Source organism: Nicotiana tomentosiformis, chromosome 7, assembly GCF_000390325.3.
Source record: "Nicotiana tomentosiformis chromosome 7, ASM39032v3, whole genome shotgun sequence".
Taxonomy (NCBI): Eukaryota; Viridiplantae; Streptophyta; class Magnoliopsida; order Solanales; family Solanaceae; genus Nicotiana; species Nicotiana tomentosiformis.
In genome coordinates, this window is record NC_090818.1 from 107,146,322 (window position 1) to 107,212,243 (window position 65,922).

The following is a 65,922-nucleotide window of genomic DNA, read 5'->3' on the forward strand; positions in this document are numbered from 1 at the left end:
AAACATTAAGTGAAATGTCTAGAAGGGGACTCCAGGGTCTGCAGATGCTAGCAGATCTACCTTGGGAATCCTGACAGCAAATCCAAGCTGCTAAATCTCACGATCAGCTAGGAACGGTACCAAAATCTGCACAAGAAATGCAGAGTGCAATATCAGTACAGCCGACCCCATGTACTGGTAAGTGTCGAGCATAACATCGACGAAGTAGTGACAAGGCCATGACAAGACACCCACATAATAAACCCGTGCAAATAACAGTATATGTACAAGAAAATAACTGTAACAGCTAAACATGTACTATTGGGAGGGGGAACATGCTAAAGGGGCACAGGATATAGGAGATACAACGAAAATGATAACCAGAACAGTCAACATACTTTTAACCAGTGAAAACAACTAAACACGATGAAGAAAATTGCACGACATCAACCTTCGTGCTTTTACTCTCAGCCTCAAAATATAAATCAATAGATACGGCACGGCATCACCCTTCGTGCATTAACACTCTCCCTTACCATAATGCAATGAACAAATAACAACAGGGAGATAGAAAAACAAGTACAAGCCTTACTTCAACATTTAGTTCCACAATATCAACCTCAACTTCGGAATCAATACTCAATTATCAGCAGAAGATCCGTAAACATGATAAGAACGATCAATTTAAGGATACTAGTCTAAATATGGATAACATGAACAAAGGAAGCTATAATTCCAAGAAACCAAGCCTCGTCCGCATGCTTTAACCCGACTACAACGCATAAGTACTCGTCAACATACATAAACGTTGTTTCCCAACATTTACACATGTAGGAAATAGACAAACCAGTCATATTCCCTCAAGTCAAGGTTAGACACCACACTTGCCTATCTCCAAAGGCCACTCAATACTCAATTACCGCTTTTCCTCCAGAATACGGATTCAAACCAATCGTATCTATCTATAAATAACTCAATAATATTAAATATTGCTAAAGAAATCAATTACATTGCATAAATTTAGATTTCCCAAACTTTTACCCAAAAAGTCAAAAATCGCCACCGGGCCCGCTTGGTCAAAACCCGAGGTTAGGACCAAAATCCATTCACCCTTTCACCCTCGAGCCCGATTATATAATTAGTTTCAGAATCTAACCCCAAATTGAGGTGTAAACCAATTTGCAAAAACCCCCCCAATTCTTCCTAAATCCCTAGTTTTCTACTATGAAAGAACAAAGATTAGGGCTAGGAATTTAATGAGTGATTAAAGAAATGGAAGAAAATGAGTTAAAGAGTACAAACCTATGACTTGATGTTGAGTTTTTCCTTCAAAATCGCACCCAGGCCAAGCTCTAATGGAGAATTTATGAAAAATGGGTAAAATCTCGTTTTGGTTATGTTTTAAGTTACAGGCGTCAGGTCTTCTTCGCGTTCGCGAAAGGCCTGCCGCATTCGCAATGAGCAGCATCCCGAATAGCTTTCGCGTTCGCGAATCCTCCTTCGCGTTCGTGAGTCCTCCTTCGCATTTGTGAAGGCTGTTTCCCCTGGCCTTCGCGTTCGCGAGCCAATGCTCGCGTTCGCGTAGAAGAATGACTGACCCCTCCCCCAGGTCCCTAAAGCTTCGCGTTCGCGAGGAGCTGGTTGCGTTCGCGAAGGGTAAGGCCCCCACTGCTTCGCGTTCGCGACCCAACTACCGCGTTCGCGATTAAGAAAATCACCCTGCACCAGTTTACTCTTCGCATTCGTGGGAGTACCTTTGCGAACGCAAAGAAGAACACACCAGATATCAGCTGAAGCACAAAAACCAGATTTTTGACTAAGTTTCAAAATACCCGTAGCCTATCTTAAACTCACCCGAGCCCTCAGGGCTCCAAACCAAACATGCACACAAGTCCTAAATCATCATACGAACTTGCTCACGTGATCGAATCACCAATATAATACCTAGAACTACGAATTGAACACCAAATCGAATGAAATTTTCAAGAAAGCTTTAAAACTTCTATTTTCACAACCGAACGTTCGAATCACGTCAAATCAACTCCGTTTCTCACCAAATTTGACAGACAAGTCATAAATATTATAATGAACCTGTACCGGGCTCCAAAACTAAAATACGGATCCGGTATCAACAAGACCAAATATCAGTCAATTCTAAAAATCATTAAACTTTTAAACTTTTAATTTTTCATCAAAATTCCATATCTCGAGCTAGGGACCTCGAAATTTGACTCCAGACATACGCCCAGGTCCCAAATTATGATACGGACCTACCGAGACCGTCAAAATATAGATCTGGGTCTGTTTACTTAAAACGTTGTACAAAGTTAACTCAAATTAATTTTTAAGGGAAATGTTTTATTCTTATCAGCTTTTTCACATATAAGCCTTCCGGAAACATACCCGGACTGCGCTCGTAAATTGAGGAAGGCTAAAAATGAGGTTTTTGAGACCTCAAAATACCGAATTAGGTTCTAAAATATAAGATGACCTATCGGGTCATCACAGTTGATGGGATGATTAGTCTGTTATAGGGCACAAATGAGTGTTATTAGTAGGTTTATGAGTGACTGGGCTCTTGAGTTTTCGAAGCAATTAGATTATGATGATATCATCATGAGTACAAATCATGGGACTTGTTGTTGGGTCAGAACTGATAATGAGGCATTTCCTAAAAATATTTGTTCAAGTATTTCTATGTGTGTTTTGATACATTGAAAAATGTATTATTAGAAGGTTGTAGGAGGATCATAGGGTTAGATGGTTGTTTCTTGAAGGGGCTTGCAAGGGATAACTGTTAGTTGCTATTGGAAAGAATGAGAACGAGCACATGTATCCAATAGCCTGAGCAGTTATTGACCAAAAAATTAAATATTCTTTGAGTTGGTTCATAAGCCATCTCATTCAGGAGTTGGAACTTGTTGTATAGATGGATTAACAGCAATGTTAGACATATAAAATGTACTATATTAAATATTTTGCCTATTAATTTTATATTCTATTGCCTATTAGTTTTTTTTAATTATGTATCTGCGTATTCTTGACCTGTTTCATTTATAATTTTTACAAGGGTCTTGTTACAAAAAAGATACATACTTAAATTCTTACAAGTACTTCATTCAACCAATCCCCAATATGAAGATATGGCCTGAATCAAAGAACCCATCAGCAAAGCCACCTGAAGCTAAACTAATGTGTCGTAGACCAAAGGACAAAAATGAACCAAAAAAAAAGAAATACGTGAAAGCAACAAGAAGGGAGCTAAGATGACATGTTATAAGTTATAACTGCCACCAAGTTGGCCACAACAAAAAAATGTACAAATTAGTGGTATGTACATGCTTTTATTTATTTTTATTAATCTGATTACTATTTCTCTTCTAATCCTTTTTGTTATTTACAGACATAAGAAAGACCAAGAACAACAACTGAAGCAAGGCCAATCAGTCAATCTGCAACTCAATAATCTAGTCAAACTACTGAAGCAAGGGCAATGAGTCAACCTGCTTCTCAATAATTCAGTGGTCCATCTTTTTTGTGTCAAGATACTACAAGAGTTAGAGACACAACTTCAATTGGTAGAGGTAGAGTAAGGGGATTGGGAATAGGAGTTGCCAAATGAAGGGGAAAGGGAACTGTCCAATGAAGGGGAAGGGGAGTTGGTTCTAATTCTACAAGTATAGCAGCATCTGCAGCAAGTGCAGCTGCTAGCTTTGCAACTACTATTTCTCTTGATATTATTAGAAGATCTGCTTCTGCTACTGTTAGGAAAAAAATGAACAAGAAAAATAAGATTTGGTATTTACATACACACAATCTGGTAGAGAAGTCCTTAATGTAAGTTTTTTCACATTTTTATATTATTCTGTGTATGCAATTTTAAATTTTACAGGCAGGAAGACCAAGTGAAAGAGTTATCTCTAGTGATAAAAGAGTTATCTCTAGTGAGGGACAATTAAAAAGTGCATCATTTACAAATATTGATCTTGGATTCAAGCCACCTGAATTGAAATGGAAGGAAACATATGCTATTACTGAAAACCAACTTCAGAAATAAAGAAAGATGCAAACCATTAAGAAAAGGGCTCACAAGAGAACATATTACTTTATGTATTTTGTTCAAGTGTTTTGTTAATGAACCTAAAATTGCAGTTTATGTTGCTTGATATTCCAACAATGTTTTAAATGTATGTTTTCTTGGCATTTAACTTTAGGACTATTATGATGGTTTGAGGAATATATTACTGCAAATTTTAGTCAAAATGTGGCATACTTTACATAGATGTCAATACACAAAAGGAAGATACTTCCACCAATCTACTAGGCGCTACATTACAACATTCAAAAGAGCTCCATCAACCAACTAAACTTCCGCATAATTAGCAAATATTACCACAAAAAAAAACCTCTATGAGAATCCAAGCTAGTATAACAATGAGAGTCCGGAACCTAAATAATGAGTTTTTAAAATTGAACTCATTATTTTTTTAAAGTTATGAGTTTAGATCTATTATTTATTATAATTTTAATGAATTTTTACAATTATATTTTTACTTCGCAATGAAAGTACTAGGTTCAGTTGAACCAGCTACTAAAGGACCGGATCCGCCCATGTATCTTGTACCACAAAAGATATATTCCTATTATAATATGTAGAATTTATTCTTTTTTTTTTGGTAGACTCAAGTATCTGGTATTCATTAACCCGACAAATTTATATACACATCGTTGAAAGGAAAAAATACTCCCAATATAAATTTCTTCATTCACATCATTCGAATTCGAAACTCTCTGTTAAAAATTTCTTGTACATGAAATCTTTAGAGTAGCATAACCTTTGAAAGAATCTATGGGAGATGAGTCATGAGTCAAAGTAGAGTAATTAGCTAACTGCTTACGTATGTCTTTCAAGTCTTGGAAACGTGAATTAATTTATTTAATAAATCATTTGTCTTTTCAAGTCTTAAACAATGTTTGGCGCCAGGCAAACGCAACCAATATATATATATTAGAAGAATTGATAAAGAAATAGTAAAATAGGAACCTTCAACCACTTCCTCAAATTATGAGACTTATGCTTATTAAAAGTATTCGGTCAATTATGGAAACATTAAATTCTCAAAAAAGAAACATTAAATCATTTATTTGGTTGGTAAGACACTTCCTTGAATTTCTCCTTCTATAAAAGAAGACCACAATTCATGAGAGAACCACCACTGAAAATTCCTTTAACATAGTAAATTAGCAAAAAATTGAGAACCAAAGTTGTGAGATGGCAGAAGTGAAGTTGCTTGGTCTTTGGTATAGCCCTTTTAGTCACAGAGTAGAGTGGGCTCTGAAGATTAAGGGCGTGGAATATGAATTTATAGAAGAAGATCTACAAAACAAGAGCCCTCTGCTTCTTCAATCCAATCCTGTTCACCAAAAAATCCCAGTGCTAATTCACAATGGGAAGCCAATAGCTGAGTCTATGGTAATTCTTGAATACATTGATGAGACTTTTAAAGGCCCTTCCATCTTGCCTAAAGACCCTTATGACCGTGCTATAGCTCGTTTCTGGGCTAAGTTCCTTGACGATAAGGTAAATTCCTATCCGCATAATTTAGTAAACTTTTATTTGAGACTTGAATATTGTTTTATTCCACATATGATGGTTTAGTCATGTCATGTGTTAATATTCAGATCTACATGTGAAATGATTATAGTGTAGGTGTTAAAAGGGAACAAGGTAGACTTAAAATAGTATAGAAAAAAGTTGCTTCGAAATACGTACAATATCTCTAAATCCACGCAGATCTTATTGGAAAAAATGAGACACAATGAAAAACAAGATCTCTATATAAATGGTATCAATTAGTTGGGAATATACTTTAGTGATGTTAGTATGTTTACTTAGGTCTAATATTTTGCTTGAAATCCTTTAATCATGTCATATTTATATGTCAATAGAAAATATACAGAGCTTGAAATACTTTTCAGAGAAATCTGTATAGCAATGGTTCAGATTTTAATTGAACGACGTTGCTAATGAGAATTTATATATGTACATAGTCGACTCTAACTTACTTGTGATTGAGACATAGTATTATCGTTGTTGTTGTTGTTGTTAAGTTATGAGCATTTTGCAGGTGGCAGCAGTGGTGAATACTTTCCTTCGCAGAGGAGAGGAGCAAGAGAAAGGTAAAGAGGAAGTTTATGAGATGCTGAAAGTTCTTGACAATGAGCTCAAGGATAAGAAGTTCTTTGTGGGTGACGAATTTGGGTTTGCTGATATTGCTGCAAATTTTGTGGCATTTTGGCTAGGAGTTTTTGAAGAAGCCTCTGGAGTTGTTTTAGTGACAAGTGAAAAATTTCCAAATTTTTCCAAGTGGAGAGATGAGTACATTAACTGCAGCCAAGTCAAGGATTCTCTACCTCTAAGATATAAGTTGCTTGCTTTTTTTCGAGCTCGTTCTCAAGCTGCTGCTGCAGCTTCTGCGTCCGCTCCCAAATGAACACATTCTCACTCATTTTATGAGGTACTTTTGAGATAATGTGTTAGAATAAAATTGCGAATTTAGGACGAGGTTTGTAGATTCAATTATGTATACGTATGCAAAAGAAAAAAAAAATTATATAAGATTGAGCTCATTCAGAATTAATGATTCTAGATTCTGCATTCTCTTGATCCTAATAAAACTACTTGTTAGAAAAAACTGGCTTAGTCCCAGCAAGTCACATACATGAAGTGTCTCGAGTTACTGTTTTAATTTGTTAGTTAGTCGGTGATTATACAATAATTAATCATATCAATTTCCTCATCGAATTGAAAAAAGGCAAGAAAAACAATCTATATAGCCAACAAATGGGTAAGAGGAAAAGGTGTAATTCAAAAGTTGTTGCTTTTTCGGGAATAACCAGGTGCCTTTACGAAAAAGTCGTGAAATTAAAGATAAAATGCAGAATACATAAATGAGCCTTAAACTTAGCCCTTTTTGTTACTTGGACACTTAGTTTCTACGAGTCACTCCAACTAAACCTCATCTATGTCAAGTGACGGGCACAATGTGTGGTGCACGTGAAAATAAGAAAAACTTGTTGATTTGTTATTATTATATCCATATTATGATTATTTTATATATTCTAATATATTATTCCTATTAAAGCTCTAACTTTTATCCTCATTCTTCTATTTCTTTTCTTCTTCCCCTTAGACAGAACCTGTCGATTTTTTCTCTTAATTTGTTTGCCCCTTTTTGCATATAAAGCTCACTCCTTTGAAGCTCTCTTGAATTGGGTCTCATCTTCTTCACATCTTGAAGTGTTTGTGGCTCCTTTGAAGGTCACTCATTGATGTGGGTATTAGCTTGTCCGGTGACTCATAATGTCGAACAAATAGAAATCACCTTCTTTAAAAGAAGTTTCTTGTTATTGTGGGACTGCTTCCGAATTATTATTTCGTAGACTCCTTAAACCCATATCGTCATTTTTATTCTTGGTAACATCGAAGGCAAAGTTGCTTGTAATTTTTTCAGGCGGTATGACGATAAAATTCTTAAGAAACCTAAGAGGGTAATTTCTAGTTTATTGAGCAGAGTAAAAAAGTTTGATGAAGAGAGGGATCAAGTTGGGATAATCGGGTTTTCCATTTTATGAAATGAGTTTCAATTTGTTTTGGGGGTTAAATTTATTAAGTGAAAGGTTTTAATTATTTGGAACAATTTGTTATTAAATTTAGGGTGTTAAGAGGCAACTGTAATAAACGCACTTAATTTTTTTAAAAGTTTTTTGCGGACAATCTGGACAGTGTTTGATTGGCACAGATAGGATTTAGTTGGAGTGCTTGATAGGAATAACCCTTTGTTTAGGTGTCCAAATAATATTTTTAAAAAAAAACAAAGTTTAAAAGCCCACTTATGTATGCGGCCAAGATAAAAATTTATCGTCCATTACATAGCCATTATAGGTCCTCATAGGAGACTGACAACAACTGATCTTATTTGGAATGCAGTAGCTCAACCAAAACGTAGGATCATCATGTGAGTTGCTACTCAAGGTAGACTGCTCAATTGCTCACTAAGGAATGGCTAACTAATCTTCACATACAGGGGATGAAGACAAATCTAGTTTATGTGTTGATCAAGTAGTGGAAACAAATCAACATCTGTTTGTGGACTGTCCATGGTCCACATTAATTCGAGACACCTTAATGTCTCTTGCTCAAAGTCGTTCGAGCTTTTCCTAGGAGTATGGCATGAGTTACTTCAGCGTCATAGGGCCTGGTATTCGAATATTGGTTCGAGACATTTTCTCTACCCCTTCTTACTCAGAAAAAGCAAGGACATCTTACGTTGAACCGATAACCATCTTTTGGCTAACCTATCCTCCTCCGTTCCTCGGGACCAACAAGGGGCAATACGGGAATATTCACTTGTTGTCCATCGACTACGCGATCGCCGATCGTGATACTTATCCGGGAGATGTTTTTTATTTGCATTCACATCTTTTGGTAAGACCGCCCTTATTATAGGAAGTGATTTAAGGCAGTTGTCATTCTTTTGTAAAAGTGCACTGGGCAGGTGTTCAGATGCAACCAGGAGATATAAAAAGAGTTCTATACATAATAAAAAGGAAGAAATGGCAGCAGGTAAAGAAGGAAGTCATAGCTGCACTCTGGGCAGCAATAGTATACCATATTTGGAATGCTAGGAACTGGAAAATTTTCAGGAGTATAACTATAAATGTTGAGATTATTGTAACACATAAAAAAAAGAGATAGGAGATAGGATTGACCTGCTTAAAAAGTCTAGGAAAGGGCTGAGATGCAATGTTTTGTTTAAGAGATTGCTGTGTAACTAGTGGTTACTCATCCATAGCTCTCCTCCTAAAAGTAAGTTCTGTGTTCGAGGTGCTCTATAGGTGTATACTTATTGTTTGTTATCAATATTGATTCACAGTGTTATCAAAAAAAAAAAAATCATGGTCCAAAGAATTAAACAATCCTGATACGAGTCGACAATGACGTAAGGGTTTGCCTTCTTCCAAACTCTTTAAATTAGCGTAAAAATATATTTCGATATAAATCCAACAAAATTTCTTTTCTTCTTCCACATGGCCAACATCCCTTAAAGTGTACCTTTTTATTCATACCTTAAAGTGTACATAAGAAAAAAGATATTTAAAATGTATGCATATTAAAAAATCAAACTAATTCACAACCCACTGATGTTAAATCTTGATAAAACTACTTGTTCGAGAGAGTAAGCCTAGCCGGCCATTTACGTATGTGTCTCGTGTTACTATTTTATTGGTTGGTTAGTGATTGAACAATAATTAATTATATCAATTTTCCTATCGAATTGAAAAAGAAAGATAAAATTGGTGACTCATAATGTTAAACATAAGTTTCTCTTTCTAATTAAGGAGGCAAAAAATATTAATGAAAAAGCAAGCCACGAGATTTGACGAAAAGGTGGGTGACATAATCACATTGTATACTGTCAAAATCGAATTTGTCCTTCGTGTGATTAATCAAGATTGGAGCATGATGGACCGAGGTTCGTCATTATAATATCGCGCTGTGATATGAAGTTGGAAGGTCGAGCTCGAGACCCAGAGACCGATCAATACCGAGATCGAGTCAAGATTGAGCTCGAGACCCAGAGACCGATCAATACCGAGAGCGAGTCAAGGTCGAGCTCGAGACCCAAAGACCGATCAATACCGAGATCGAGTCAAGATCAAGCTCGAGACCCAGAGACCGATCAATACTGAGACCGGCCAGGATCGAGACCGAGCCAAGGAACAAAAAAGCCGTTATACCTGCATTTGGGGAGAGAATCTCGGCAGAAATTACGGCTTGAATCAAGAAAAAGCTTATTAATTAATCTATCATGAGATCCTCACTATGTATTTTTAATTATATCCAAAGTAGGATTCCTCCACTATATTAAGAGTGGTTATATCTGTAAAAGAGAGATATTCATTCATTCACACATTTAGATTTATTCAGATTTACATAACATCTATCAAATATTATCCTTTTTGGGCTTTGATATTGATTCATCTTGTTCTTTTATCAATCACTCTCTATTCAAATTGGGTTTGTATTCATTATTTTTTACAGTTAATATTCGATATATCTTTACTTATTTTTCCTATTTGTACTAAGTTATACCACATATCCTTAGAACTACGTATAAATTCAACTCTATCTATTTTTCGGGTAAACAGTTTGGAGCCCACCGTGGGGCTAAGGATAATAGTGGTTATTTAGTACGAATCTCTGTAAAACACACTATTTTACACTTGCTCTTGGAAGTGTCTTTGATTTCAGGTTAAAAACGATGAACTCTCAATTAATGGCCCTACCTATCGACAACGAAGTTGGCCTTCAAGATGAGAATAACAACTTGACGCCCGGGGATGAAAGGCCACTCGTTGACCTCGTTGGAACTCGGTCCGTAGATCCAATTGACGTTAATTCGCATGTGGCTATTGAGGCGAACCAACGTTCCAACCCCGAAAACAGCATTCATGGTGGAACTCGTTCTGCACTTCGAAACACCCAAAATGTTGGAGAAGACAGGATTAGCTTGCGTATGATTTTCGAAATGTTACAAGCTCAACAGGTTGCGATAGCTCAGTTGCAGAGGCAAATCCAGTCACCGAGCAGGACCGAGCCCGGTCCACCCCGAGAAGTCACTCACAAAATAGGGCCAGCTGTAATAAAATCAAATGAACAAGAATCGGGGATTAATCCCGAAATTATTAGGATGCTCGAGGAACTGACAAAACGAATTGAGTCAGGAGAAAAGAGGATTGAAGAAAACAACAAAAAAGTAGAAACTTATAACTCTAGGGTTGATCAGATCCCGGGGGCACCACCAATATTGAAGGGCTTGGATTCCAAACAATTCGTACAAAAGTCCTTCCCCCCGAGCGCAACTCCCAAACCGATCCCCTAGAAGTTCTGCATGCCCGAAATTCCTAAATATAATGGAACGACCGACCCCAACGAATATGTCACCACGTGCACATGTGCCAACAAAGGGAACGATCTAGAAGGCGACGAGATCGAATCCATATTATTAAAGAAGTTTGAGGAAACCCTGTCAAAGGGAGCAATGATATGGTATCATAATTTACCGCCTAACTCTATCGATTCTCTTGCTATGCTTGCAAATTCTTTCGTAAAAGCACATGTCGGAGCCATAAAGGTCGAGACCAGGAAGTCGGACCTTTTCAAGGTAAGGCAAAAGGATAACGAGATGCTAAGAAAGTTCGTATCTCGTTTCCAAATGGAATGAATGGATCTACCAACGGTCACGGACGATTGGGCCGTTCAAGCTTTCACCCAAGGACTGAACGAATGAAGCTCGATGGCTTCACGACAGTTGAAGAAGAACTTGATCGAGTACCCAGTTGTTACCTAGGCCGATGTACACAATCGATATCAATCGAAGATTAGAGTCGAAGACGACCAGTTGGGTTCCGGGTCCGTTATTAAAAAGAAACATCGACCGAGAACTAATGTCGAGCAGGGACTGATACCGGCCGTATAATAGAGATCGTAGGGGTAACGAACCGGGACGCAACCCCGTACGAGGTGAAAGGAGAAGTGATCGAGGCCAAAGGTCTCGAGGGCTAATGAACAAGAATGGGTTCGACAGGCCTACCGGACCTAAGGAAGCACCGCGGTTATCATAATATATCTTCAACATTGATGCATCCGCCATCGTGTCGGCTATCGGACGCATCAAAGATACTAAATGGCCTCGACCTCTATAGTCCGATCCAGCCTAGAGAAATCCCAATCAAATGTGCAAGTATCATGGCACCCATGGCCACAGAACGGAAGATTGTAGGCAGTTGAGAGCGGAGGTAGCCTAGTTATTCAATGAAGGGAAACTTCGAGAGTTTTTAAGTGACTGGGCCAAGAACCATTTAAAAACCAGAGAATTCAATAGACAAAATGAACAAGAAGAGCCACATCACATCATCCATATAATCATCGGAGGGATCGATGTCCCCCAGGGGTCGGTGCTTAAATGTACTAAGACGTAGATTATAAGAGAGAAGCGATCTCGAACTCAAGATTACTTACCTAAAAGAACCTTGCCTTTTAGTGACGAAGATGTGGAAGGAATCATGCAGCCCCATAACGATGCACTGGTAATATCTGTACTTATGAATAAAACTCAACTTAAGCGTATGTTAATTGATCCAGATAGTGCGACCAATATCATTCGATCAAGGGTCGTAGAGCAACTCAGTCTACAGGACCAGGTCGTGCCCGCAACCCTGGTACTAAACGGATTCAATATGGCATGTGAAACTACTAAGGGCGAGATAATTTTGCCAGTAAACGTGGCCGGACAATCCAAGAAACGAAGTTCCACGTGATCGAGGGTGACATGAGATATAATGACCTGTTCGGGAGGCCGTGGATCCACAACATGAGAGCAGTACCCTCGATCCTTCACCAGGTTCTAAAATTCCCAACACCAGAGGGAATCAAAATGGTATACGGGGAGCAAACGACCGCAAAGGAAATGTTTGTTGTCGATGAAGTGATTCGGATATCATCACTATCATCGACAAAGGGATCAGATTCGAAGGAGAAACGAGACACCAAATGGCAATCACAAACGTCAGCCTCGACCCAACTAGAGAATCAGAAGACTGACGAAGATGATGATTATGGGATCCCTTGATCCTTCATGATCCCTGATGATTCCAACGCTACCAAATCATCGGTCGAAGAACTGGAGCAAATTACACTAATCAAATATTTGCCCGAGCTAAAGGTATACCTAGGCACGGGGTTAAATCCCGAGCTTAAGGAAAAAGCTTATTCAATTTCTTATAGCTAACATAAACTGTTTTGCTTGGTCCCATCTTGACATGACAGGGATCCCACCGGAAATAACCACTCATAAACTAAGCTTGGATCCGAAATTCCATCCGGTAAAGCAAAAAATAAGGCCCCAGTCCAAGGTCAAACATGCCTTCATCAAGGACGAGGTAACCAAACTTCTTAAAATAGGATCCATTCGAGAAATAAAATACCTTGAATGACTAGCAAACGTGGTGGTAGTCCCTAAGAAGGGAAACAAACTTAGAATGTGTATAGATTATAAAGACCTGAACAAAGCATGCCTCTAAGGATTCTTTCCCTTTGCCTAATATCGATCGTATGATCGATGCCACAGCCGGCCACGAGACTCTCAGTTTTCTCGATGCCTACTCCGGGTACAACCAGATATAGATGAACCCGGAGGACCAGGAAAAGACCTAGTTTATCACTAAGTACGGTACCTACTGTTATAATGTAATGCCATTCGGTCTGAAAAATGTTGGTGCAACTTATCAATGCCTAGTAAACCGAATGTTTGAAAAACAAATATGAAAATCAATGGAAGTTTATATTGATGACATGTTAGTTAAGTCCCTGCGAGCAGAGGATCATTTAAAGCATTTGCAGGAAACTTTCGATATACTGAGGGAGTACAATATGAAGCTCAACTCCGAAAAATGTGCATTCGGGGTTGGCTCGGGCAAGTTTCTTAGTTTCATGGTATCCAATCGGGGAATCGAGATCAACCTCGATAAAATCAAAGCTATCGAGGATATCACGATAGTGGATAATGTAAAGGTCATGCAGAGGCTAACGAGATGGATAGCCGCCCTAGGACGATTCATTTCGAGATCCTCAGATAGGAACCACCACTATTTCTCACTACTTAAGAAACAGACCAACTTTGCATGAACTCTGGAATGCCAGAAGGCTTTGGAGGAGCTAAAATGGTATTAATCGAGCCCGTCGCTGCTTCATACCCCGAAAGTGGACGAACATCTTTACCTGTACTTCGTTGTCTCAGAGATAGCGGTAAGTAGAGTCCTGGTTTGAGAAGAACGAAGTATGTAATTCCCTATTTATTACGTAAGTCGGATCTTAGGCGAGGCCGAAACTAGATATCCACACTTAGAAAATTTAGCGCTTGCTTTAATAAGCGCCTCGAGGAAACTAATGCCAGCCTCTAGAAATCAGTCCGCCAAGATTTCTATGGCCCATATAGAACAAATGGGCCATAGAAATCAGTGGGTACGATATTGAGTATCGACCCCAAACCTCTATTAAATCTCAAATCTTGGCGGACTTCGTGGCTGACTTTATGCCAGCCTTCGTACCCGAGATTTAAAAAGAACTACTGATAAAATCGGGTACCTCTTCGGGAGTCTGGACCCTCTTTACAGACGGTGCCTCGAACGCGAAGGGGTCTCGACTAGGCATCGTACTAAAATCACCCACAGGTAATGTAGTTAGAAAGTCTATCAGAACTACAAAATTGACTAACAATGAGGCCGAGTATGAGGCCATGATTGCAGGTCTCGAACTAGCTAGAATCTTAGGAACAGAAGTCATAGAGGCTAAGTGTGATTCCCTCCTCGTGGTAAACCAAGTTAACGGGACTTTTGAAGTCCGAGAAGATCGAATGAAGAGGTACTTGGATAAACTACAAGTGACTCTACATCGATTTAAGGAATGTACCTTGCAACATGTACCCTGAGAACAGAACAGCGAAGCTGGCGCTCTTGCAAACTTAGGTTCATCGGTCGAAGATGACGAACTTAACTCGGGGACTGCCATACAACTCATAAGATCGATAATCGAAGAAGGTCACGTCGAGATAAACTCCACAAGTTTAACCTGGGATTGGAGAAACAAATACATAGAGTACTTTAAGAACGAGAAGCTTCCATTATATCCAAAAGAATCGAGAGCTCTGCGCACAAAGGCAGCAGGATTCTCTATGTCTGAAGACGGAACACTGTTTAGAAGGACGTTCGATGGACTATTGGCAATATGTTTGGGACAGGGAGATACTGATTACATCCTACGGGAAATTCACGAGGGCACTTTTGGAAATCATTCCGGTGCCGATTCACTGGTCCATAAAGTAATAAGAGCAGGGTATTATTAGACCGATAAGAGAAAGGATGCAAGGGAGTTCATTCGAAAATGCGACAAATGACAAAGGCATGCGCCCACCGATAAGAGAAAGGATGCAAGGGAGTTCATTCGAAAATGCGACAAATGACAAAGGCATGCGCCCATGATTCATCAACCCGGGGAACTACTCCACCCGGTCCTATCTCTATGGCCCTTTATGAAATGGGGAATGGACATCGTTGGCCCCTTCCCATCGGCTCCAGGTAAGGCTCAGTTTATTTTATTTATGACTGATTATTCTCTAAATGGGTTGAAGCACAGGCTTTCGAGAAAGTCAGAGAAACGAAAGTGATAGACTTATGTCGATTCGGGATGCCATCCGAGATTGTATGTGATAATGGAAAACAATTCATCGGCAGCAAAGTAACTAAATTTCTTGAGGATCATAAGATCAAAAGGATCCTATCAACACCTTATCATCCCAGTGGAAACGGACAAGCCGAATCGACCCACAAAACCATCATCCAAAATCTTAAGAGGAGATTGACCGGATCCAAAGGAAAATAGAGAGAAATACTACCCGAGGTCCTATGGGCATACCGCACAACATCGAAATCTAGTATCGGAGCAACACCATTCTCGTTGGTTTATGGCGCTGAAGCTCTAATCCCGGTCGAGGTCGGAGAACCTAGCATCAGGTTTTGATATGAAACAAAAGAGTCAAATAACGAGACCATGAATACGAGCCTAGAATTGTTGGATGAAAGACGAGAAGCCGCTCTCGTCCGATTGCCCGCCCAAAACAGTGGATCGAAAGGTAATACAATCGAATAACTAATCTTCGACATTTTAAAATCGGGGACTTGTTGCTAAGAAAGGTCACCCTGAACACCCGAAATCCGAATGAAGGAAAACTGGGTCCGAACTGGGAAGGACAGTATCAGGTTCTTGAAATCGTCGGAAAAGGATCCTACAAGGTAGGTATGATAAACGACAAACAACTACTGAGCAATTGGAATGTATCGCACCTAAATCGATACTACTGCTAAGGTATGACCCTCCCATGTTCATTTGTATTTCGAAACTAACCCTTGCAGGTGTTCGACCAGAAACAAGGATGGATTCTTCAACACGAAGCCTTTAGGTCTGAAAGAACGCGTTGCACTCTTTTTCCCTTTAGGTCTGGCGAGGTTTTTAATGAGGCAACCACTGATCGTGCTAACTTGGAACAATTCAACAGTATCCGAGGCCTCTTTACAATCAACCTCGAATACTGGGGGCATTGCCCTCGAAAATCAAGTTCGATGCAAGAAAGTTACTTCATGGCAACAGGTTCTCGATAGAAAAAATTTGTAAGGGCCAAATGGTCAAACGAACCATGCCCGCGTAGTTTGCTCGAGCCCTAACACAAAACATGTACGCATGTATAATGACTTATAAAGAGAAATTTCTTCTTTACCGATATCTCATACCTCAGAAAGGTTCTTCTACTTCATATTCTCGATCTATTATGCAAACAGGCTTAAGGGCCGACCATGACTGGAGTTCGAATAATTACCCCCACAAATCGGGGACTGCCGTCCGAAAAATCAACGAGATCGAATTATATAAACTCCGAAGATCATAAGCCCAAGAGGCAAATCCCGAACTAAAAAGGGATATTTATAGGCCACGACCACCCCACTCGGGGACTGATACTTCGGGCAAGCTCAAAAGTAAAATGGGAAAATAATCCCAAGACGCAAATCCCAGACTAAAGAGGCTACGACCGAATTAACACGAATCAGAGACGTCCGAATTCCGTAACAAAACAGGCCTTCAAAATCAATCATAAACCAGTTAAAAAGGCTACCCCCCGATAAAATCATAAAAGGCTTCGATATTATCAAGCCTCGAAAACGCTAATGAGTTCAAAATTATTCGAACTCTCGGACAATTCCCTATTTCATGCTAAGGTATTACAAGTTTCACAAATACGAATGATAAGAAACTCTTTCAAGCCAAAAAGGGGACAAAGCCATAAACAATCTTTCTTACAAAAGCCTAAGGTTTACTTTACTTCGAGTTGGAGCAAGCACTCACTCGATCATAAAGCCTAAGGGCTATTTTTTGTCTTGAGTTCGAGAGACCATCCTCGCTCAAATGAAAAACCTAAGGGTTACTTTACTTCGAGTTCGAGCAAGAACTCACTCGACCATAAAGCCTAAGGGCTATTTTTTGTCTTGAGTTCGAGAGACCGTCCTCGCTCAAATAAAAAACCTAAGGGTTACCTTACTTCGAGTTCGAGAAAGAACTCACTCGACCATAAAGTCTATTCGCTATACTAATTCGGTTCCAATCGAATTGTTTAAACCTCGGAACTTAGAATACAACTTCATAATTTTATAAGGCGAAAAGGAAGAAAGTTTAATATATGTGTGTCAAAAATCATTTACAAGGGCACCATGGCCCGATCAAGTTTCTCTACAAAAGACCGAAACGGTCTTAAAAGAAGAACAAAAAAAAATATACTAAAGGACTTAGTCCTCTCCAGGAGCAGCATCTTCACCCTCAAGGCCTCTTTCACTTTCAAATTCGCTCACACTCCCGGTATCATCATCATAAGGAAAGGCCAACACTCCGGCTTTGACTTCAAGCTCCTTAGTTTTCTCGATCTCGGCTGTAAGATCGAAGCCACGAGCATGGATCTTCTCGAGTGTCTCCCTTCGAGACTGGCATTTAGCATGCTCGGTAACCCAGTTTGCTCGATCCTGAGCAGCTTCAGCATCAGACCGGTACACTGCCACCATTGCATCAGCATCAGTCATGGCTACTTCGACCTCCGATTTGGCCGCTGCAAGTTCTGTGGCCAGTCTCTCTCGATCAAAAGTTGCTGAGCCCAACCAAGACTTGAACTCCTCGATTTCCTTGGCTTGTACCAAGGCCTTCTCTTTCAAACTTCGGAGTTGAGTCTCTGCCGAGGCTAGTTGAGCTCGGGCAGCCACCTTTTCTGAGGCAAGGCGGTCCATGTTCTTTTTCCACTCTTTGTCCTCCGCTTTCACTGTGTCCACTTCAACACGAAGTTGCCTGATCACATCAAACTTTTGTTGGACCTGTGGAACCGAACTGTTATCCATCACGCCCGAGTCAGTATCATTAACTTCAAAGATTCTTTTTACCTGCTCGGACAAATCGGCTTGTTCTTTCCGAGCTGTTTCTAGCTCAGCCCGAAATCATTTTGCTTCTCCCTCTCTCTGCTCACTGTGAAGCTTGAAGGCATATCTCTCCTCGATAAGCCCTCAGATTTCAGCTTCGTACCGGCTCAGCTTTCCTCGGGATCGGAGAAACAACTCATGATAAAGCATATAGGCCTACGAAAATAGAGAGAAGGAATTATGCAAGGAAAGAAAAATACAAGTATGAAAATTGACAAAGAAAAGATGAACTTACCCGATTCAGGGCCTGTTGAGCTTCGTTGAAAAGACAAGAGACTCCCACCTCGCCCGAGCTCTTCTTCGGAGCCTCCAAATCACTCAGACCGGTGGCATATTTTACCTCAATAAAGTAATCACGGAAAGGATCTTCCTCTCCATGGGCTCCCTCCCCGTGAAAAATCTCCACGGCCTGGGAATCACGTATCATCAATTGCAAAAATGAAAGAAGCGAGGGGGACCCGATCTCTATTGCCCCAAGTAGTTTTTTCGAGATGCAACCTCCGTATTGGGGAGCCTCAAGCTCGGTTCCTACACCAGCATCCACCGCCTCTTTAACGATCTTTTCTTCCCGAGATAAAACACCCTCGGTCCCCCTCGGCTTAGGAACTTGGGTCAAAGTCTCCTCCCCGACCTCCTCAAGCCTGGACGGAGCAGTATCAACTTCCACATGTACCGAAATATTTTGAATATCGGTGCAAGATCGTGTACAGGCCACTAGCCCAAAGTCACCTTCTTCTTCTTCTTCTTCTTCTTCTTCTTCTTCTTCTTCTTCTTCTCCTTCTTCTTAATCCCTTAGACTCAGGACCGACTCCATATTCAGTGGGATTGTTTTCCCCTTTAGTTTAGGGGCCGCTCTCTTCCTGGGTTTCTGACCCTCGGAGTCCGAGGCCCTTTTTCTCTTATCACTTTTGCCGGTTTTGAGATAGGCGGTAAAGCTTATTCATCACCTGATATGGCCGCATCTTTTCCGAGACCTACAAAAAAAAAGTAACTAAAACTTATGCTAGAAAAGAATGCTTGAACGATAGGCAAATCGGTAAGCCAAGAAGAAAGGTTACCATGAGTACGAGCCTCCCACTGGCCCTTTGACAATTCGCACCACGTGCGCTTGGCATATGTCGACATCGAAACCAGACTCCTGACCCAGGTATCGAGATGGGGAACCGCACCCGGCATCCAAGCAATGGCTGCATCAAGAAAAACACTAATAAGAAGGTATGAAGTAGTAAAAACAACAAACATAAATTAAAAATGGCATCATACTTACGTTTTATATTCCATTTCTCAGGAAATGGCACGCTCTCAGCCAGGATTAGGTCAGTGGTCTTCACCCGAACGAACCGGCCCATCCAGCCCCGATCTTTGTCTTTATCGATACTCGAGGTGAACACCTTGGTGGCCCAACGTTGAAGCTTTATCAGCCCACCTCGGTAGAGTTGATGGCTATATAATCTTACGAGGTGGTGAAGGGTAAGGGGAGCCTGTCGATTTTGCTCACGAAGAAATGGAGCAGTATTACAATCCTCTAGAAAGAAGGGTGAATTTGGTCGAGGGTCACTTGGTATTTTTTGCAGAAATCGACGATGACCGGATCGAGGGGACCCAGCGTGAAAGGATAAGTGTAAACACTCAGGTACCCTTCCACGTGGGTAGTGATCGCTTCTTCTGGTGCCGGTATCACAACATCTTTGTTTTCCCAATTGCAATGTTTCTTCACCAAATCAAGAAGGCTTTGGGGTATCGAGCATATATATCTCGATACTAGCTCACATTGACCAGCAACCGATGAGGGTTTCTCGACCTTAAAGTCGGAATCGATAACACACCCCTCGGGAATGAGTTCTTCAAGGCGTGGCTCCACCACTGGTTTCTCACCGGCCGGCCTAGATGAGGAAGCAGCCTCTTTCTGCGGAACAGTTTTAGATATTTTTGTCATCTAAATTTTTGTGAACAAAGAAGAAGGGAGTATTTGGTGTTCTGAGAAGAACAAGCAAAGAAATTCCAGAACCTAGAAATAGGGAGCTTTGGGGAAGGCGAAGAACTGTGAAGATTGGAATGAAAAATATTTGAAGGTAAAAGTTTGAAATAATGAAGAAGGGGGCTATTTATAGATTTCACAGTGACGGTTCAAAATTGGCAGTGGCCGACCATCGGCTGACGCGCATTTAATACCTTGGTAACTAAACCTACGGGACGTTTGTCACATATGTCACATTCGGGCTCTTCGCAGACGTCAGTATTTATCTAGTCGGAGGTTAAAAAATTATATCATTTCTCGCTACCTTCTTTCCGAGAAATGAGGGAACTATCTGTATACTGTCAAAATCGAGTTTGCCCTTCATGTGACTAATCAAGATTGGAGCACGATGGACTGAGGTTCGCCATTATAATATTGAGATGTGATGTGAAGTTGGAAGGTCGAGCTCGAGACCCAGAGACCGATCAATACCGATATCGAGTCAAGGTCGAGCTCGAGACCCAGAGACCGATCAATACCGAGATCGAGTTCGAGACCTAGAGACCGATCAATATCGAGACCGGCCAAAATCGAGACCGAGCCAAGGAACAAAAAAGTCGTTATAACTGTATTTGGGGAGAGAATCTCGGCAGAAATCACGGCTTGAATCAAGGAAAAGCTTATTAATTAATCTATCATGGGATCCCCACTATGTATTTTTAATTATATTCAAAGTAGGATTCCCCCACTATATTAAAAGTAGTTATATCTGTAAAAGAGAGACATTCATTCATTCACACATTCAGATTTATTGAGATTTACATAACATCTAGCAAATATTATCCTTTTTGGGCTTTGATATTGATTCATCTTGTTCTCTTATCAATCACTCTCTATTCAATTTGGGTTTGTATTCATTATTTTTACAGTTAATATTCGATATATCTTTACTTATTTTTCCTATTTGTACCAAATTATACCACGTATCTTTAGAACTACGTATAAATTCAACTCTATCCGTTTTTCGGATAAATACAAATAAGTCAATCCTTATTATTGCTCTCCCTGCTAATGTGTAAGGTTGTTACCTTTCACGTCGTTATGTTGTGAAATATTATAAATATTCCTACTACTGTACAGAAAAAGAAAAAAGAAAAAAAAGGAAGTTCAAAAGAATCAATATTAACGGCCGAAATGTATTTCGAGTCATGTATTTCAAACATGTCTCGAAATTTTTCTTCCTCAAAAGAGGAGCAAGAAAAAGGTAAAGGGAAAGCTTATGAGATGCTGAAAGTTCTTTGTAGGTGACAAATTTGGGTTTGCTGATATTGCTGCAAATTTGGTGGCATTTTGGCTCTGAGTTTTTGAAGAAGCCTCTGGATTTGTTTTAGTGACAAGTGAAAAATTTCCAAATTTTTCAAAGTGGAGAGATGAGTACATTAACTGCAGCCAAATCAAAAAAATATCTAGCACGTAATTTTTGACAAGTCACGTTTTTGAGCTATTTTTAGTGTTTAAAATATTGATTTAACATAACTTTAATTTTTATGGAGTAAAGTCAATTTTTTACTTCAAATTACAATTTTAAAACACAAAAAAAATATTTTCATTTTAATTGAGGTCATTAGTCCTTTTGTAGTGATATTATTCTAATTTTTACTACCATTTTAATCAATTTTTTTCTACTTTTATTTTTATATAATCTTTGAAAAAATCAAAAATAGTTTCACTTTTAATATTTAGTTTTACTTTAGTAGTCTTTTCTAATTAACTAAGAGTGATTCTATATCTTTATAAGTACTTTAAATTATTTTTAGGAGGAGATTTGGTTTTTTTTAGTTAATGAATTTTCAAGATTTCTAAGAATTGAACAATCCAAAATTTGGCCCAATTTGGAGCTCATTTTCGAATTTTTAGTAGCCCAGCAAGACAAAAGTCCATTTTTCCCAATCTTTTTTAGCCCAAACCCGTTGTTAACCCATTAACCCATCAGATACCTCTATCTAATGTTAGCCATCCATCCTCTTTAATTCAATGGCCAAGGTTCTTTCCCCAAAACCATATAAAACCCATATTTTTCACAAACCCTAATCTCTAAGGAAGAAGGACCTAGGACCGACGGCCACACACAGAGGAGAAGAGGGCGAGAAATCAGAAAGGAAAAAAAAAAACAAAGCGTCTCTTTCTTCTTCTTCTTCAAGCAAATCACAGCATCCATACACCATTAAAATACCATTTTTCTTCATAACTTCACCAGGTAGAGCACATAGAAAATCATCTCCTGCTCCCTTACATTTGCCCCATAAAAAACCAGTCCCCAAAACTCTGAAGCTCCCAAAAATATAGCCATGAAAGCCGGGCACCCAAACACCTTTAAATTTGCCAGAAATACCAACAGCTCAACCACTTAGTATCATCCGTTAATCACTCATTTCAGCCACATATTTTATCATCAAAAGGGGGTCGAGTTTGGTTAAGGTTCTGGTGAAACTAGGGGTTCTGGTCCCTGTCCATCGGTGGAAGTATTACGCATTCTCACCATCTGCGAGAGAATAAGAGTAGAATGGTTCAATCATCGATGATAGAATAAAATCGCACGACAGAATAAGAAAGAAGTGATATTGCTCCTAAACTTCATAGCCTCTGAGAGATAAGTACAGACGTCTCCGTACCGATCCTTCAAACTCTACTAAGCTTGCTTGTGACTCGTGAGACCTATGTAATATAGTGCTTTGATACCAACTGTCACGACCCGAAATTCTCACCTACGGACCGTGATGGCGCCTAATATTTCACTTGCTAGGCAAGCCAACGTTAGAATAACATTATCCATTTCTAAAATAATTTTTTAATTTATTAATAACAAGGAAGCAAATGCGGAAGCAATTTTGAAATAATCCATAATAGTAATGGTATCTAAATACCATCCCAAAATTAGTGTCACAAGTGCACGAGCATCTAGAATAAATACAAATAAAGGTCTGAATAAAATAAAGCTGTCTGAAAATAAACACACAACTAAAGTACAATAGACGGGGACTTCAAAACTGCGAACGCCATGCAGTTATACCTCAAGTCTCCTCTGATAGCTGAAATCCGAGCAAGTCTATGGTACGCCGCCGGGACCAATCCCAAAATCTGCACAAGAAGTGTAGAGTGTAGTATCAGTACAACCGACCCCATGTACTGGTAAGTGCTGAGCCTAACCTCGACGAAGTAGTGACGAGGCTAAGGAGGTTCACTTACATTAACCTGTACGCAATATTAGTAACAAAAATAATAATAGGAATAAATCAGGTAATTTATTTATAATAATTGAAGCCAACTCAACAGTCATAACCAATTATCATTTCCATTATTTCTGTTGCAGCGTGCAACCCGCTCTCACAATATATCCACATTCAGTTCTCTTACGGCGTGCAACTCACTCCTCCAACATATTCATTTTAATCAAGTCTGTTACGGCGTACAACCCGATTCTCCAATATTAACTTTTTAACAAGTCTGTTGCGGCGTGTAACCCGATCCTCCAATATTAACTTTTAATAAGACTGTTTGCGGCGTGCAACCCGATCCTCCAATATTGACTTTTAATATGTTTGTTGCGGCGTGCAACCCGGTCCTCCAATATAAACTTTTAATAAGTCTGTTGCGGCGTGCAACCCGATCCTCCAATATTGACTTTTAATAAGTCTGTTGCGGCGTGCAACCCGCTCCTCCAACATTTTTATTTACCAATTCTTATAGAAGAAATTTTTCCAATAAATGTAACAATTATTATAAAATTACAAGACAACAAGTATACAATAATTATGGTTTAATTATGAAGCAAACAATGACAAATAACAAATTATTATGGAAATCAAGGAGCAAATAGACAGTCTAATATTTATTATGTTAAATGTCAAATAACAATTAAGGCACATAATTCAAATAGCATGTAACAATTAATGCAGGAATTCAAGAATTTATATTTGCAAAGAATAAGAGATAAATAATTATTATAATAATTAATTTATGATTAAAAATAATATATGATTTTTCAAGTAAGCAGGCAAACAATTAATTTGACGACGTATAGACACTCGTCACCTCGCCTATACGTCATTTACATGCAATTCACATAACAAACAATTTAAGGGTTCTATTCCCTCAAGTCAAGGTTAACCCCGACACTTACCTCGCTTTGCAAATTCCAATCAATTATTCAACCACACCTTTTTCTTTTAAACTTGCCTCTGAAATCTTCAAATCTATTCACAAATAATTCAATATATTCAATACTAATCATAGGAATTAATTCCATATGAATTTACAAATATTTAGGATAAAAATCCGAAATTAATTAAAATATTCGGCAGTGGGACCCATGTCTCAAATCCCGTAAAACTTGTGAAATCCGAACACCTGTTCCGATACGAGTTTAACTATACCAAATTTGTCCAATTCCGATATCAAATGGACCTTCAAATCTTAATTTTTTATTTTTGGAAGATTTTATAAAAATTTGATTTTTCTTCCATAAATTCACGGATTCATGATTTAAATAAGTATGAAATCATGAAATATAATCAGTATAGGATAAGGAACACTTACCCCAATGCTTTTCGGTAAATATCGCCCAAAAATCGCCTTACTCGAACTCAAAAATAGGAAAGAATTGAAAATGGGTTGAAACCCTATTTCCAGAACTTAAGTTCTGTTTCTGGGAATTTTACCCTTCGCAAACGCGGTCAGTGCCTCGCGTTCGCGAAGCACAATTATGTGCTGTCAAATTTTACTCTTCGCGAACGCGAGGGCTACCTCGCGAACGCGATGTATGCCTGGCTTGGCCTTCGCGAACGCGAGATGCCCTTCGTGAATGCGAAGGCTAATTTTTCCTGGCCAGTCTCTTTCCCTTCGCGAATGCGAGGCTTCTATCGCGAAGGCAAAACTTTGAACCTCAAGCCTTCGCGAACGCGGTCACTATGTTGCGAATGCGAAGCACAAAACGTGCCAGCCCAATTTTCTCTTCGCGTTCGCGAGAGTACCTTCGCGAACGCGAAGAAGAACACACCAGAAGCCTAAAGCCTGCAGAAAACCAGATTTCCTAAGTCCGAAATCATCCCGTAACCTATCTGAAACTCACCCGAGCCCTGGGGGCTCCAAACCAAATATGCACACAAGTTCTAAAACATCATACGAACTTGCTCGCGCGATCGAATCGCCAAAATAACACCTAGAACTACGAATCGGACACCAAATCAAAGGAAGTTTTCAAGAAAACTTTAAAACTTATATTTTTACAACCGGACGTCTGAATCACGTCAAATCAACTCCTATTCTCACCAAATTCGGCAGACATGTCATAAATATTATAGTGGACCTATACCGGGCTCCGGAACCAAAATACGGACCCGAGGTCAATAAATCCAACATCAGTAATTTCTTAGAAATCATTAAGCTTTTAATTTTTCATCAAAATTCCATATCTCAAGCTAGGGACCTCGGAATTCGATTCCGGGCATACGCCCAAGTCCTAAATCACGATACGGAACTACCAAAATTTTCAAAATACTGATCTGGATCTGTTTACTCAAAAATTTGACCAAAGTCAACTTAATTGAGTTTTAAAGCTCTATTTCCCATTTTAATTCATTTTTCACATAAAAACTTTCCGAAAAATTGTACGGACTGCGCACGCAAGTCGAGGAATGATAAATGGTGCTTTTCGAGGTCTTAGAACATAGAATTACTTATTAAATTTAAAGATGACATTTTTAGGTAATCACACTCCCCAAACTTCATATTTGTCAAAAATGGAAAATGGGACGAAGTCCCCTGCTTTATAACTTAAAGTTCTGTCCAGGCTGCTCTCGATCCTACCTCGATCCTGGCCCTCGATAATGGCCTCGATCATGGCCCTCGATCTGGCCCTCCATCATGGCCTCAATCATGGACTCGATCATGGCCCTCGATCATGGCCCTCGAATTTCCAGCAGAAAATTGCAGCAGTTGTTTAAGTCTAACTTTTGATACGTTAACCATCCGAAACTCACCCGAGGCCCTCGGGACCTCAACCAAATACACCATCAAGTCCTAAAAAATTATACGAATTTATATGAAACCTCAAATCACATAAAACGACGCTAAAACCACGAATCATACCCCAATTAAAGCTTAAGGAACTTAAGAATTTCCAACTTCTACATTCGATGTCGAAACCTATCAAATCAAGTCCGATTGACCTCAAATTTTGCACACAAGTCATAAATGACATAACGGATCTATGAAAAATTTCAGAACTGGATTCCGACCCCGATATCAAAAAGTCAACCCCCCGGTCAAACTTCCAAACTTAAATTCCTATTTTAGCCATTTCAAATCTAATTTAACTACAAACTTCCAAATAAAATTCCGATCACGCTCCTAAGTCCAAAAATCACCATAGGTCCGGGATCGTTTACACATAGGTCGACATCCAGCCAGCCTTTTCAACTTAAGTTTTAAACTTTGGAACTAAGTGTTCCAATTCATTCTAAAATCTCTCCGGACCTGAACCGACTACCCCGACAAGTCACATAACTATTATAAAGCACATAATGAGCAGTAAATAGGGTAATGTGGCTACAACTTTTATAACGACTGGCCGGATAGTTACATCCTCCCCCTCTTAAAACAATCGTTCGTCCTCGAACGGGTTTTGAATTATACCTTGAGTCTCAAATAGGTGTGGATATTTGCTCTACATCTCCCGCTCAGTCTCCCAAGTAGCTTCTCCGTCTGGCTGACCTCTCCACTGCACCTTCACTTAAGCTATGTTCTTTGATCTTAGCTTTCTAACCTGTGTGTCCAAAATGGCCACTGGTTCCTCGACATAAGATAGATCCTTGCCCAACTGGACTGAGCTGAAGTCTAACACATAAGATGGATCGCCATGATACTTCTAGAGCATGGAAACATGGAACACTGGATGAACTGCAGAGAGGCTAGGTGGTAGTGCAAGTCTGTAAGCCACCTCTCCAACTCTCTCAAGAATCTCAAAAGGCCCAATATACCTAGGGCTCAACTTGCCCTTCTTCCCGAACCTCATAACACTCTTCATAGGCGAAACTCGGAGCAAGACTCGTTCACCAACTATAAATGCAACATCACGAACCTTCTGATTAGCATAACTCTTCTGTCTAGATTGGGCTGTACGAAGTCGATCTTGAATCAATTTAACCTTTTCCAAGGCATCCTAAACCAAGTCTGTACCCAATAGCCTAGCCTCGCCCGGTTCGAACCAACCCACTGGAGTCCGGCACCGCCTACCATACAAGGCCTCATACAGAGCCATTTGAATGCTCGACTGGTAGCTGTTGTTGTAAGCAAACTCTGCAAGTGGCAAGACCTGATCCCAAGCACCCCCAAAATCTATCACACACGCACGAAGCCTATCCTCCAGTATCTGGATAGTGAGCTCAGACTGTCCGCCTATCTGAGGGTGAAATGTTGTACTCAACTCCATATGAGTACCCAACTCTCGTTGTAAAGTCCTCTAGAACCGTGATGTAAACTGCGTACCCCGGTCAGAGATGATAGATACCGGTACGCCATGGAGTCTGACAATCTCGTGACTATAGTCCTGAGCCAGCTGTTCCGAAGAGTAAGTAGAAACTACAAGAATGAAATAGGCTGACTTGGTCAACCTATCCACAATCACCCAAACTACATCGAACTTCCTCTGAGTCCGTGGGAGCCCAACAACGAAATTCATAGTGATCCGCTCCTATTTCCATTCTGGAATATCTAACTTCTCATTCAATCCACCCGGTTGTTGATGCTCATACTTCACCTGCTGGTAATTTAGATACCGAGCTACATATTCCACTATGTCTTTCTTCATCCGCCTCAACCAATAGTGATGCCTCAAGTCCTAATACATCTTTACAGCACCCGGATGAATGGAGTACCACAAACTATGAGCCTCCTAGAGAATTAACTCATGCAAGCCATCTACATTGGGTAAACATAGCCTGCCCTGCATCCATATTATACCGTAATCTCCAATAGTGACTTCCTTGGCATCACCGTGTTGAACTGTATCCTTAAGGACAAGCAGATGTGGGTCATCATACTGATGCTCCTTGATACGATCATAAAGAGAAGGCCGAAAAACCACACAAGCCAAAACTCGGCTCGGCTCGGAAACATCCAATCTAACAAACTAGTTGGCCAAGGCCTAAACATCCAAGGCTAAAGGCCTCTCTGCTACGGGTAAATATGATAAGCTGCCCAAACTCTCCGCTTTACAACTCAAGGCATCGACCACTACATTGGCCTTTCCGGGATGATAGAGAATGATGATATCATAATCCTTAAGAAACTCCAGCCATCTCCGCTGCCGCAAATTAAGATCCTTCTGTTTAAACAGATGTTGTAGACTCCGGTGATCGGTGTAGACCTCAAAATGGACATCGTACAAATAATGCCGCCAAATCTTCAAGGCATGAACAATAGTTGCTAACTCAAGGCCGTAGACCGTATAATTCTTCTCGTATACCTTTAACTGTCTGGACGCGTAAGCAATTACCCTACCGTCTTGTATAAACACTGTGCTGAGACCAATACACAACGCATCACAATACACAGTATAAGTCCCTGAACCTGTAGGTAATACCAATATTGGGGCTGTAGTCAAAGTTGTTTTGAGCTTTTGGAAGATCTGCTCACATTCCTCGGTCCACTTGAACGGAGCACCCTTCTGGGTCAATTTAGTCATAAGTGCAGGAATAGAAGATAAACCATCTACAAATCGGTGATAATACCCTGCCAAACCAAGAAAACTCCGGATCTCAGTAGTTGATGATGGTCTAGGACAACTTTGCACTACTTCAATCTTCTTCGGATCTACCTTGATCCCTTCGCACGAAACTATATGACCCAAAAATCCCGTTGAATCAAGTCAGAATTCACACTTTGAAAATTTTGCATATAACTTCTTTTCTCTCAAAGTCTGAAGCACAGTCCTCAAGTGTTGCTCATGATCTTCCCGACTCCGGGAATACACCATAATGTCGTCAATAAACACAATGATGAAAGAATCAAGATGGGGCTGAAATACATAATTCATTAAGTTCATAAATGTTGTTGGGGCATTGGTTAGCCCAAATGACATTACAAGGAACTCATAATGACCATACCGAGTCCTAAGAGCAGTCTTCAGGATATTGGGTTCCCGAATCTTCAACTGATGATAGCTTGAATGCAAGTCAATTTTAGAGAATACCCTGGCACCCTGAAACTGATCAAATAGGTCATCAATACGTGGCAATGGATACCTATTCTTCACTGTAACTGTAATGACCCGGTCGGTCGTTTCGATAGTTATAGCCCCATTTCTCCCATTTCTGCTTCTTTTGTGCTTTTCAGCTGTATTATGTCATATCGGGTTGGTTGGTTCGGGTTCGGAGTGGTTTTGGAGTAAGTTGAGATACTTAGTCTATTAATTGGAAGCTTAAGTTGCAAAAGTCAACTGGATGTCGACTTGTGGGAAAACAACCTCGGATTTGAATTTTTATGGTTCTGTTAGCTCCGTTAGGTGATTTTTGACTTAAGAGCATGTCCGAAATATGATTTGGAGGTTCGTAGTAGAAATAGGCTTGAATTGGCGAAAGTTGGAATTTTGGCTGGCAGTGGAAATTTTGACATTTGGGTCGGATTGGATTTCTGAAAGTTGTAATAGGTTTGTGGTATCATTTTTGACTTGTGTGTAAAATTTGAGGTCAATCGGTCGTGGTTTGGTAGGTTTTGGCGTCATTTATGGAATTTGAAAGCTTTAGGCATGAATCCGTGTGTAATTGGTGTTTTGATGTTGTCATGAGTGATTCGAAGATTCGACTAAGTTCGCATGGGGTTATATGACTTGTTGGTATGATCAGTTGAGGTCCCGGAGGCCTCGGGGTACTTTCGGGGTGGTTAACGGCTTGATGAGAGTTGAGGAATTGCAGTTGAAGCTGTTGCTGCTAGTGTAACCGCACCTGCGGAGTGGAAACCACAGGTGTGAGCCCGCTTAAGCAAAGGAGGAGCCGCAAATGCGGCTAAGGAAGGCCTGGGCAGATGGTCGCATAAGCGGATTTAGGGGCGCATGTGCGAGTTTGGACAGCAGGTGCGATGTACTTCCCGCACCTGCGAAGACCGCATATGCGATCACTGGATCGCAGGAGCGGAGGCTGAGTTTAGGGATTTTTCCACAGAAGCAGGGCTTTGCCCGCAGATGCGGCTCCGCAGATGTTGAAATGGAGCCACAGGTGCGAGAAGTCTGGGCAGAACCTATAAATAGAACACTTCGAGATTTTTCACCATTTTCATCTTGTTTGAGCTCGAATTTTGGGGATTTTGAGAGAGATTTCGGAGTAATCACTGATGTAAGTTATTTGTTCCTCTTTATCTTCAATAATGGTGTTTCCCCACTGATTTTACACCTATTTGGTGAGTGTTTGAGGTGAGATTGGGAGATTAGGGATTTGGAATTGGAGAGTGAGTTTTGGGGTTTTGGAAGGGCAATGGAGGTCGGATTTTGATAAATGTTGTATGGTTAGACTCGTGAGTGAATGGGATTTCGGGTTTTATGACTTTCGTCGGGTTTCGATACGTGGGTCCATAGGGCCGGGTTGAGCCGATTTTGGATTTTAGACTATATTTTAGTAGTTTTCCTATGAAATTGATCCTTTTAGCCAATATTGATTATCCCGTACTATTTGTGGCTAGATTCAGGGTATTTGGAGGCCGATTCGAGAGGCAAGGGCATTTCGGAGTAGGATTTCTGCACGGTTGAGGTAAGTAACAGTCTTAAATCTGGTTTTGAGGGTATTAAACCTCGAGAATTTGTATGATGTGAATATTTAGAGGTGACGCACATGCTAGGTGACGGGCGTGTGAGCATGCACCATGAGGGATTGTGACTTGATCCGTCCCGTGAGACTGTAAAGTCGAATAGCCATTGTTATTACTTGTCTTTCCTTGTCTTTGAGCAATTGACTGCATTTCATGTTAGAAACCATGCTTAGGCCATATGATATCACCGTTGGGACCCGCAACGGTCGAATACTTTTTGAATTGACTACTAATTGTTGTCTTGTACTCAGTCACAGTCTTACTTGTGTGTTATATCTCCATTTCCTCTTATTTCTTGTTGTATTCTCTATTTGGGCTAATTATTATGATATTCTGTGAGCCCGAGGGGCTGGAGAGGTTAGTGACTGAGATAAGGCCTGAGTGTCGAGCTGTGAGCTGTGAGGTATTTTAGATCGGGTTGCACGCCGCAACAATATTGGATCGGGTTGCACGCCAATATTGTCTTATTTATCCTTTCTTATTATCTTTTCTCTCTTGTATTGGCATTTGGTACAGACTGTAGTAGACTCCATTTTCTAGATTGGTTGTTAGATGATCATGACTTAGTGACACCGCGATATCGAGCTATTTTTCCGAACTTATATTTTATTTGGGGTTTACCCCCGTATTTATGAAAAAAATACTCCGGTTATTTTAAATGTCTTAATTCATTTCTGTTAAATTTTGAAAGTATTTTGGAAGGGTCGGCTTGCCTAGTATCACGATAGGCGCCATCACGATGGGTTAGGTTTTGGGTCGTGACAGTAACCTTGTTCAACTGGCGGTAATCAATACACATCCGCATAAAACCATCCTTCTTCTTCACAAAAAAGACAGGAGCACCCCAAGCTGATACACTGGGCCGAATGAAGCCCTTATCAAGCAGTTCCTGTAACTGCTCTTTTAATTCTTTCAATTTTGCTGGGGCCATATGATATGGTGGAATAGAAATGGGTTGAGTGCCTGGTAACAAATCAATGCCAAAGTCAATATCCTTGTCGGGTGGCATACCAAGAAGATCCGCTGGAAATACATCAGGAAAATCCCTTACTACAGGAACTGACTCCACGGTAAGAGTATCAACACTAATATCTCTCACATAGGCCAGATACGCATCACACCCCTTCTCAACCATTCGTTGAGCTTTAAGAAATGAAACAACTTTGCTAGGAACATGATCCAAGGTACCTCTCCACACTAGCCGCGGTAGACCTGGCATAGCCAATGTCACTGTCTTGGCATAACAATCAAGGATAGCGTGATAGGGCGACAACCAGTCCATGCCTAAAATAATATCGAAATCCACCATACTGAGCAATAATAAATTAGCTCTAGTCTCAAAACCACTGATAACAATTAAACACGACTGATACACGCGGTCCACAATAATAGATTCACCGACGGGTGTAGATACATAAATAGAAGAACTCAAAGAATCACGGGATACTCCCAAATACGGGGAAAGTAAGATGACACATAAGAATAAGTGGAGCCTGGATCAAACAAGAGTGATGTATCTCTATGACAGACCGGAATAATACCTGTGATAGCATAATCTGATGCAACGACCTCTGTCCTAGCAAGAAAGGCATAATATCTGGCCTGGCCTCCCTTATTAGGGCGACCTCTACCTGTCCGACCTCCACCTCTAGCTGGCTGTACAGGTGGAGTAGCAACTAGTGCAGCGATCATGACTTGAGAAGCCTGAGGGCCTGTGGAATAGGTGGGGCCTGAGAAATCTGTGGAGGTTCCCCCCTACTAAGTCTGGGGAAATCTCTCATGATATTACGAGTGCCACCACACTCAAAACAAGCCCTCGAAGGACGTGTTTACTGGGACTGGCTCGGGCCTGATCGACTGAACTGCCTGCTGAAAGCACCCCGTACATGAGGTACAATAGACACTGGCGGTGCATAATATGGAACATGGGGTCTGGGAGTAGCTGGAATACCGTTGGAAGCTGGAAGTGCTGAATGAATAGGACGGCTCACATAGCCTCTACCATGACGGGCTGCAGCTGTGGCACGAGAATTGTTATATGTGCCAGAATCTCGGGGTCTCTTAGCTTCCCTCTCTTCTCTCTCCCGATTCCGTATACCCCTAATCTCCTAGCAATTGACACCACCTGTTGGTATGTGATGTCTATCTCCAGTTCTCGGGCCATACTGAATCTGATACTAGGGTGGAGCCCCTCGATAAATCGACGAACCCGCACTCGAACAGTAGTAACCAAGGCTGGTGCATGCCTAGACAAATCACTGAATCAGACCGCATATTCCGACACGGTCATAGAACCCTGGCGAAGCTGCTCAAACTCTGTGAACCATGCATCTCTAAGACTCTGAGGAACATACTCCCTCAAGAATATATCTTAAAATTGAGTCCAAGTGAGTGAAGCTGCCTCAATCGGACTATCCAACTCATATGCCCACCACCACTGGTATGTTGCTCCTCTAAGCTAGAATGCTGTGAAAGAAACCCCACTGGAATCCACAATACCCATAGTACGAAGGATACGGTGACATTCTTCCAGAAAACCCTGAGCATCCTCTGAAGCTACACCGCTGAATGTGGGAGGGTGGTACTTTTTGTACCTCTCGAGCCTGAGCTGCTCCCCCTCTGAAATTGCTGCCCTAACCTAGAGCCGAACTGGGATAACTGGCTGCACTCGTATAACCTCTGGGGCATGGTCAACCTGGGCTCGTGGCTCTGGGGTATGCGCGGCGGGAGTCTATGCTCCTCCCCCGGCCTGAGATACGGCAGGAGCAAGTGGAATTAACCTTGACTGAGCTAGAGTTCCAAACATGCTCAAAAACTGGGCAAGAGTCTCCTGAAGTGCAGGAGTGATAACAGGTATCTCAGGTGCATGTTCTCCAACTGGAGCTACTGGTGGTTCCTCTGCAACAGCTCGTGCGGGTGCTCTGACTGCACCACGTGGTCTTTCTCGGCCTCTGCCCCGACCCCGGCCTCTTGCTGCTCCAACAGGGGGCACGGATGTCTGATCATCGGATCCAGTTGTGCGTATACTCACCATCTGTGAGAGAATAGAAAGACAATGGTTTAAAATTTTGAAGTCAACAAATGCGCACGATAAGGAATCAAAGAAGTGAATATTTTCTAACAGTTCCATAGCCTCCCGAAGATATGTACAGACGTTTCCGTACCGATCCGCGAGACTCTACTAAACCTACTTCTGACTCATAACACCTATAAACCTAGAGCTCTGATACCAACTTGCCACGACCCCAAATTCCCTCCGTAGGATGTCGTGATGGCACCTAATTTCTAAAACTAGGTAAGCCTATCAATGCAGAATATAACTAAATGCAAAACTGAAATTTAATCCTTAACAATCGAATAAATAAACACTGTAATTTAACAATTTCAATTCCCAAAACCCGGTAGGAATAAGTCACAAGCTTCTAAGAGTTTATTCTCTATGTCTCTATACATCAGAGTCTAAATCAAATAAGGAAGACAACATAATAAGATAGAAGTGGACTGCGGAGTCTGTGGATGCTGGCAGATATACCTCGAAGTCTCCTCGTACATCTAAAGAAAATATTTTTCCTGAAATAACATCCCGCGTTTTAGCCACCCTTATCACACTGCATGACTTCTAGTAGTTCCCCTACTAGCCACGCGTATCAAGCCATCCTTATCTCACCTCATGTGTTTCAATACCCAGACCTTATACTACCGCATGCGTATCAATATCACAATATATCACAATTTGTACCTCAAGTGCCCAAATATATCAACTTGCCATAATAAATCAAAATCAGAATATTTTTTCACAATAAGGAGCTCACGACTCAATCACAGTAAATACAAAAGTCTTCACAAAATATTCAGCAAAATAATATCCATTATTTCCACAATACGGAGCTCACGGCTCAATCTCAATGAATACACAAATCCTCACAAAATATTCAGCAGAAATAATATTTCCACAAATTTAACATCTTAACTTAACATCCAATTATTAAATGTAAAATACTTTATTTTTAATAATAGTTAATTTAAGAAAATCCAACCTTCAAATAAAGCACAAAATAAAAGAAACCAAATTTCAACTAAACAGGTAAAAATAATTAGTAGGAAAAATGTCAGGCAAATTTAGGAATACAAAATAGATCGATGATGATGAATATAATCTGATAAAATAATTTAATTAATGTGTGACAGAGATATACACAATTTTAAAACCAGAGTTTTCCATATTTAGCCCGTGTACACACTCGTCACCTCGTGTACACGACTTTTAACACATTACAATTATCACATCAATACCAATCCTAGGGGGAATTCCCCCCCCCCCCCCCCCCAAAGTTAGACAAGTCACTTACCTCAAACCGCTCACTATCAGTTAAGTAGTATTCCTTTTCCTCGATTTTCTAACTCCAACCGGCTCAAATCTAGTTATAATTAATTCGATACAGTCAATAAAAATTATAGAATCAATTCCATAAGAAAATACTATATTTTTCAATAAAAATCTAAAATTAACTCAAAAATCGTTTGTGGAGCCCACGTCACGTAATCCAATAAAACTCACAAAATTCGATAACCCATTCAATTATGAGTCCAACCATACCCGTTTCACTCAAATCCGACTCCGAATCGACACTGAAATCTCAAAAAATCATTTATATGAGATTTCTAAAATTTTCCAAAATTTCAACCTCAAAACACTAATTAAATGGTGAAAACAGTGATATATTCCTGTATATTGACCAAATCCGAGTTAGAATCACTTACCCCAATGTTTTTCCTTGAAAATTTCTCAAAAATCGTCTCCCCCTAAGCTTCAAATTTGTCAAAAATGGAAAATGGGACGAAGTCCCCTGCTTTATAACTTAAAGTTCTGTCCAGGCTGCCCTCGATCCTGCCTCGATCTTGGCCCTCGATCCTGTCCTCGATCATGGCCCTCGATCCTGGCCCTCGAATTTCCAGCAAAAAATTGCAGCAGCGGTTTAAGTCTAACGTTTGATCCGTTAACTATCCGAAACTCACCCGAGACCCTCGGGACCTCAACCAAATACACGAACAAGTCCTAAAATATCATACGAACTTATTTGAAACTTCAAATCACATAAAACGACGCTAAAACCACTAATCATACCCCAATTCAAGCTTAAGGAACTTAAGAATTTTTAACTTTTACATTCGATGTCGAAACCTATCAAATCAAGTCCGATTGGCCTCAAATTTTGCACACAAGTCATAAATGACATAACAGAGCTATGAAAAATTTCGAAACTGGATTCCGACCATGATATCAAAAAGTCAACTCCCCGGTCAAACTTTCAAACTTAAATTCTTATTTTAGCCATTTCAAGTCTAATTTAACTACGGACTTCCAAATAAAATTCCGATCATGCTCCTAAGTTCAAAACTCACCATACGGAGCTGTTGGAATCATCAAAATTCTATTCCGGGATCATTTACACATAGGTCGACATCCAGCCAATCTTTTCAACTTAAGTTTTAAACTTTGGAACTAAGTGTTCCAATTCATTCTAAAATCTTTCTGGACCTGAACCGACTACCTTGGCAAGTCACATAATAGTTATAAAGTATAGAATGAGCAGTAAATAAGGAAATGGGGCTACAACTTTTAAAACAACTGGCCGGGTCATTACAGTTATTGAATGGAACTGTGCCGGTGCCAACTATCTTTCCCTTTGAATCATCACCAAATTTAATACTTCCTCCATTTATCTTAGTAACTTCTTTGAACAGGTTTTTGTCACCTGTCATGTGACTGGAACACGCACTATCTAAGTACCATTTTTTATTGCGGCTCTTTCTGTGGTATTCCTACAAAATAGAATTATCACATTCTTTTAAGTACCCAAGCTTGCTTGGGTCCTTGCTGGTTAGTTCTACTGGAAGGCTTGTCTTTAGGTTTCTAAATCCATCCTGAAATAATAGACTTATGAAATCTACAAAAAGAGTATTTATGTCCAACTTTATTACAATAATGACACACATTGATTGATCTAGGTTTTGATCTATTACTTGTGTTAATATTTGTAGACTCAGTTCTAGCCGACCCTCTTCCAGTTGACTTGTAAGTCGCCTGGTTGGACTTGCCGGAACAGTGACTGGTGGATTTGCGCATGCCATTCAGTTGCATTTGCAATTCCTAAACCTCATCTTGAAGTGCATCCCTTTCGATTTCACATACTTCAAGTTTGAGTTCCCAGTTCTTCTTTTCCCTACTGAGTCTTTTCAATTCATTCAACATCTTTTGTGACTCCTTTAGGGTGAGATCAAGCATATCTTGCAATTCATTACATCTATCACAGCTATAAGATCTTACCTCGCTTGTTTCGCCACGTGCCATGAAACAATTTTCAGTACTTTCTTTGCTTTCATCATCTGATATGTCTTCATAAGTCAAGCATCCAGAGTATTTGTTCGTATCATTTTCTATAATTATCATGAAGTACATATTTGCTATTTCTTCATGTTTTGAGCTGTCTTCATCACTCCAGCTTCCGAAATATTTGTTATTGTTGAATCCTTTGGAGGCTTTTCTTTTAAGTTTAGGACATTCAGCTTGTACATGCCCGTACCTTCCGCATTCATAGAACTTCCCATCATTCTTGTCTTGTTCATTATATTGCCTGGTTCATCTGCATGACATCCTTCCCTTCTTTACATTTCAGTACCTTCTCATTAATCCATTCATGTTCCTTGATACCATGGCAATTTCTTCCTCAAGAGCTTCTGGATCGTCATCAATATCATCATCAGGTCCTTCAGTTATAGCTTTGAAGGCAATTATTTTCTTCTTTTCTTCCCGATTTGTTTTCTTGAGATGGGTTTTCTCGAATGCTATAAGATCTCCTTGTAATTCATCATATGAAAGTTTGTTTAGATCTTGGGATTCGAGGGCAACTACTTTTATTTTCCATATAGAAGGCAAACTCCTCAGGATTTTTCGAACTTGATCACCACTTGAGTAGGTCTTTCCAAAGGCTTTCAGATCACCAATGATTTTACTAAATCTTGCAAACATTTTCTCAATGGATTCTCCTTCTTTCATCTGGAAGAGTTCATAGTCATGAACCAACATGTTTATCCGTGTTTCTTTCACTTTGTTGGTTCCTTCATAAGTAACTTCTAATTTACCCCACATTTCTTTGGCAGTATCACAGTTTGAAATTTTCTCGTACTCTTCTCCACTTATAGCATTATAGAGCAAATTTTGATCCTTAGCATTAACTTGAACGACATCCATTTGCTCGTCTATGTATTCGTCTATATCTTTAGGATCAGTGGGAGGTTGAGTTGCTGGAGGCAATGGATAGTTTCCTTTTTTTATGACACGCCATACTTTGACGTCATAGGATTTTGCATAGATTTCCATGTGTACTTTTCAGTGAGAGAAATATTGTCCATTGAAGTATGGTGGTCTTACTTGTGATGTCCCTTCTTGAAATAGTGCTCTAATTGTTACTTGGTTTGCCATAATCTTTTTCACTAGTTGTTAAGCAAAAGATAAAAGGGTGTGACCTGCTTTGATACCAATTGAAAGTACAAGAGGGGGGGGGGGGTGGATGATTCATGTAGCTTTACACCAACATCTTAGTCTCTAATGTCACTTTTCCCTTGTTGATACAATGTCTCACCAATGTTTATCTCTTTTTTTTCTCTCACTAATTACACAACAGATCTAAAAAGGAACTACAATACTTGTTTGGAGTAGAACAAAAAGAGTGATAATGGTTAGTTTAAAGTATGTCTGCTTCAATCCTGGAACAGATGTATATATACTTCGTGAGGCCTTCTTGATTCTTGATTGACGTGAATCTTGAGAGATTACAAACCCAAGGGAGTTGATCCTTGAAACGAATCGTAAATTGATTCTTTCCAAGAATAAGGTTAAGTTTCCGTTGATCTTGTTTGACTTGTGGCCTTGACAAGCTTTCTTCCGCTAGGTAGATTTTTCCCTTACTTGTGTGATTGATGATGGATCCCCTGATTTCGGGCTTTAATGATCTCCAGTGTAGAGCTTTGCAATTTTATATTTCTTTGATTTTGGGACCTTCCTATAACATCTTCTGTCAATCATCTATCAAATCATTGATTGATTATTCTTCCGGATTTCCGTTGCTTCTTTCTTTTTCATATCTAATCATTGATACTTTTCCTTTCCTTTGCTTCTAGAGTTCCCGTTGATATATTATTCCCTTAGTCCATACTTGAATGATAAGGACTATTGATTCTTTTATTTTATCCCTTGTGATCCTATACCAAAGGTGATATATTATTTTTCCTATACCAAAGGTGATATATTATTTTTTTATCATTGAAACTTATATTTAACATACAAAACACCCATGTTTTAGCATCTGGTGCGACAGCAAGTGGCAATTTAACTTGAAAGTACGGGGGGAGGGAGGGGGGGGTTGCAAGTATTAGTAGCATAACAAAAAATCTGTTTTGTGTTTGAAAATAATGCAGAAGTTTAAAAATTTGATAATGAAATTTAAGGCAAGGCCTCTGTTTATATAGCCAACAAATGGGTAAGAGGAAAAGAGGTATAAGTTGCAGCATTTTTGTGAATAATCAGGTGCCTTTACGAAAATGTCACGAAATAAAAAATGAAAAATTATCGGTCCAAAAAATTAATCTATCCTAATCCAAACGGACAATAATGACGTGAGGGCTTGCCTTCGTCCAAACTCTTTATATTAGGATAGAAATATCTATATATATATATAAATCCAACAAATTTCTTCTTTCTTTTATGCCTGCAACATCCTTTTACTTTTCATTCACACTTTAAAGTGTATATATAAGAAAAAAAATATTAAAAATTATATGAATATTATAAAATCAAACTAATTCATAACCCATTGATTCTACATCTTGATAAAACTGCTTGTTTGAGAGAGAGCTTAGCCGGCTATTTGCGTATGTGCTCGTGTTACTATCTTATTGGTTGGTCAGCTATTGTCCAATAATTAAACATATCAATTTTCCTATCAATTGAAAAAAGATAAAATTGGTGACTCATAATGATAAACATAAGTTTCTCTTTCTAATTAAGGAGGCAAAAAATATTAATGAAAAAGCAAGCCACGAGATTTGACGAAAAAGTGGGTGACATAAGCACATAAGTCATCCTTGTTATTGCTCTCCCAGCTAATTAGCGGTGTTCAAAATCGAACCGAAACTAAAAACCGAACCGAAATCGAAGCTTAATGGCTTATTGGTATCGGTTTAACGGTTTAACGGACGGGGAACAGATTGAATTTTTTTTATTAACGGCTTATCGGTTTGGGGGCGGATTATTCAATTTTCTTAACGGATAATCCGTTAACCCGTTAAGAATATAAATATATATATATATATATATATATATATATATATATATATATATATATATATATATAAAATCAAAAATCCTTCTTCCACTTCTAGTACTCTATCTATTACTAATTTACTATTAGACATTTAGTTATAATTTACTATTCCAGTTAGTTACTATTAGATAATTTTGATGTCATGTGTTATACCCGGTGTTCTCTTCTATTTCTTCTAATAGTTATAAGTTGTTAATAGGCTCATCCCCAGAGATGATTCTACTGGGAAATAAGCTGGAATGTAGCTCTATATTTCTTCTATTTAGCTCTCTTCTTAGGTGTCATATTCTATAGACTGGAATGTAGTTTGCTGAGCATAGAAATTTTATTTTGAGTCACAGCAGTCGGCAAACAATCCGATAAACCGCCCGATAAGAGCTAAACCGATTCCAATCCGCCCGATATCTTATCAGGTGGCTAGCGGATTAATACATTTAAAAGCCGATAACCGATAAGTCAAACCGTTAAGAGCAAATAACCGTCTAATCCGCCCGATAAACAGCCCTACTGCTAATATGTGTAAGGTTGTTACTTTTCACTTCGTTGTGTTGTGAAATATTATAATATTCCAACTACTATACAGAAAAATAAAAATAAAGAGGACGTTCAAAAGAATCAACATTGACTGCCGAAATGTATTCAAACATGACTGCAAAATAGCGACCAATAGAAAATATGAAGAACTTTTAGTGATTTTTATTTTATTTTTGTATAATATTGGTCTGAAATAAATTTAAATGAACCGAAGATTTTAATTTATTTGAGATTGAAACGTAATTATTTTTGTTGCGTATTCATATATGCAAAATCGAAAAAAAATTTCATTTTAATTTTGAGTGTTTTACATGTACCATCCAGCAGGGAAGAAATTTTTCTTTCTCAAAAGAGGAGCAAGAGAATGATAAAGGGAAAACTTATGAGACGCTGAAAGTTCTTTGTAGGTGACAAATTTGAGTTTGCTGATATTGCTGCAAATGTAGTGCCATTTTGGGTTGGAATTATTGAAGAAGCCTCCGCTATTGTATTGGTAATTTTTCCCTTGGAGAGATAATTACATTAACTGCAGCCAAGTTAAAAAAATATCTATTTATTGTTGACAAATTTAGCTCAAGTAATAATATGAAACAAGAAAATAAATAAAAAATGTAGAGAGAAAGAAAGAACCTTAAGAATTAACTAATTTACAACATTTATTTATTTTTAAAAATATTTTTTCTAAACAAAGCAGACAATTGGGCTAACATCATAAGTCATAACTATCAGCACTCTCTCTTCCCTTGAAACTGGGCCATCCTCCGCCCATAAGTTAAATACTCCTCTAGTCAATCACTTAAATTAAAATAGTCCATAAGTGTATAATATATGTAAAATATGTGTATAACAGTGTAAAATTCAATATGTAATCTGTGTATTTCGACTAGAAAGTAAAGAACCCTAACTTTTTTTCTTGCTTCTTTCCTTTTTATAGAACGAGATTTTTGGACTGTGACAATCTTAATAAAAGGCTTTCCTTTTCTTAGAACTCAACGATGGTAAGAAGATTAACAATAATACTATTACTTTTTTTAGGTACAAAATAATACCGATGACTTATGTGCTCATGACACCAACATTTTCGTCAAATGTCATAGCGTGCTAATTAATTTTTTGTGCTTCCTAGAAATATAAAACTGATTTCACACTCGAGTCACCAATCCTTTCTTTTTTCAATTCAATGAGGAAAAAAGATATGACTAATTATTGTATAATCACCGACTAACCAACAAAACTGTTACACGAGATACTTCCTGGTAATATTTTCTGCTTTCTTAGAAATATAAAATGCTTTCACACTATGAGTCAACATTTCTTTCTTTGCCTTTATCAATTTGATGAGAGAAGTCATAATATTTATTAATTATTCTACAATCTCTGATCAGCCAAACAAAACAGTAACACGAAAAGCACGTGAATATCTTGCTAAACTAGCCTTTCGACAAATACTTTTGTAGCCACACAAAATGTCATGAACTTGAAGTTTGTAAGTCTAGAGTTTCATAGACTTCAGATATTTGGGTCTGAAATTGTTAAAGCCCAAGTTCAGACATATGAAGATTTTTATTTTGAAGTTGCCACACAAAATCTTGAAATTTCACTGGAGGTGTTCATTTGGGAACGGCTGCAGCTTGAAAGCGAGCTTTGAAATGGGCAAGCAACTCATCTCTAGGGGGTAGATATTCCTTGTTTTGGCTGCAGTTAAATGTACTCATCTCTCCACGCACAAAAATTTGGAAATTTTTCTCTTGTAACCAGAACAATTCCAGAGGCTTCTTCAAAAATTCCCAGCCAAAGTCCCACAAAATTTGCAGCAATATCAGCCAACCCAATTGGTTCTCTGTGTTTGCTTTACAATGTTGGTAGAGGAATTTTATGTGGTGGTCTTGATCTCTTGAACTCTGGTCTTCTTTTATATAGAGGTAAAAATTAGGAAGTGTCTTTTTAACCAAGCAAATGCAAGTTTTCTTCTTTGACAAGTCAATTTTCTGGTTTGATGCTTCCATATTGACCGAAGATTATTACTCCCTCCCGTCTACAAGTGACCATTTAACTTTGTCACACTCACTAGCAAAATAAGACTCTTAAAGAAAAGAAAAAAAATATGTATTCACTAAATTAACTTTAATTAATTGTTATCTTGACACATTTAAATATGTAAATAAGGGCACACTTTGAAAAAATAAAATTAATTCCTTCTTAATTATGTAAATAGACACTTATTTTGGATCCAAATAAAAAGGTAAAATAGTAGGGACCGGAGAGAAATAAGCACAGTTCTTAAAATTTAAGTGGAAGGTTCTATTCATTTAATAAAATATTTATATCAGTAGATACATTAAATGTATTTGCACGAAAACTTTCACTTAATAATGATTAGTTAGTAATTTGTATTCTCACTGCGAGTAAGTTTTACCATTAGATTGGTGCTCCACGTTGAGAGTCACTTTGGATTAAACTTCGGATGCCAATTCTTGATTTTCAAAATATATTTTCTGTGTTGTAGGTATGTTATTAGTGGCGAGTACACCAACATAAAACTTAAACACAATCTGAGAATTCTTCATCGGCTTTAAACTCTATAGCTTATATATGCCAAAAAGTGTTTTATAAATATTCTCTAATTAAACAAAAGAATTAAAAATTAAGTACAAGATAATTACTAATTTAGTTTTTCATTCTTAAATACAGATCTGGAGATATTTACAATTGGAGAAGATACTCGAAAAACCGCATTCGCTGAAATAGAGCATGCTTAATTATGATCTCAGTTTAATGAATCCAAAAGTCAAAGCTTACAAAATATAATACTTCTTTATAACAATATCTCTATACAACATTCATTATATTTACTATAAAAGTCAAGTTTTTTTCGGAATTAATTTTTATATTAAATTATAATATATTTCTTTTATAACAGCACTTCACTATAACAAAAAAAAAATATCAGAACAAACAAAGATGTAGAAAAGTTTAACCGTACATGATTCAAATGTTGGATGAAGAACTATTGGCATGGTAATCGTATCGTTATATCCTTGCAATTCCCCTCTCTAGGCAAAGCAACCCTACGTAGTTTTTTCCCCTTCAAAATCATGTATACAAGTATTTGCCTTCAAAATCATGTATACAAGTATTTGCCAGAAAAGTAAATAAAAATAAACTCTCGCTATGTGCAAGAATTGGAGAAGGTCCGAGCCACATTGAATTTATTGTATACAACATTACCTTATATTTATGCAAAAAAATATTTTGACAACTTTTTGTAGCCTCCTAATCATACGGCGATAACTTTGCTATTGTACCGACGATCTCCTTCAAAGCTTAACTATTGCAAATAATAACTTATAAACTGCAGTACCTAAAAATATCATTTATTAAGAAAAAAACTCTTTCACTTAGTAACATCAATAGAAGTGATTCTCTCAATACATAAAAAGAAAAAACACCTAAATTTCTGAGAAGACAGGCTTTATTCCACATACAAGAATCTCAAAAGTTTACAATCAATTCAATAGATATTCATTTAGCAGCAGCGGCAGCTTGGACTTTAGCTTTGAAAAAACCAAGCATCGTATCCCTATCAGGAAGGTTTTCCTTAACTTCACTACAGCTGAGGTACTCATTTCTCCAAGCACACAAATGGGGAAACTTTTGACTTGTCACTAACACAACCCCTGTTGCTTCTTCTACAATTTCCAACCAAAATGGTATGTAATTAATTTGCAGCTAAATCAACAAATCCAATTTTGTCTCCGCCAAAAAACTTCTTGTCCTTAAGTTCATTATCAACAATTTTCAGCAGCTCATAAGCTTCTTGTTGTATGCTCTTTTCTTGCTCCTTTCCTTTGCTCCACAGAGCTTTTCCCACTGCTTCCAAACACTGAAAGCACAAAGAAAAACTAAAACATTCTTAGGACCAAGATGGATAAGGGAAGGGGTAATTTCAAGTATAATTACTTAACTTTATTCACTGTAATAATAAAGTTATAAAATTATTTTTATCACATTAAAATAGATAAACTTTACTTGCTATAAAAATTAATTCATAAAAATTAGTACTACCTCCGTTTCAATTTAGACAACACATTTTCCTTATTAATCTTTTTAATAAAGAATGACACATTTCTATAATTAAAAATAATTCTACTTTAAACTTTTCATTTTACTCATTTTACCCTTAATGAGAATAACCACACCAATATCATGGTCCCACAAATTTTTTACACTATTTGTTATCACATCAACGTAACTAAACTATATGTTAAATGACCGAATGGTCAATTATTTTGCTCAATAAATAAAAAAGCCAATCATATACACTTTGACTACCCATATTTTATATAAACTAAAGACAATGAACAAACATTTAATTAATATAATAATAAGAAGAAGAAGAAGAGGAAGAAGAAACAATTACCGGTGTCGTGAGTTTCACTTTCAAGTCATTTGTATTTTCTGAATGTTCCCCACATAATTCATGATATAAAATAGTTTTATAACTTCACTATTCTAATTGATAAAGTTCAGTAATTATATAACTCGATCAAAAAACACACACACATAAAATAGGTTAATAAACTCGCCTTTCCGTCAAGGAACTTAGCCCAGAAACGAGCTATAGGACGGTCATAAGGGTTTTTAGGCAAGATGGAAGGGCCTTCAAAAGTCTCATCAATGTATTCAAGAATGACCATAGACTCAGAAATGGGCTTTCCATTGTGAATTAGCACTGGTATTTTCTTAAGGACAGGATTGGATTGAAGAAGCAGAGGACTTTTGTTCTGTAGATCTTCTTCTATAAATTCAAACTTCACTCCCTTAACTTTCAGAGCCCATTCAACTCTGCGACTATAAGAGCTGCCACTAACACCAAGCAACCTAACTTCTCCCATTTTTTAGAACTTTGTTTCTCACTTAGCTTGGCTTCAAAACTTACTTTGTTGAAGAGTATGTATCTATTTATTTTTTTGAGGTGGTTTTAGTCCTCTTTTCCATAGTGGGAGATTTAGAATAAGTTTCTTGTCAACAAAGCAAAGCAAGTACACCAAAATAACCTAGCTAGTTGCGTTGTTTGACGTTTGCGTTTGCACTGACCGACTGCACGGGTTTGATTGGACACAAAATTATTTATGAAAAAAAAAAAGAAATATTTTCAGACATTTGTGTAATTATAAATCGTTTCATTACGTGTAAAATAAAATTTTTAGAGTTAACTTTTTTCTAAATAAAAAAATAATATTTTGAAATAAACAAAAAAAGATAATATGACACACAAATTAGGACGAAAGGTGCGTTATAATATGTAGAATTCGAAGTAGGTTGCTTTGACGTACATGCAATTATTTATTTTTTGGGTATAATCATTCCTTATATGGTATTCATTAGCTTGACTAATAGGACCTATTAAAGCAAAGAAATGCTCCCTATAGAAAGTTTCTTCGTTTCCGAGTGTTTGAACACGAAACCTCTCATTAGAAATTTCTTTTCTTGTAAAACCTCTAAAGTAGCATAACGTACGCTTGAGAGAATCTCTAGGTGATGAGTCAAAATAGAGTTAGCTAAGTGCTTAGGTATGTCTTTCAAGTCTTGGACAAACATGAATTAATTTAATAATCATTAGTCTTTTCAAGTCTTAGATAACATTTAATTTGGCGCCAGGCATACAAAAATAAAATATAAGAAGAAATAGAAAAGAAAATAGTAAAAATAAGAACCTTCAACCACTCCCTCATATTTTGAGACTTATGCTTATTATAAAAAGTATTCGGTCAATATGGAAACATATAATTAGAAAATTGTATTCTCAAAGAGGAAACATTAAATCATTTACTTGGTTTCTAAGACACTTCATTGATTTTTCCTTCTATAAAAGAAGACCACAATGATCAAGAGAGAACCACCACTGAAAATTCCTTAACATAGTAAATTAGCAAAGAATTGAGAACCAAAGTTGTGAGATGGCAGAAGTGAAGTTGCTAGGCTTTTGGTATAGCCCATTTAGTCACAGAGTTGAGTGGGCTCTAAAGATAAAGGGCGTGAAATATGAATATATAGACGAAGATCGAAATAACAAGAGCTCTCTACTTCTTCAATCCAATCCTGTTTACAAAAAAGTCCCTATTCTCATTCACAATGGAAAACCCATTGTTGAGTCTATGGTCATTCTTGAATACATTGATGAGACTTTTGAAGGCCCTTCCATTTTGCCTAAAGACCCTTATGATCGAGCTTTAGCTCGTTTCTGGGCTAAGTTCCTTGACGATAAGGTAAATACCTATATGCATAATGTAGTAAACATTTATTTGAGACGACTAAAGTTGTTTTGAATATTGTTTTATTCCATATATGATGGTTTAGTCATGTCATGTGTCAATGTTCAGATCAACATATCCGTAAGTGTGAAACCGTTATAGTGGAGGTTTTAAAAGGGGACAAGATAGACTTAAAATCGTATGGGAAGAAATTGCTTCAAAATACCTACAATATCTCTTAATCCATGCGGATGTTACGGAAAAAAATATGGCATAATGAAACACAAGATCTCTATATAAGTTGTATCAATTAGTTGAGAATATGTTTTAGTGATGCTAGTATGTTTACTTGGGTCTTATATTTTCTAAGAAATTTTTTAATCGTGTTATTTTTATATGTCAGTAAAAAATATAAACAGCTGGGAAAACTTTTCATAATTTTGTATAGCAGTAGTGCGGAATTAAATGGAGCCGACTCTAACTTACTTGTGATTGAGACGTAGTGTTGTTGTTGTTGTTAAGTTAAGAGCGTTTTGCAGGTGACTGCAGTACCGAATATTTTCCTTCGCAAAGGGGAGGAGCAAGAGAAAGCTAAAGAGGAAGTTTGTGAAATGTTTAAAGTTCTTGACAATGAGCTCAAGGATAAGAAGTTCTTTGTGGGTGACAAATTTGGGTTTGCTGATATTGCTGCAAATTTGGTGGCATTTTGGCTAGGAGTTTTTGAAGAAGCCTCTGGAGTTGTTTTAGTGACAAATGAAAAATTTCCAAATTTTTGTAAGTGGAGAGGTGAGTACATTAACTGTAGCCAAATCAAGGAATCTCTACCTCCTAGAGACGAGTTGCTTGCTTTTTACCGAGTTCGTTCTTAAGCTGCAGCAGCTTCTGCGCCCGCTCCCAAATGAACACATTCACATTCATCTTATGAAGTTTCGAGATAATGTGTCAGAATAAAATTGCGAATCTAGGACGAATTGTATAGACTATGTATACGTATGCAAAAAAAAAAAAAAAATTATATATATATATATATATATAAAAGATTAAGCTTCTTCAAAATTAATGACTCTAGATTCTACATTCTCCTGATCCTAATAAAACTACTTGTTAGAAAAAGCTAGCTTAGCCCCAGCTAGTCACATACTGTCACGAACCAAAATTCAACTAGTCGTGATTATATCTAACCCAACCCGCTAGGTAAGCCAATTAGTAACAATCCAATTCAAATGAGATTTACTAAGAGAAATAATGATAATATAACTAAACTTTTAAATAAAGAATTTTCAAGGATTGGTAGTACAAGTCATGAGCCACTAAGATTTAAATTTTTACAAAACTGAATTGAAATAATTACAATATCTGTTTGAAATGTAAATGAACAGAATCTGAATCTAAAGCTACCAAGGATAAGTGATAACCATAACTGGAACACAGGTACATCTTCAATGCCAGCTCCCGCCAAACACAACAACGTCAATACCAAGATCTGCACGCAAGGTGCAGAAGTGTAGTACGAGTACAACCGACCCGATATACTCAATAAGTATCCTAACTAACCTCGGCGAGATAAACGAAGCAAGAACTATAGATGATACTCACTAACACATGTGTAGTTCATAATTTCAACAAGTATAAAACAGATATATGATCAAATCAGGAAATCTCAGGTAAAACCATTTTGATGCTCACAAGTCTTGATTTTAAAGTGTTCTGCTCAGTCAGCAATCCAGCATATAAGGAAGATATGCAAGTAGATCAGATAAACAATCAAGGAAATTGCAAGTAAAGATGAAATGCAATAACTAACTATCAGTCTGTTGCGGCGTGCAACCCAATCTAATAACAGTAATCAGCTCTCCAGAGCTCACATCAACCAGAAACCCATGGGTTTCTCACAATCCACGCATACCCCATCAAGAGAGAAACATGAGAAGGTGACCCTAGGGAGATGGATCCTTACCCACATGCAAGCACGACCAATTCAACGTACTACCAGTCCGGCGTGGTCACTGGCTCAATATCATAATCCGCCTGGCGTGGTCACAGGCATATCATCACAATCCACGTGGCATGGTCACATGCTCAATATCATAATTCGCCCGGCGTGGTCACAAGCATATCATCACAATCCGTTCGGCGTGGTCATATGCATAACAATACAATCCGTCCGGCGTTATCACGAGCTCAATATTATAATTCACATGGCGTGGTCACAAGCATATCATCACAATCCGCCTGGCATGGTCACAGGCATATCATCACAATCTGACCGGCGTGGTCACATGTATCCAGTCCAATAATATCACACAGGAGTAAATGAACAAGAATATATGTATGTGATGAATGAATAGCAATTCTCATGCTCCTGGACTGGTATAAAAGACATGCTAAAGTGTAGGCATGTGTAAAGTGTGCTATCATAGCTCAAATCGGCAATTTCATAATAGAATAGTATTTATCAAGTATTCAGGGATTAAACCTCTATATAGCCTCAAACATGGCTCAAATAGTTCACAATATGTTACAAATATGAGAAACATCATATCTTAAAGCTTAACAGTCAATTCTAGGCTTATTATAGCCTAAACACGACCCGAGCATGGATAAATACCCCTGATGTCAGCACATGGGTTCAAATCCCACACATGCGCGCACTTATAGCACGCAGCTATCACAAATAATTCAGGAAACTAGGGTCTCAACTAAGTTTAAATAAGATACTTACCTCAAACAAGCCAAGACAAATATCGAGCACGCCAAACGACACTCTAGAAATGCCATCTCGCACGTACCAATCTCCGAACGGCTCGAAACTAGTCAAAAGCAACTCAAGAATATCAAATAATACCAAAGGAAACAAACTCAATCGATAAAGGTCGAATCTTTAATCAAAAGCCCCAAAGTCAACCAAAAATATAAACTCGGGCCCGCACCTCGGAACCTGACAAAACTTATAAAATTTGACAACCCATTCAATTACGAGTCCAACCATACTTGTTTCACTCAAATCCGACTCCAAAATGATGTTCAAAACTCAAATATTTACTTTATGAAATTTTAGACAAAAACCACAAATTTCTCCGAGTAGAGAACACTTACCCCAATCCATGTGGTAAAAATTACCTAAAACCTCGCTTCAATCCGAGCTCCATATCTCCAAATATGTAAAAATGGCCGAAACCCCCGAAAATAGAATACTAATAATCACTGGACGAATCAATGAATCGCGATCGCGAAGAAGAAAATGCACTGCCCCTAAAATACGCTACGCGATCGCGAAACACAAAATGCTCTGCCTCGAAGAATCTTTATGCGAACGCGGGCCCAAGCACGCGAACGTGATGAAGAAGTCATGAAGACATGCCCAACCTAGCTCTACACTACGCGAACGCGTATACACTTGTGCGAACGCGATGCTCAAGCTCCAGTAACCTACGCGAACACGGATGAATATTCGCGAATGCGATAATGAAGATACCCAGCTACAATTTTCCTCTACGCGATCGCACCTCCATCTTCGTGATCGCGAAGAACAATTGGGGAACCATACATTAGCAGAAACCAGCAGAAACCAGCAATGCAAATATGAAGAAAAATGGTCCGAAATCAATCCGAAACACGTCCGAGCCCCTCGGAATCCCGTTTGAACATGCCAACAAGCACCATAATATAACACGAACGTACTCGAGGCCTCAAATCACCCGTAACAACGTCAAAACCACGAATCGCACCTCAAACCAAACTTAATGAACCTTTTATCTTTCAACTTCCAAACCTCGTACCGAACTATATCAAATCAACTCGGAATGAACTCAAATTTTGCGCACAAGTCCCAAATGATATAACGAAGCTATTCCAATTCCCTGAATCACAATCCAAACCTGATATCATCGAAGTGAACTCCCGTTCAAACTTATGAACATTTCAAACCTCTAAATTTCTAACTTTCGTCAATTAGTGACGAAACCTTCTAAAAATAACCAAATGCAAATTCGGGCATACGCCCAAGTCTAAAATCACCATCGGGGCTTAATGGAATCATCAAAACTCCGATCTGAGATCAAATACTCAAAAGTCAAACATGATCAACTCTTCCAACTTAAAACTTCAAATATGAAATTAGGGATGGGCATAGTTTGGGCAAACCCAAAATCCAAACCGAAATCCGAATTTTTTGGATTTTTGGTTTGGATTTTCGGATTACGAATTGGATTTTGGATTTAATTTTTAAAATTTTGGATTTTGGATTGGATTTGGTACTTCGAATATTTGGATATCCGAAAATTCGAAACTCTTATACTTTATTTTTAGTCAATTATCCATATGTCAAAAGTAATAGTTCAACATTAGATATTATTTCATATATTCAATATTAATTACTGTTACTGTGAGAATACTTTCTATTTGGGCATGGTTTTACTATTTTTACTTCTTATCTTCCGTATTAATGTCTCTTTAGTATTTGTTTGATAATAATTTCATTACTTGAATACTTCATTTGGATGATTGCGGTGAGAAAGAGAAACTTTTTAGGAAATTTAACATGAGTACTTCATTTGGATATTCATTTTTGTAAAAAGAATAAATATCTCAACTTATAAGCTCAAAATCGAAAATTCAAAATATTCAAACTGATTAATCGGAAACCGAACTTAAAAAATTCGATCCAATCCGAATTTATTTGGATTGTCATTTCTTCAATCCGAAAACTGAAAATCTAAATCGAAATTTTTATATACAATCTGAACTGCCCGAACGCCCACCCCTACATGAAATTCATTCTTCCAAACCAATTCTGAATCACCTAAAAACCAAAACCGACGATTCACACAGGTCATGATACATCATACGGAGCTACTCATGCCCTCAAACCACTGAGCAAAGTACAAATGCTCAAAATGATCGGCCGAGTCGTTACATTCTCCACACTTAAACATGTGTTCGTCCTTGAACGTGCCCAGAGTCGTTCCACAGCGATCAAATCGCCGTGTAACCTTACCATGCACATATCCGGGGGTGATCCCACGTCACCCCAATCCATATAAGCTTGACAACACAACATCACTGAAGATCCTTAATTCGACCTTAGCCCATAAACCTTGGAACCCAATTTCCAACATCCGAAATTCCTTACAAGACCCGAATCACGCATCTACACACTGTATAAGTATGAACATGTTGTATCAAGCCATAAACATAACCCAAGACGTAATCACATGATATACCACACAACTCGCATACTCATAGCAAAAATTCTCGATCACAGTAGCTGCTCAAAACAAACCCAATACCAATAATAAACTTCATATCGAATAAAACCTCGTTCAAAATCTTTGTATACTGCCGATGATGAAAGAAACACGTAGAAACTCATAACCACTCATCATATCAGCAAGTCGTGGAGCCCACATCTCGTCCGACAAAAACCAAAGCCAAATCCTAAGCCGACTTCCGATATTATTCTTCCAAACATACGGTAATCAAATTCGATAGCAATCACTTTAGGCCCAAAGACTTCACCTCATCAACTATAAGCTATTCTACTGACACGCCATACCAATACTACCTAGAGCCAGAAACTTTACAATCTGTGCACCAATAAGCAACAATTCAAATGTATTCAAACATGGATAAATGACTCAAATGATCGGAGTGTCCCGCTAGTTCAACAGATACCACCACAAGCGCAATGCTACGAACCCATCACACATAGTAGAACCAAGACACACGAATCTAACACAAAGGATCGTATCCCAACACAACTCTACTGCAATGCGTGACCCCATCCAAACACGGGTCCTATGAAATACCTCAAGTCACAATGCTCAAAATCAACAACCATGCACAATTCGACATCACGTATACGAAGTGCATAACCATAACCATGAAGAAGCGAATAACACTATATACTACAATCCGTAAAGACCATAACCAAGGCGCAATCAGCCATTTAATATCCCAATAACCATCTCGCTCGAATTCCGCTACTAGGCCCAAACAGAACCGCACCATGTGTGCACATAACCAAAAAATCACAACCCCTTGTAACATAGAAAAGTAACACATAGAACATATCAGAACACAAACAAGCTCAACTCTAACCGAATAACACACATTTCAGCAATAACAATGCTGAGTCAATAAATCCGACCCGGTGTAGAATGCACATCCTCATTGGACCTACCAATGGGCTCCCAAATCAACTCCAGTCACCCCCAAATAGATAAATGGCCTTCTAACACTCCATAATGACCTAACCATAGCACGTACCACCATCTAGCTAACTTTGGCCACATCTCCATAGTCAAGAACCACAAAACAACCTGCTTTTGAGAACTTCTAGTCTCCAAATCCATAGAATACATGAATTACCATAGATACTCCCAACTCCACCACCCAAATGTCTAACACATCTCTCATACATGATCATCCCGTGAGGAATACTTCTATAACTCTTCCGTGCCATATAACAAAATTTGAACATCAGCAACCGATCAACTAGGCGAGTACCATAATACTAATGAAGAATCCGTAAGTCAAAGCACAGTGTGCCTTCTGAAGTGCGCACCCTTCTCAGGCAATACCAAGTAGTAGTAGCATTTATCTAATCACCTAAAACCGTCCATGCTGTCTAAAGATTCATGGCCATCCTTTCAAAACTGGACCGCCACCTTGTACATGCAAATTTCAATTTCATAGGACGCACCGCATCTATCATGTCATCATGAGAAAAGCACGAGAATCTCATAATCAACTCTGAGTCGCCAGCAGAATGCATACCCGATAAGTCAGAAACCTTCCATTTGATCCCATCCAGGGGAAAAATCACAATACATAACATGCTCCTCATACTTGTAGATAATATCCATCTCAAATCGTGGTAGAAACCATCAAGAAAATTTTGAAATCCGTTTTCACATAACCCGGCTATCAGAACTGAATCCCTCTAACTCAACCAAGCCACGCAGGTCGCCAAATCCAAGAGTATTTCCACAAAGCACCCGTAAAGCCTCACCTCATCACATGAAGTATAAGAACCGAGCATACCATTACCATACTGATCCCACCTACTACCAAGTTGTCCCATTTCTCCGAGTTCCTTCTGAATTACCCTCAAGTTGACACTTCTCCTTGCTAGAATACCACGACCCTTACCCAAAGCTCACCAAAAGAGATCCTAGCATAAAACCACATCGCCCTAAGGCCCATAAGCTGTTGTACTCCCTCTTAAGTACTGTGAAAAATTAATTTTTGACCACTCCCAAATTCGATACTATTTTTAGTGTAAATATTTATTTTAGGTCTAATCTTGATATTTTAAACTTTTATCTTACTCTTAATAGGTCTTATTTGAAATTTTGTTTTATTAAAAATGACAAAAATATTCACATTCTTTGAGTATAAGTTTTATTTCTATTTACAAGAGAAAAGAAATTTTAAAAAAAATAATATTTAGTTTCTTTTAATTAAATATTTTATAAGTAAGATATGGTATTTTTTTAGTGTCATTTAAATTATATGTAAATAGTTAGATTTCTTATAGATTTCTTAGTCTAAAGCTAGTTGGTTAACATTATTGTCTGACTTTTTTAATTTAACTTCACTTCTAAAAGAATACAAAAACAAAAAAGAGGCATAATCTCACAAAAAGACCCCACCACTCATAATCCCCTTTTCCCCCAACTCCCTCACGTAATCTCCACAAATCCTAACTCCCTCATACCTCCCTTACCACTTTTCCCACTCATCTCACCACTCCCTTACGTCACTTTACACTAGCACACACGTAAAAATTACACGGGGCGCCCTATTTGGTCGCCCCCATTTAACCTATACCCACTTTTTAAAAAAGTTTTAATTTGTACCCAGTTTTTAAATAACTTCAGGCCTCTTTCTCCTCCTCCTTCTCCTCATTCGTTTTCTTCTTCTTCTTCTTCTTCTTCTTCTTCTTCTTCTTCTTTTGGACTTTTGGCCTTAAGTGCATCCGAAGTGCAATTTTTCACTTAAGACTTATTGGCCTTAAGTGTAGCAAAACATTGGTTGCACTTCAGACCTTTTGGCCTTAAGTGCATCTGAAGTGCAATTTTTTACTTCAGACTTATTGGTCTTAAGTGTAGCAAAACGTTTGTTGCACTTCAGACCTTTTGGCCTTAAGTGCATCTAAAGTGTAATTTTTTACTTCAGATTTATTGGCCTTAAGTGTAACAAAACGTTTGTTGCACTTCAGACCTTTTGGCCTTAAGTGCATCTGAAGGGTAATTTTTCACTTCAAACTTATTGGCCTTAAGTGAATGAAAACGTTTGTTGCACTTAAGACTTTTTGTCCTTAAGTGCATCTTAAGTGTAATTTATCACTTCAGACTTATTGGCCTTAAGTGCATCTGAAGTGCAATTTTTTACTTCAGACTAATTAGTCTTAAGTGCATGAAACACAAAATCAATATCAATCTATCAAAATCTCTCTCTAATTTTCTTTTATACTTGCTACAATTATTTACTTTATCAAAAAAATGAAATAATTGTGAGGTTGCTACTATTATTTACTTTATTCCAAAGTAGTCAAACAAAATATTGAGGTTGTTACAATTTGTGAAAAAATTGTGAAGTTGGTGAATTAAAGTCTTCAAGTCGAAATAAATTTTAAGAAAGTACAAGCCAATAATAACGAGAGCTTAACCCTAGTGAGGTGATTGGCGATTTCAAGGCAACTCACGAGAGCTTCCCTCCCATGGCTGCTCCGGCCACTAGACAACCTCCTGATGGAGCTGGTCAGTCATCTACACCTCCCCTACAACCCACTATATCCATTACACCCACAAATCCAATCCAAAACTATGCAAACCTGTTACAACCAAAAATATTAAATATGCCCATGCAAACCCTAGCCGTCGTTCCCATGAAACCAGTGGAATATTTACATGGGGAGCCCATTATACAATGGAAAAAGACAGAAGTGAAGCAGTTAATCGTGAAACAAGACTTGCAATTGGCAGTTCTGGGCAAGTTTTCTTATGGCAAGCCTGTGATCAACGAGTTACGTAAAGTTATCCCAATTCAATGCGAGTTGAAAGGCGCATGTTCTATAGGGCTTATTGAGGATAACCACGTGCTAATCAAGCTATCACGTATGGAGGATTATGTGCACCTATTATCGAAGCCAACTTTCTATGTATAGGTACAAGGAGAGATGTGGCAAATGCGATGCACAAAGTGGAACCCTTGGTGGAAACCTGATGAAGAGACACCAATAGCAATTGCATGGATTAGTTTCCCTGAGCTGTCACCTAACTTTTTTGGCAAGGAGTTCATATTTTCATTAGCTAGAGCTGTTGGTAATCCACTTCATGTTGATTTAGCTACACAAAATGGAACTAGACCTAGCTGTGCCAAAGTAAAAGTTGAGGTGAATCTGCTTGCCAAATTACCTCAAAGAATTAAGATCGTGGAAGAAGAAGATAAAACTGGGCCGGAGGAATCCAAGTGGTTTAAAATTAAATATGATTATCTCCCAAAATACTGTAAGATATGCAAGAAACAAGGGCACAATGAAGTAGAATATTGGGTCATTCATCCAGAATTATATAGGAGCTTTGAGGATGCTGGTGAAGTTCAAGGGAGTGATAAGGAAGTAGTTGGTACTGCAGCTGCTACTACTAAAGTTCTTACAAGTGGTAAAGTTTTGGGAAAGCCTATCACAAATCTTGCCAAACAAGAATGGATGCAAAGGAGAAAGAATAGGTATCAAAGGGATAATAGGGGTTACATATTTAAGGATGCAAAGGATCAAGAAGCTGACTGGTAAGGAAAACAACAAGGTAGAAATAGTTACAACAAAGAACAAATTTGATGCACTTGAAATTGAGGAAGTTGATCCACCAGTGTTACAAATTACAAGTGGCAAAGATGATGGAAAGTCAAAAGAGAAAAATAAACAACAAAAGCTAAACGAGTCCAACAAGGAGAGGGAATGAGTCCAACAAGGAGAAGGGGAAGAAGAAGCTGGAAAATTCAAAGAAATCCAGTCCAAGTCCTAAAGGAACTGGGATTACTAAATGGTTTGCTGAAGGTGATAAGAATACAAGGGTGGCAATTGATCCCAATGGAACAGTAACTTCTGCAAATAGAGCTATAGTGAACCCTATTATGGAATCCATATATGAGTTGCAATTCAGGCTATTGCAGCAATCTTTGGGAGCTGAAGATCAAAATGTCATTGTGTTGAAGGAGACAAATGGAGATGAATCTCAGTATGGCATGGTACCTCATCAAGAATGTGTAATTGAGCCAAGTCCCATGGCTTGTGCTTCTAGAGCAGGGCAGCCATTGCACATTCAACTCAATATTCCTTTGACGTCTCCAATGCAAGTTTTGTATGACATTGTATCGCACAATGTTACACCTATGGAGATTAAGCAGGCAATATATGATCAAGAGCAAGTTGAAGAAGAAGGTGATGAATCAACAATTGGAAATTTTAAGGCAGTAGCAAGGGAAGCAGATTTATCTACTAGATCTGGAGATAAGAGTGGTAAAAAGGTCAAAACAAAGAGGTTCCTCAACCTAAAAGAATCTTGCCTAGAAGGGCAACTACACAGACTAAATGATGATTAAGACTCTAATTTGGAACATAAGGTCTGTGAAAACACAACAAGCCTTTTAGAGGGTGATCAATATACAAAGAGAGCATGGTTTTATTTTTATTGTTGCATTGATGGAACCTTTTTAGAATCGTAGATATATTCAAAGATACAGAAGAAGGTTAGGAATGGATGTTGTGATGTCAAATATTAATGGTAAAATTTGGTTGTTCTTTAATGTTGTAATTGAATGGGAGGTGCTACTAGACACTGAACAACAGGTTACTATTAGAGTGTATCATCAGGACATTGTCAAACACATTATGATGACATTTGTGTATGCTAAATGTTCATCCTTAGAAAGGCTTGAATTGTGGGATAACTTGTACTACTTATCAAGTGATATGGAGTTACTTTGGGTTGTTGGAGGAGATTTTAATGTTATAATGCATGAGGATAAGAATATAGGTGGCTTACCAGTGTATCCACCTGAGTGTGAAGACTTTGCATTCTGTGTAAACTCTTGTGGATTATTTGATCTTGGATACAAAGGCAGCCCTTTCACTTGGTGAAATGGTAGACCAAACTCAGAATGCATATTCAAAAGGTTAGACAGAATCTTTGTTAACCTTCCCTTTCAGAATCTTTTCCCAAATATTGAAGTGAAGCTCTTATTAGGACAGGTTCTGATCATGCCCCTTTATTGATGAGTTGTGGGGAAGAAGCTATGCAGTTTGTTAAGCCTTTTAAGTTCCTTAACTTCTAGATTAAGCATGAGACCTTCAAAAATGTGGTAAGGCAGAATTGGGTGGTAGACTTCATTGGTGATCCATTTTTGATGTTCAAACAGAAGCTGAAAAGGGTGAAAACTTCTCTATCCCAATGGAGTAATCTCACATATGCAGACATATTTAAATAATTAGCCATTAGAGAGGATATTGTCAGGGTGAAGGAGATGTTATTTGAAGATGAAGCAATTATTGAGAATAGAATTATGCTCCAAAAGGCGCAAGCTGAGTTGAAGAAGTATCTTAGCATTAGGGAGCAGTATTGTAAGCAAAAAACAGGTAGAAAATGGTTTGCCGAAGGTGATAAGAACATAAGGTTTTTTCACAACCATGTGAATGGCAAGAGGCAGAGGCTGCAGCTCAAAAGCATTCAGAATGGAGAGGGTGTTTGGTTGGAGTCTCAAGATCTTATGGCTGATGCTGCAGTAGATTTTTTCCAAAGACAGTTCATACAAGAAGGAGATCCTACAAGCTTTAAGTTACTTAATAATGTGCCAAATATGGTGACTATGGATTTGAACTTGGAGCTTTGCAAATTTCCTACCATTGAAGAAGTTAAGGGAGCAGTATTTGCATTGAGTGGAGATAGTGCCAGTGGTCCTGATGGCTTTACTGGAGTATTTTATCAGCACTATTGGGACATTGTAAGGGAGGACATATTCAAGCTACTACAATAGTTCTATGGAGGTGCATCATTGCCAAAATCAGTCACTCACACTAACCTTGTGCTGCTACCTAAGAAACCCCAAGTTCAAATATTTTTAGACTTAAGGACTATAAGGCTAAGCAACTTCATCAATAAGGTGATCTCTAGGGTGTTGCACGATAGGTTGGAAAAGATCCTTCCTTATTTGATATCCCCTAACCAATCTGGATTTGTGAAAAGAAGGAGTATATTTGAGAATATTCTGCCCACATAGGAAATTGTCACTGACATAAGATTGGGAGGGAAGCCTGCTAATGTTGTGATAAAGCTTGACATGGCCAAGGCTTATGATAGGGTATCTTGGAAATACCTAATGCATATTTTGAGGAAAACGAAGTTTGTTGAGCATTTTATCAACATGATATGGAACCTATTGGCAAATAATTGGTGCTCAGTACTAATTAATGGGCAAGCTTAAGGATTTTTCAAGTCCAGTAGAGGGGTGAAACAAGTGGATCCTCTGTCTCCAGCATTGTTCATTGTGTCTGCAGAGGTGCTATCAAGATCACTGAATAAGTTATTTGAGGACAAGAGATTTATAGGATTTGGATTTCCAAAGTGGACTGATCCATTAAACCACTTGGCTTATGCTGATGATACAACAATTTCTGCTTCTGCTGATCCTTACTCATTAGGAAAAGTAGTTGAAGTGCTCACAATGTATGAACAAATTTTTGGCCAGTTGATTAACAAGACAAAGAGCTCTTACTATATGCATACAAAGGTGGCAAGGAACTTAGTTAACTCTATTGGTGCTATTACTGGATTTTAGAAAGGTAAGTTCCCATTTACTTACCTATGGTGTCTAATATTTTACACAGGGAGGAGGAAGGATTACTATAATGATCTCATTAAGAAGGTGAAGGCAAAACTATACTCTTGGAAAGGGAAACTATTGTCCTTTGGAGGCAAAGCTACTCTTATAACTAGTGTGCTTCAAAGTTTACCTACACACATTTTGTCAGTGTTGGATCCCCCTAATAATGTGCTTGAATATTTGCACAAAATGTTTGCTAGATATTTCTGGAGCACTAAGGAAGAAGGCAGAAGTAGGCACTAGACCAAATGGCTAAATCTGTGTCTTCCTAAGGAGGAAGGAGGACTAGGATTCAGATCTCTATTTGATGTGTCTAAAGCCTTATTTGCCAAATTGTGGTGGAGATTTAGGACCTCTAAATCATTATGGTCGAACTTTATGTGGAAAAAATATTGCAAGAAGGAGATTCCTACTGTGGTGCAATTTAGACAAGGATCTCATGTATGGAAAAAAATGCTAGATGCAAGAGAGGAGGTAGAACATAAAATTTTGTGGGAAATGAATAGAGGTTCTACTAATGTTTGGCATGAGAATTGGACTGACCTTGGTACATTGTATCATGTAGTACCTCCAGAGTTCAATATTAATGAAGATCTACATGAGGTGGCAGAATTGAAAGATGCGGATGAGTAGAATGATCAGATTTTGGAGCAAAACTTTCCAGAAGATATTGCTGAGAATATAAGGCAAGAGGTGTACTTTGATAACTCTAATGAATACTGGGATACACCTAAAGGGATGCCAATACCTTCAGGCAAGTTTACAGTAAGCAGTGCTTGGCAAATATTAAGGCATAGGGCTCCTCCAAATCCAGAATACAAGCTGCTATGGACAAAAAGATTACCATTCAAGATATCCTTCTTCCTATGGAGACTATGGAAAGGGAAGGTGACAACAAATGATTTATGGAGAAGAAGTGGATATTTAACTGTCTCTAAGTGTTGGTGATGCCTACCACCACAAGAGGAAACTTTTAAGCATATATTTCTTACAAGTGATATCGCTACCAAGGTGTGGAAGTTGTTCTTACAAGGTGCAGGACTGGTGGTGAACTTGGTGCAAATTCATTAGGTTATTAGAGCATGGTGGATTGTTGATTGTTGTTCTAAACTCAATCCATTGTTCCAAGAAGCTCCAGCCATTATCACTTGGGAGCTTTGGAAAAGAAGGAATTCAATGAAACATGAAGGAGGTGCAGTATCTTTTCATAGGGTAGTGCATGATGTGAACAAAACACTACACTATCTTGCTAGAGTTAGATATCCTTGGCTGCCTAACATTCCTTTACTTTGGCCAGATATGGCCAGATTCTTTGAAGAATATAAGCCGTACATTGTTACTAAAAGAATTATATGGCAGATGCCTTATGCAGGGTGGTTTAAATGCAACATTGATGGTGCTTCTAAGGGTAATCCTAGACCAAGTTCATATGGATTTCGTGTGAGGAATGATGATGGGAATGTGGTATATGCAAAGGCAGAAGAGATAGGGTGGTCAACCAATATTGTAGCTGAGGCAAAGGCAATTGTTGAAGGACTTTCGTATTGTATGGATAGACAGTTTCATCCTCTTATCTTTGAGATAGACTCATTGGTGATGAAGAAGAATATAGATGGAGAACGGGATGTACCTTGGAGTATAGGGAAGGAAGTAAAGAGGATTAAGGAGATGAAGGACCAATTCAATGTGATCTTTCAACATGTATTAAGGGATGGAAATGCAGTAGCAGATGTTTTAGCTAACCTTGTATTTTCTTTTGTAGGTACATTAATATTCCAATCACTTACTGAGTTGCCTACTGCAGGAAGGAAACTAATCAACTTAGACAAGGCTCAAATTCCTAATCTTAGGATTAGAGTTGAAAAGAGAAAAGCCCCATATTGATGTGTGATATTATACATATAATGCATGCTTCTGTCTGCTCTTATATTTGTTATTTTCACATAAGGTTGAACTACTATCCAGTGGTATTAGCACGGTTTTATGCTCAACCTGGAAGTGGTTGGACACTGTGTAGAATCACTATTCCAAGCAGACAACTCTTTAGGCCTTATGTATTGCTGCAAAGAAAAACATCATATGTGATCATGTGTTTGGTCATTTCTGGTAACAGGGTGGAGTACTTAATCTGGTGGATACTGGATGGTTTTTTGACTATCTGTTTTGGACAACTTATGTACCGTATGGTGTTGTATCATTTCTCAGTGGTATTAGCATTGTATAATGCTTATTCTGGGAATGGTATGACAACATATGGGAAGGTGCTGCTCAATTGTTCATTCATGAAGTATCTCCCTAAACGTGCAAATGTATTCTGTGTATGTCTTGCACAACTAGGTCACAAGATAAATGGGCTCTTGTTGATGAAGACTATCTCATGCTTCTGTTTGTTGAGCCGTGTATCATGCGGCTGGTTCTACTTTACAGATGTTATGAACTCCTCTTTGTTGTGGTGTAGCAATGTTGTGTTCATTCATGCCTTGTCCCTTGGATTGCAAAAATTGGCGCCTGGTGAGAGCTTTGTAGTTGCTACTTTGGAGTTTTTGCAACTAACGTGTGGATACATATGCAAATTTATCACCTGGAGTCCTTTGGAGTCTGTAATAGTTAGCCTATATCTAGTTAATTTTACATTTGTAATAGGTAGCATTAGTATGCTCTTTTCAGCTTATATTTGTTCAACTTATAAGACTTGGACCCATTTTGGGATTTTATTTATATATAGTAGCTACTAGGCACATAGTCTAGTAGTATATTTGCTAAAAAAAAATAAAAAAAATAAGCGCATGAAACCATTGGTTTCACTTCAGACCTATTTGGCCTTAAGTGCATTTGAAGTATAATTTTTTCACTTTACACTAAATTTTTTTAACTTCAGACCCGATAAGTCTATAGTTGATCGTAAAGTGGGTACTCTTGCAAACGTTTTTATAAAGTGGGTATAGGTTCAATTGTGATCCCAAAATTGGGTATAGATGCAAAAGCCCCAAAACTCACGTCTCAATTCCTCTCCTTCCCTTTAAATTAAAGGTGTAAAACGGGCCGGCCTAGATCGGTTTCGGATCAGCCCTGACCGGTTTTAGACCGGACCGGATCGGCTCGATAGTAAGGGGGCCAGGAAGGGCTGGGTTGGGATGGGGACTGGCCTGTGCAGGGTAGATTTTTGGTACCGGTTAACCGGACCGTACGACCTGTTATGGTCAAGTCATTTGGGAATCGGTTAACCGGACCAGCCCGGTTCAATGGTTATTTCATTTTTTTTATTTATAAAGTTGACTGTTTGGCAACGGTCAGCTGCCATTTTTTACCGTTGCCCAACGGATAATTTGCAAGAATAGCCTTTTTGGGGGATTTATTTTCAAAAATAATACTTTTATTATTTACTTATTTAGCCCTTTAAAAAACTATAAATAGACCTCCCCCCCCCCTTCTTCTTCGTTTCTTCACTCATCTCTCAATCCTCAAGCCCAAATTCTCAATTCAAGTTAAATCATGCCTCGTGCTTCAAGAGTACGCTCATATGTTTGGGAACACTTTGAGGTGGTAGAAGAAAATAGAGAAGTTCGCAAAGTAAAGTGCAAGAACTGTGGTTGAGTCTTAAATGTTAATTGAAAGTGTGAGGGCACAGGCTGTTTAAGGAGGCATATAAAGAGTTGTCTTGAGGGCCCTCCAGAAATTCGTATTTAAGTTGATTTGAGATAATTTGTGTTATTTTAAAATTATTAGAAGTTATCAACACTCCGGTATAAGACTTATAATATAAGTTATATTTTTTTCATGTTCATTGTATTATCTTAAATTTGTAATAAATTTTTCAAATATAAGGCTTTTAAAACCTCTTAAATTTATTCAAACATTTTTTTTATACGCTAGTTTTTAGTGTTTTACATTTCTACTTTATCTTAATATAAATTATGATTATTATACAAAATATAAAAGAAAATTAAATAAGCCCGGCTTGGCCTTTTAGGCCCTGAACCGTTCTGGTTAAATTTTACACCGAGAAAGTCCGGAACCGATAAACCTGATGAACAATAACTGAAAATCGGCCCGGTAACGAAACTGGCCGGTTCCCTTTTCCTCTACCCAAACCGCCCGACCCCTTGACACCTTTCCCCATTCCAAATTGAGGAGGAAGAGAAAACAACTACTACTATTATTATTCTTCACTAAAAAGGGGAACACAAAAAACAAACGAGAGCAAAAGAGCTGGAAAAAATAGAAGGGGGATCTGAAAAAAATAAAGAGGGGAGGGAAAATTGAGAGCAAAAACAGGGAGGAATCGAGAGAACAATAAAAAACATCCCCAACTTTCTCTTCTTCCTCCATAAAAATCCCAACCTAAAACCACCATGAAAGAACCTTGGATCTGACCATTTTCTCCACTATTTTTACTCAAGAACTCACCTCAAAATACCATGACACCCAGCTGCAAAATCCTCCTAAAACCATCACTGTCCAGCCCTCAAACCCAGCAAAAAATAGCCCAAAATCGAGTCCAAATTCCTCACCACGAAACGCTACCAAATCAGCCCCAAAACCTCCCTAAAACCATCCCAAATGAAGCTCCAAAAATGTAGCTAGAATAGTCCTGAAACTAAGCTCAAAACTGACCCCAAACTAGCCCAAAACAGTTGTGTTACTGCTGAAATATCAGTCACGAAACATCCTTGAAACACCTCCATAAGGTCTTCAAAATACCCTTGAAATCCCAACCCAAAACCATCATCAAACTCGACCTCAAACTAGTCCCATTCGAGTTTAGGTGAGGTATCTGATTCAAGGCTTTTTGTTTGCGAATCTGATTCGTCATGGAGGCTCGACATTCGCTGCTGTATTATCTAGTTTTCTTGGAGGTTTTTGTTTATCAATATATTGAAGAAAGTTTGCTTGAAGGTCCATTTTCTTGTTTTATTGGGTTCTTTAATTCATGAATCTTAGGATTTGCTTTTTGGACGAATAATTTTGCGCTTGAATGTTTGTTATTTTGAGTCTTCTTTATGTGTTATCTTAACTGATTCATGAGACTAATTTGAGTAGATAAGTTGGTTCATTAGTGATTGTTCTCTGATGAGTATTAATATTATATACGATCAAAGTCGAGCTCGATTTTGACTTGGTAGATTAGGTTTGGAACATGACGACCATGGATTAAAGACCGACCTCGAATCTCACCGAGCTAGCACCCGAGGTCGAAAAACCCGCCTTTGAGGAAAATTGAGTCCGTGTCAACCTTATCCTCAAACGAGCTCGAAGATAACTAACAAAACACCAAAATATCTGTGACCGGACGGATATTATGGCAAGAATCTCGGCACATATCAGCAAGGAACCAGTAATCAACAAATTAAGAGATTTTTTATCTTATATAGAATTATACCTAAAGTAGGACTCGTCTACTATATAAAAGGGGTCTGATTATTTGTAAAGGACATGGTGAAATGCATCCTAAAATAATAAACTGTTATTTCTAATCATTATTATCTCATCACTCTGTTCCGGCGCCGATTGCAGCATCTTTGACTCAAGGGTGACTAACCTTCAAGACTAAGATTGTTCAACCTGTGTGGTTTGCATTTACTTTTTTATCATTAATTTCAATTTGAATCTGATTTCTCATTTTGTATCAAGTTAAATCACGTATCCTTAAAATCGCATATAAATTCAATTGTTATCCAATTTTGAGGGTAAACAGTTTGGCGCCCACCGTGGGGCTGAGGATAATAGTGGTTATTTGATATAAATCTCCATAACACACTGCTTTACACTTGCTCTTTGAAGTGTCTTTGATTCCAGGCAAAAATACAAAAATGTCAAACTCTCAATCAGCACCTTTGAATGTTGACAACGAGTCCGGTCACCAAGGTGAAAATAACAACATATCGCCCAGTAACGAGATACCACCTGCTGATCCCGCTGGAATTCCGATCGCAGATCCGTTTGA

General features: G+C 38.4%; 4 protein-coding genes and 1 pseudogene across 4 annotated transcripts; 3 read left to right on the plus strand and 2 right to left on the minus strand.

The window, feature by feature from the left end:
• Nucleotides 1-5,138: 5,138 nt before the first annotated feature.
• Nucleotides 5,139-6,620, plus strand: LOC104117449 (probable glutathione S-transferase). Its single transcript, XM_009628505.4, has 2 exons — nt 5,139-5,560; nt 6,108-6,620. The coding sequence occupies exons 1-2, from the start codon at nt 5,252-5,254 to the stop codon at nt 6,471-6,473; spliced, it is 675 nt and encodes a 224-aa protein (XP_009626800.1). The 5' UTR covers nt 5,139-5,251; the 3' UTR covers nt 6,474-6,620.
• Nucleotides 6,621-19,044: 12,424 nt separating this feature from the next.
• On the minus strand, nt 19,045-38,303 carry LOC104117450 (uncharacterized). The gene is made up of 5 exons (XM_009628506.2): nt 37,603-38,303; nt 37,080-37,506; nt 36,568-36,745; nt 19,167-19,295; nt 19,045-19,082 (listed from the first exon to the last, which is right to left on the minus strand). Exons 1-5 carry the CDS (start codon nt 38,301-38,303, stop codon nt 19,045-19,047), a joined length of 1,473 nt encoding a protein of 490 aa, XP_009626801.2.
• A 5,894-nt stretch (nt 38,304-44,197) lies between these two features.
• On the minus strand, nt 44,198-45,830 carry LOC104117447 (probable glutathione S-transferase; annotated as a pseudogene).
• Nucleotides 45,831-46,719: 889 nt separating this feature from the next.
• Nucleotides 46,720-48,073, plus strand: LOC104117446 (probable glutathione S-transferase). The gene is made up of 2 exons (XM_009628504.4): nt 46,720-47,108; nt 47,633-48,073. The coding sequence occupies exons 1-2, from the start codon at nt 46,800-46,802 to the stop codon at nt 47,960-47,962; spliced, it is 639 nt and encodes a 212-aa protein (XP_009626799.1). The 5' UTR covers nt 46,720-46,799; the 3' UTR covers nt 47,963-48,073.
• Nucleotides 48,074-58,622: 10,549 nt separating this feature from the next.
• Nucleotides 58,623-61,862, plus strand: LOC138896161 (uncharacterized). Its single transcript, XM_070180946.1, has 6 exons — nt 58,623-59,099; nt 59,376-59,456; nt 59,592-59,913; nt 59,983-60,210; nt 60,643-60,866; nt 61,050-61,862. Exons 1-6 carry the CDS (start codon nt 58,623-58,625, stop codon nt 61,860-61,862), a joined length of 2,145 nt encoding a protein of 714 aa, XP_070037047.1.
• Nucleotides 61,863-65,922: the final 4,060 nt, after the last annotated feature.

Bases quoted from the DNA above. Each gene is read 5' to 3' on its own strand.
- LOC104117449 (XM_009628505.4), top strand. From the start codon at position 5,252: ATGGCAGAAGTGAAGTTGCTTGGTCTTTGGTATAGCCCTTTTAGTCAC. The intron at 5,561-6,107 runs GTAAATTCCTAT...AGCATTTTGCAG, and splicing joins CTAAGTTCCTTGACGATAAG to GTGGCAGCAGTGGTGAATAC.
- LOC104117450 (XM_009628506.2), bottom strand. From the start codon at position 38,303: ATGGAAATCTATGCAAAATCCTATGACGTCAAAGTATGGCGTGTCATA. The intron at 19,296-36,567 runs GTAATGACCCGG...TTCTTGATGCAG, and splicing joins CACAGTTCCATTCAATAACT to CCATTGCTTGGATGCCGGGT. The intron at 19,083-19,166 runs GTAACCTTTCTT...TTTTTTTTGTAG, and splicing joins GTGGGAGGCTCGTACTCATG to GTCTCGGAAAAGATGCGGCC.
- LOC104117446 (XM_009628504.4), top strand. From the start codon at position 46,800: ATGGCAGAAGTGAAGTTGCTAGGCTTTTGGTATAGCCCATTTAGTCAC. The intron at 47,109-47,632 runs GTAAATACCTAT...AGCGTTTTGCAG, and splicing joins CTAAGTTCCTTGACGATAAG to GTGACTGCAGTACCGAATAT.
- LOC138896161 (XM_070180946.1), top strand. From the start codon at position 58,623: ATGTTATTTGAAGATGAAGCAATTATTGAGAATAGAATTATGCTCCAA. The intron at 59,457-59,591 runs GTATCTTGGAAA...GGATTTTTCAAG, and splicing joins TGGCCAAGGCTTATGATAGG to TCCAGTAGAGGGGTGAAACA. The intron at 60,867-61,049 runs GTGACAACAAAT...CAAATTCATTAG, and splicing joins GGAGACTATGGAAAGGGAAG to GTTATTAGAGCATGGTGGAT.